Source organism: Quercus robur, chromosome 9 (assembly GCF_932294415.1).
Source record: "Quercus robur chromosome 9, dhQueRobu3.1, whole genome shotgun sequence".
NCBI lineage: Eukaryota > Viridiplantae > Streptophyta > Magnoliopsida > Fagales > Fagaceae > Quercus > Quercus robur.
This window is the reverse complement of record NC_065542.1, coordinates 7,890,312-7,952,552: the sequence shown is the minus strand read 5'-3', so window position 1 is coordinate 7,952,552 and position 62,241 is coordinate 7,890,312. Positions and strand designations below refer to the sequence as shown.

At 34.9% G+C, this 62,241-nt stretch overlaps 7 protein-coding genes and 1 long non-coding RNA gene across 17 annotated transcripts; 6 read left to right on the top strand and 2 right to left on the bottom strand.

The window, feature by feature from the left end:
- The first annotated feature begins 2,782 nt into the window (after positions 1-2,782).
- LOC126699013 (uncharacterized) lies at positions 2,783-7,255 on the top strand. Of its 2 annotated transcripts, XM_050396558.1 has the most exons (3): positions 2,807-4,019; positions 6,655-6,734; positions 6,838-7,255. In XM_050396558.1, exons 1-3 carry the CDS (start codon positions 3,165-3,167, stop codon positions 6,968-6,970), a joined length of 1,068 nt encoding a protein of 355 aa, XP_050252515.1. In that variant the 5' UTR covers positions 2,807-3,164; the 3' UTR covers positions 6,971-7,255. The 2 variants fall into 2 exon arrangements, with proteins under 2 accessions (XP_050252516.1, XP_050252515.1); XM_050396559.1 differs by lacking the exons at positions 6,655-6,734; positions 6,838-7,255 and adding an exon at positions 4,850-6,648 and having other exon boundaries at positions 2,783-4,019.
- Positions 7,256-8,771: 1,516 nt separating this feature from the next.
- On the top strand, positions 8,772-12,176 carry LOC126699514 (transcription termination factor MTERF8, chloroplastic). Of its 8 annotated transcripts, none has more exons than XM_050397383.1 (4): positions 8,772-9,196; positions 9,309-10,598; positions 10,730-10,802; positions 11,907-12,176. In XM_050397383.1, exons 1-3 carry the CDS (start codon positions 8,902-8,904, stop codon positions 10,768-10,770), a joined length of 1,626 nt encoding a protein of 541 aa, XP_050253340.1. In that variant the 5' UTR covers positions 8,772-8,901; the 3' UTR covers positions 10,771-10,802; positions 11,907-12,176. The 8 variants fall into 8 exon arrangements, with proteins under 8 accessions (XP_050253340.1, XP_050253335.1, XP_050253339.1 ...); XM_050397378.1 differs by having other exon boundaries at positions 10,690-10,802; XM_050397382.1 differs by lacking the exon at positions 11,907-12,176 and adding an exon at positions 11,706-11,900.
- Positions 12,177-13,394: 1,218 nt separating this feature from the next.
- LOC126698965 (subtilisin-like protease SBT3.9) lies at positions 13,395-17,852 on the top strand. The gene is made up of 10 exons (XM_050396508.1): positions 13,395-13,648; positions 13,749-13,840; positions 13,944-14,041; positions 14,826-14,981; positions 15,082-15,755; positions 15,863-15,942; positions 16,258-16,503; positions 16,594-16,708; positions 16,813-16,999; positions 17,113-17,852. Exons 1-10 carry the CDS (start codon positions 13,514-13,516, stop codon positions 17,673-17,675), a joined length of 2,346 nt encoding a protein of 781 aa, XP_050252465.1. The 5' UTR covers positions 13,395-13,513; the 3' UTR covers positions 17,676-17,852.
- Positions 17,853-18,066: 214 nt separating this feature from the next.
- Positions 18,067-20,583, bottom strand: LOC126698966 (ribosome-binding factor PSRP1, chloroplastic). The gene is made up of 5 exons (XM_050396509.1): positions 20,160-20,583; positions 19,638-19,781; positions 19,282-19,545; positions 18,571-18,679; positions 18,067-18,483 (listed from the first exon to the last, which is right to left on the bottom strand). Exons 1-5 carry the CDS (start codon positions 20,463-20,465, stop codon positions 18,353-18,355), a joined length of 954 nt encoding a protein of 317 aa, XP_050252466.1. The 5' UTR covers positions 20,466-20,583; the 3' UTR covers positions 18,067-18,352.
- LOC126698967 (uncharacterized) lies at positions 18,636-20,284 on the top strand. Its single transcript, XR_007646656.1, has 2 exons — positions 18,636-18,739; positions 20,123-20,284. It is a non-coding gene; the product is annotated as an uncharacterized LOC126698967 (long non-coding RNA).
- An 11,354-nt stretch (positions 20,584-31,937) lies between the features above and the next one.
- On the top strand, positions 31,938-36,341 carry LOC126701273 (two-component response regulator-like APRR5). Of its 2 annotated transcripts, none has more exons than XM_050399393.1 (8): positions 31,938-32,369; positions 33,176-33,337; positions 33,470-33,600; positions 33,700-33,855; positions 34,059-34,230; positions 34,317-34,632; positions 35,075-35,843; positions 35,947-36,341. In XM_050399393.1, the coding sequence occupies exons 1-8, from the start codon at positions 32,078-32,080 to the stop codon at positions 36,067-36,069; spliced, it is 2,121 nt and encodes a 706-aa protein (XP_050255350.1). In that variant the 5' UTR covers positions 31,938-32,077; the 3' UTR covers positions 36,070-36,341. The 2 variants fall into 2 exon arrangements, with proteins under 2 accessions (XP_050255350.1, XP_050255349.1); XM_050399392.1 differs by having other exon boundaries at positions 31,940-32,369; positions 34,311-34,632.
- Positions 36,342-42,629: 6,288 nt separating this feature from the next.
- Positions 42,630-43,656, top strand: LOC126699667 (NDR1/HIN1-like protein 26). Its single transcript, XM_050397620.1, has one exon. The coding sequence runs from the start codon at positions 42,695-42,697 to the stop codon at positions 43,331-43,333; it is 639 nt and encodes a 212-aa protein (XP_050253577.1). The 5' UTR covers positions 42,630-42,694; the 3' UTR covers positions 43,334-43,656.
- A 9,732-nt stretch (positions 43,657-53,388) lies between these two features.
- On the bottom strand, positions 53,389-54,736 carry LOC126699340 (uncharacterized). Its single transcript, XM_050397095.1, has one exon. It carries the CDS (start codon positions 54,502-54,504, stop codon positions 53,638-53,640), a length of 867 nt encoding a protein of 288 aa, XP_050253052.1. The 5' UTR covers positions 54,505-54,736; the 3' UTR covers positions 53,389-53,637.
- Positions 54,737-62,241: the final 7,505 nt, after the last annotated feature.

Genomic DNA, 62,241 nt, shown 5'->3' with positions numbered 1-62,241 from the left:
TTTTTGCCACAATTTTTTTTTTTTTAATGTAATTTTTGCCACAACTTAGAACATATAAAGTTACACAATTTTCGCCACAATTCGCCAACTTTCAGCAATGTTAGGATCAGATAAAGTTACACATTTTGTCACAATTCGCCAACTTTCAACAATGTTAAGATTAGATAAAGTTACATAATTTTTGCTACAACTTGTCACATGGCGAGCTGTTAATCCAAATGGACCCACCACCACATCTCTACTACTCACAAGTCACAACTTGCCACATAGTGAGTAGCAAAAATTTTGTAACTTTATCTTGCCCTAACAATTTTCAAATGGTTTTTTTATAAATTCTCAACTATTGAGAGCAATTGCATGTGGTGCAACCTTGGATGTATAGATTTGGATTTAGATGCCTTGCAATTATTGGTTTATGAGATGTGTAAAAGCTAGAAAGGTGAAAAAGTCAAAAAAAATAAAATAAAAATGAGAGGTTAAATTTTTTCTAACTTTAAAGGCTGAGATTAAATGTGAATTTTTAACTTTCAATCTTAGCCATTAGTTCACTATTAAATGGTGTAAGGTCATTTTTCACTTTTATATATATAGATTATTATTTTTCATAAAATAGAATAATTAATGATAATAGGATCCAAATCATCCAATAAGTGTCATCCAAATCTTTTAGCCAAAAAAAAAGAAAAGCAAAAGCGTCATCCAATCTAGAAATCAGGATGGACAAGAAAAGCATAACCCATTTAGGAGAGTGAGTTTATCAGCGTGTGAAATTCATCATGCCCCATTAATGGTGGATGATGCACAACTCGAAATATCCACCATAAACCTTCATCAGAACATGCTCTATGACATAAATTGTGGAGTATGGTAAAGGTCATGAGTAACGGCCAAAGTATTATATAAACACCATATACTGGCCATGCCAAGGTATGAAAAAATTTCCAGGATCATTATGTCTATCGCATATATTATTATTATGAGTGCTAACTTAACCCTCAAAAAAGTTTTGGTCAGCACCATGTCGGTGTCATTTCAAGCTCTATATGACCATATCCTTAAAGATTCTTGCATGTTTGTTTAGGAATTTCTTATTTTTGATAATTTATTTGCATATTATTTGTCAAAATATAGAGTTTTTTGGTAATTTTTATGTTAAATTTGTTGCAAAAATCTAAAAGCTAGTTTATTCCAAAAAAGCTCAAAACTATATTATTTGGAAAAAAAGAGAGACAAAAGGCAAAAAAAACAAAACTTTTTTCAACAATTCCCAAATGCATACCAAATAATAAGTTATTTGCATACTTTTCCAAATCAATCCTCATAAATTTCAAGGGTTGTTGCAAAAGTAAAAAATAAATTTAATCTTAAACTTAAATAATAAAAAAGTTTGATGTCTAGATAAGTGAATTTTGATTGTGGGGGAACCAATATCACATGTTTTTATATACATTTTGCCACAACTATTTTATGTGACAGATTGTAATTAACTATCTGTCATTATAACATAGATCTACCATATTTTCACCGCTTAGTATATAACATAAGACAATTGTGGTGGAGTGTGTGATATTGGTTATAATTATGGGAGAAAAGAGAAGATCATAACTAGTTATAATTGTTGTGTGTGTGTGTTATTATAAATAATTTTTTTTTTTTAAAAGAAGAAAAAAAGGTTGCTATGTGTGTTATTTTATCCATCAAGTTAAAAAGAAGTGAGAAGTGTGGGTTTCAGTTAAATTAATTGGTAAAGTCATTTGTTATCATGAAATAAAATATATGAGATTCAAAACCTATCTAAACAAAAAATCAATTGGCATCTTGACTTGATAATAAATATAACAAAAAACATGGAGCAAATCTAGAAATTCTATCATATCTTAAAAAAAAAAAAACGAGGGACTTATTTATTTCAAGAGTCATTTTAGACTTCTAGTACCACAAACTAAGTCATAGCTTTTGCCACAATGTGGTAGACTGTAACTAGTTGTCTGTCACTTTCACATAAATCCATCACTTTTTATCCCATAACTTAGAATCAGATATGTGGATAGTTGTGACAAATGTTGTAGTGTAGAGTATTCACATTAGCCTCCTTAAATATTTAGTTAAACTAACCCAAAAAACTCAACTTTTTTTTTTTTTTTTTATGAAGTTCAACTATCATTTTTTTTTTATACACATACATTGGTTTCAATACTATATCACTATTTCATTTAAATACATTTTTTCTTTTTTACTTCCTATTCACATGTTAATACCAAAACCCACAGCCATCCGGCACAACCTAGCCTAGCCAAAACCTTGCAAAATTCACTAGCGATCTTCCTCACCACCATCATTGGAATCATCACTCGGCCTTTGCCTCTCAGTGCCGTTGCTTAGCTCGATTTGGGACTGTGAATCAGATTTTTGCCTAACAATTGAGTCTTCTTTAACTCAGTAAATCACATATGGGTTGTTGATGGGAGTTTTCGAAGTGGGTTTTTGATGGGTTTCTTCAACTCGGAGAATCTTTTCGAATCTACTGGGTAAACAGTTGTTTTTTTTTTTTATAGGTTTGATGTTGGTTCGAATAGTGGTGCTTAGGTCTTTGGGTGGTTTGACGATGGTAGCATACAATGCAGAGAGAAAGGGGAATAAAAAATCATTTTCTTTATCATTGGGCAGGAGTAGTGTATCGCCACAAGTAAGGTGTGACTATTCCTCGTTAAGTTAGTTTGAGGAGTCTAATGTGAAACACTTTTTAGGGTTTTCAGCCAAATTTTTAGCATCAAACTAGTTTGAAGAGTCTAATGAGAATGCTCTTAGTTTAGTTGGTAACATTTTTTTTTTTTGGGCCCCAAAAAAAAAAAAAAAAACTTTGTCTTTCCTTCCGACAGACCAACAGTTGATTTCCTCTAATGAAATCAAACTATGCCACGTGGAGGTAAAGCAGGTGTGCCCACTCTCTCGAGTCTCCTCAAGCTTCTTTCTTTTCATCTGCAATCGGAGTTTCAACTTCTTCAGGTTCGAACTTCAAACACCAAAACCCTATCTCAGGCCTCTCTCTCTTTCTCTCTCTCTCAACACTCTCTTCGGGTTTACACACAACCCCTCCAATTCCCACCACTCACCTCCCTCCACGTGTCACTCTTACAATAACAACAACAACAACAACAATAATAATGCTCTGCTCGGTCCCACCCGGCAAGTCCGCGTCCAACTGGCTCGACCGTCTCCGGTCCAACAAAGGTTTCCCGACAACCTCCGACGATGATCAAAACAACCTCGACCACTTCCTCCTCAATCATGACCCAAACCCAAACCCGAACCCGAACCCTACCGAGTCCACTCGCTCCGACTCTGGCTCCACTCAGTCCGACCACGACCGACTCCATCGAAACAGTACTCATCATCAACAACAGCAACAACACAAACAAATGTACAGTTTAATGAGCAATGTCTTGTCGGAGCTCTTCTTCATGGACGGTGTTGATGATGATGATCACATCCAAAGCTCCAAACTTTCCAGGAAAAAGTTTCCCAGGAAACAAACAAACCCCAAATTCCTAACCTCAACCACCACCACCACCACCACCACCAACAACAACAACAACAACCCTAGTCCCCAATACGTGACTACCCCAGCAACGGCTTCGTTTGATTCGAATAACAGTTTGAAGGAAGTGAAAGAAAATAATGTGGAGGAAGAAGAAGAGGAGGAGGGGAAGAAGATGAAGTTGAAGAATAATAAGAAGAAGGAGAAGAGAGAGTTAGTGGGGTATTCGAGAAGTGAAGTGACGGTGATTGATACTAGTTTTGGGGTGTGGAAGAGTGAGAAGGTTGTGTATAGGAGAAAGAATGTATGGAAAGTTAGGAACTTTGGAAGGAAGAGGAAGAGAATGAATGGTGGGTGTGATGATGACGATGATAATGATGATGATAATGATGATCCTGATGATGATGAATATGAAAATGCTGGTGGGGTTTTGAAGAAAATGAAAGTTTTGGGTTCGGATTCTATAGAGGCTTCCAATGAAGTAAGATGTTTGATTTGATTCTATGTATATGTATTTGCTTGCAGTTGGGAAGTTATGTTTGATTGAATTTTGTGGTTTTTGTAGTTTAGGATGTTGGTGTGTTTGTATGTATGAGTTGATTGCTTGCTTGTGCCTTAGATGTCATAGTATTCATGTGTGCAAAAATCATATTGCAATGGCATTCTGTTTTGGTGAATATGTTGTTGTGGTTTCTGTAGTAATCTGATAATTTCGGTTTTGGTTTTTGTTATTGTATGTTTAGGATGTTAGTTTCGATTGCGTCTTGTCTTACAATTTATGTGAGGATGAGTCTCATGATGATTGGGTGAAATGTTTTGTTTTGAAACTTCACGATCCAGAGTTGGGGAGGGATGGTTTTGATAATGGTTAAAGCACATTTCATTATCTTCTCGTTTGGATTTGTGAGATGAATGCATTCTGGAATTGAGTATTTCATATGCAGCTGTAATGCTTTAAATTTCTGTATGATTGGTCTGAGTCATTTACAGCTAGAGGTTGAACTCTTAGTTAACTTCTTTTTAGCTTGTATTGGCATGTGTTGTGAGTTTGGTGTCTGTTTTGAAACAATGACTTAAGCTTGAATGATTCCGTTTCTCATATTTTACATGCCATAGGAATTTCTAGATTTCATGTGAACATTTTAATGATTTTAGTGTGGTTGGACTTGAAAATTATATTGAACTATAAGTTTCCTCCCCAATCTTAGATTAGTGACTATTGGTGTATTTTGCTTTGAGCATTTTTCTATCTAATTGAAAAACTGTCATCTTATATTTTTTCTTCTTTAATAGTTTGTATTTTATGGATAGTTTTTCATTCAACATTGACGGAGACAAGGTTTGTGAAGTGCTTGACAAATGTGAATTGGAGTTTTGACAAGTTGATCATGCATATGCTTGTTGGAATGTCACCAGCAAGCATCAGAATAAAGATGATTGGTTTGCTATCTAACATGATGTCACTCTTATATGATGAAGTTATTGGGCCATTTTTAGAATATGAGAGGGAGCATATGGCATAAGCATTGTTGAGAGTATGGCCAAGCATCTATGCCTACTGCCCAGATCCTCTGCCTTGAAATGCTTAAATTACGTTATTTATGGCTTTTTATAGTGTCATAAAATATAAGCTGCAAATTGCTTTGCACTTTTCTGAGTGATGATGTGAATGTTGCTAATCATTTGATTAGTGTTTGAACGTAATAAGCAATTTCTTGGCAGATTATTTGTGCCATTTTTTTTATATGTAATAAACAATGTTGCTAACAAATTTTTTTTTTTTGGTTGATGTGTTTGTGAATTTTAATTGGCTGCAACAGCATTCTGGTTAATAAAATACTTTTAATTGAATTGTTTTCCAAGATAAACCTTATCCAGAAATACACTTTTTTCTTCCCTTGTGTTGTTGCTCTCAATGTGATTAAGACACACCTAGCAAATTCATGCTCTTTTTATTGTTGTGGTACCTCATCATTTTTTCTTACTTTGGGACTTTTCAAGTGTTTATAGTTTCATATTAAAATATTAAGACAAATTGAACTTAGAAGAGGTATTTGATTGCAGCAATGTGTAGGATTGATTTAGGTTTTCCCTGTGTTCCTGTTGGTGATATATAAGTTTTAATGTTGGATCTTATTGAGGTTGTTTATTCCAGGAGGCCTAGAAACTAAAAGTTAGACATTCTCCTATTTGGTAATAAAAATTTTCTGATCTTTCATGTAATTACATATGTTGGATGAATTAATAGGTACAAATGAATTTAAATAGTTGCTGAAACTTCAATTATTTAACTCAAAGACTGGATTAAATGCTGCTGACATTCATCCTTCTGCCTTTAGACAGCCTTGATCTATCATATTGAGCATGAGGTCTTTACTGATTCCTGACTCCTCATTTTAATGTCACATAAAATTTTCTGGTTTTTGACAGACTATTTGACTTTTTGTGTTTCAAAATGCTTACTTGACAATTGACATTGTCTATAACTAGGTTTCATTGTTAAATGCATTATCTATTGACAAAATTACAATGGTGAAATAAATTTTAAGTGGTATTTTTTTTTTCTCTATTTAGTAATGGTTATCCTGTGTGTTGTAAGGATGCATTCCATTTGTTTCTATTCATCCATTATTAAAAAGCCATAATTTTCATGAAGGATTTTGTTTTGTTGTCATCAGTTGAAGCTATTATCCTTTCCCCACCCCCTTTCCTTGTAACCGTTGAGGAATAAGCTCTCTGTCTGACCTCTTTATATTTCTGAATTTGCTTGACTTAATTAACTAGTAATAAGCAATCAAGTGAATGTATTAATTTTTTTTCTCCCTCCGTTGCATAGAGTTAGTTTTCATCCCAATTTAGTTAGTGCCTATCTGGTTATGAAGCTACCAATGGCAGCATCATGCATGACTATATGAAGGGGTTTACTCCCATGACTTTACCTTATGCAGTGAATAACTTAAGAGTTTGAATTCTCCTGATTTTTTTTTTCCTTGAAAACTTTATTCCCTTCCTTTAGAGGATGTAAAATACTATGAGCTGTTAATGGTTCTAACTGGAGAGAAATCCTGATTGTATGGACTTAAGAATTGTATATTTGCCTCTACTGCATTTTGCAGGGACAGAATCCTCAGAATGATGTGCGAGAAGAAGTTTATAAAGAAAGAACTGACGATCTTATTCAAGTCCCTAAAAAGAGGCAAGTACACTTGCTAGCTGCATAAGGTTTCTGATGTTATTTTATCTCAATTTGCATTGCTGTATGCCAACTGAAAATACATGGTATTATGATTGTCTTGCAGGTTGCCTTTTCCCAGATCATGTGGAAAATCAAGAAAAGGAGGCTCATCTGTTATCCTTATCAAAGGTCTCCCTACAGGCAAGAAAAATGGAGAAAAAGTTAACAGCAAATGCCACAAGGACACTCAAAGATAAGTCAAGCGACTCAAGCCTGATGGAACTGCTACTTAAAAGTTCTGAATTTAATAGGGCTAATGGTCTGTGATAGAACCTCCTACTTGATGTTTCTCCCTGTGATAGCACTAGTGCTCTTCTATTAGCGTTTGGTTCTATTTACAACCATGTTTATTGTATGGAAGAAATTGGGGTCAACTCACAGTTGGACTTCAAGCTTCTGCGATTCTTACAATTGTCAGAACCAATCAACATTGTGTGAATATTTATTTTTTCATTCAAAGTAGAGTGATGATTTCATTTTTAGTTTCTGTGAGGATATTTGATGTGTAACGCCTGATCTGGAATTTGATTTTAGACTAAAGGGTAAAATGTATGGACAATCCGACTTTTATCCTATTCTAATCACACCCACTCAGTTTCCATGTATTAATTAAACTCATTTTGCTTCATGATTGAATTAACCACACCTTTTCCCTCCACTATGCTGTTTACAATAGTTTATAGAAGTTACGATGCATGGCAGTATGCCACACACTTGACAACCAACTAGTTATTTTTGCACATTTATACAATTATCTTTTATATATAACTAAATTATTTTGAATCATCCTAATAGGGAAGACAAAATACCTTCATTCTGACCATATTAGTCTCGTTTTGCATGGGTTTTTTTTGTCATGAAGAGGGGGTGGAACAAGGATAGATTTTGCCTATCCTGCCCGTATCACCCTGGATGTATATAATTTTTTTATTTTTTATTTTTTATACATATCTTTTTATCATTCCCAAAACATCTCTCTCTCTCTCATAAGTGCTGATATCACCCCATTAGAGATGGCAATATGCCTTTGCTCCTCCTTGTCCTGACTTGGTTCACTCTAGTTGTTCCTACTTCAAAGAAGGGATAAGAGACCCATGATCCGGTCATGTTTTATTCCATTGTGACTTGCAATTGGGGCTTCCACCTTCAAATGTCATTATCGAGTCTAACTAGGTCACTTTAAGCATGTAACATTAGGCCTCTTACTTAACAATCATTTAAACTTAGGTAAATATATCAAAGTTTCTCAATTTATACCGAATGATGAATCAGTGATTACACGACTAATTTGGTGATGATGAACTCAAAAGAATACCTTTGGACACTTGAAATGAATATAAATTACTTAGATGACACAAGTGTGGTATTGGTCTAATACTTTGATGCCTAAGTTAGTAATCTCTTCTAAGGAGTTTTTAGTGTTAGAAATTATCTCATATGTCATTCTAGTAAAAAGACTTTGAATTATAGGAGTTAGTTTGGCATAGGTCATGGTCAAAAATGGGTGTTGATGCCATGATAATGGGTAAAAATTGAGAGAATCACTTTGATTGTGGTGAGAATCTCGACCTGATGTGTTTCTTTCCTACAAATATAGTTCCTATGTCCCAAATTTTAGGCTTCCTTTTAGAGGGAATAACTTGTTGACTATGGTAATGCTTGTCCAACAAGCTCACTTGATTAATGCTAATCAAAACTATCGACGATATTTCTCCTTAAGATATTTGGGATTGTGATCAATTAGGCTTTAGATGAATTACAAAATTTAAGAGATAAAAAAGTGAATATCCATTATAAATGAAAAAAAAAAAAAAAAAAAACCCTTAGTTTCTTGGAATCTTTTTGATTTAAGAAAAACTTGGGTAAAAAAATCATTTACGAAGTTTCCTTAATGGGCTTAGTTTCCAAATTGCAGGCCTTGAAGGTATACATTGGATGGACCAAAGAATCTAAAAAGACGTAACATAGGCCTACCTATACAAAAACATTCGCTAGAGGAAATCCCATTTCTCTCCTCGTAGTCCACAAATTTCACATATTTTAACTTCGCAGTTGAAAGTTGAAACACCCGCGTCTTGCTGCAACACTCTACTAAGCGCTAAACTCACCTGCTGGTTGTTGAGTACAAATGGTTGCACTACTCACTTTGTTCACAAACCCAATCCTTTCTTCTCCATCTTCTTGTTCTTCTTCTTCTACTACTCTTCTTCTACACCCTCCAATCCCTCCCACAACTGTTCACTTTTCACTCTCTTCAGTTTCAGCTTTCCATCCCCACGAATGGTTCTCTATCTCAAAGTTCAGTAAAGCCTCAAGAAACGAGCTCAAACCGCTATTTCCCCAACTGGGTCTTCGACCCACTAGACATATCTCAATCCAATGCAGTTGCATCAACTCCCCCGCCAATCTTCACACTGATATAGGTGAGTGACTCTCAGAGTCAATTTCTCAAACACAATGTAGTCTTTCCAAATATTCTCATTGTCATGTTCCCTAATAGGGATATGTTTTATTTGTTATGTTTTTTTGTTTCAGGGATTCTCTTTCCATTCTTCAGAGAACTTGGACTTGAAGATAAAGAAACTGAATTAGTCTTGGACAAAAACCCAACTCTTGCATTGACATCTTTGGATTCAATACGTGCTCGGGTTCGTTCTTTGCTATCACTTAGAATCGATAGCCTTACACTTAGTTACTTGATTGTCAAATGTCCTAGTGTGTTAACCGCTGAGGAAATTGATCCATTTATATGTTTTGTGCGTGATGAATTGGAAAATAAGATTGAGCCCATGCAGCTCAAGCACCTTTTGACTACCGCGGATCCTAGATTCTTGGTGGGTTTTGATAAAAAGGTTAAATTGCTTCTTGATCGTGGAGTTCCGAGTGAAAAGATTGGTTATGTGCTCAACCATGTCAAGTTAGCTAAAGCAGTGTGTCTTAGGCCAATTGAAGAGATCGATAGGACCATTACATTTTTTATCCCATATGGCGGTATTGATTTGATTGTAAGGCGTCCGGAAATTCTTAATTATAATTTGGAAAGTCAGTTGATACCTAGAATTGGGTTCCTTTTGGATCTTAGTGGGGGAGATAAGGATGCCACAGGGAATGTGGTGCGTAGGCTCCCAATGATTTTAAGTTACAGTGTGGAGCATTTGGAGGGCCATGTAGAGTTCTTGAGGTCATTTGCTGGCCTAAATAATCAGGAAATTTTCAAGATTTTTCTTGTGTTCCCAAGTGTGGTTAGTGCTAGCAAAGAGCGGAAATTGCGTCCCAGGATAGAGTTTCTCAAGCAATGTGGGTTGGATTCCAACGATATTTTCAAGTTCTTGATCAAAGCTCCCTTGTTTCTAGGCCTTTCATTTGATAACCTCAATTATAAACTAGTGTTTTTGGTGAAGATTGGGTATAAATATAGGACAAGGGACATGGCAATGGCAATGGGATCTGTGACCAGGACAAGCTGTGAGAATTTGCGAAAGGTAATTTGGCTATTCTTGAGTTATGGGTTGTCTTACAGTGACATTGTTTCCATGAGCACGAAGCACCCACAGATACTGCAATACAATCATAGTTCTTTGGAGGAGAAGATGGAGTACTTGATAGAGGACATGGGTCGTGAAGTTGGAGAATTGTTGGCTTTTCCGGCATTCCTTGGTTACAAGCTTGATGAGAGAATTAAGGTTAGGTATGAGGCAAAGAAGAAGATTACTGGAGAAGGAATGTCAATCAATAAGCTGTTAACTGTTTCGACTAAGAGATTCTTGACAAAGAAGAAAGAGAAAAAATTACTACATGCAGTCGAGAATCTAACTTGCGATGAAGGTTAGATAAGTTGGATAGTAATATGTTCCTTTCCTTAATTGAGGCACTTATGATGGCTTTATTGAATAACTTCTTGAAACTCTCTCGTCAGCTACTTGTGATGTATGCGAATTCCCTTTTTACTATGTTAGCTGGTGCAGACAATTGCAACTTGGGGAGTACAGAAAATTGAGATGATTCTTCAAACAATGGAAGACTTGAAAGGTATGAAGCTTGAGCAGTAGGAAATCTGCTCTGGGATAAGCTTTATTATGCTCACATCAATATTTGAAACTGACTGTATATTTATCTTTGCTATGTTAAGAAAGAAGCTGGTTTCTTCTTTCTTCTGTCTCTCAATTATTTGTTTCCTTTCTTTCTAGCAACCGTTAGTGGGAGGGATAAAAAATTCTTTGAAAATATGTCTTATTTTCATCCACTAACCTGAATTATTACAATGGAATTGACTTGTGGAATAGACCATAATGCTCTTATTTCTGAAAGTTTGGCTCTTCTGAATTTTGTTTCCCCCACAACAGGACCATCAACCTGACCGTCGGCAAATGTTCATTGTAAAGAGCCCACTCATGTGCACCTTTATTGAATAGATACATTTATGATGTTTCTCTAACATCCAGTGCTGTCATGGAAGTTGGATGCCTTGTATTAGTTGTATGTAAACCAATGGACTGGTTGGTTTAGATTGTTAATGATATGAGATTGCATCTTATGATATCTGGTATTAACTATTTTTGTCCATTTAGCACAAAAAGTAGATGGTGAATGGTGGGAGTCAATGCTTAAATCTTGTCAGCCATTTAGCCTTAATATCACTTATTTTGTTAGAATGTCACTTCCGATAATGGGATGAAAGTGCGAAAGGTGATTTGGACATGATGTTATGACAACATTTGAATCAAAAGTATTATTGACTTGTTGGTTGATCTGGAAATCACTTAATGAAGCTTATTTTCATAAAACAAGGCCATGCCTGTTTAGCAGCAGCTGTGCTTGTATTGATTTTTTTGCCTACTGAAGATCAAATTACAAGTAGCTTTGTTGACACAAAGAACCCTATGGCTCTTAACTAAATTCCAAAATTTATTAAAAACTGTATCTGTGATGTAGCCATTGCTGCTGTGATCATTATAGCAATTAGCAAAAGCAAGGGGCGGTGCTGTGGAGGTTGGTTGAAGCCTGAATGGTTTTCTATGCATCTCCCATGTGCTGAAGCTCTAGCAGCAAAAGAAACAGTTAATGACAGCCGATATTCATTGTACTCGCATACAGTTACTCTATCCAGCTTATTTCTTTCTTTTCTGATTCTAGGACATCTAACTTGGGGAAGAGCCATAAAAGTTGCCCAGACCAGTCAGTCATTCTGAGTTTTAAAAGGTCTTGGTTTGTCAAAGTTTTTCTAGTGCTGTCAGAGGAGGATGTGCCTTGCCAAATTGGGTGTCTTCATCTCCTTCCTCAACAGTTTATATCTTGTCTATATAGATGCATCGTTTCCCCCTGGGTGCCTCTAATTGGCTTGGTTATTTTCACTTTCTTTTTGTAAAAATCAACTCAATATATATCAATAAGAATATTTGTCTATTGGTTTGGAAGAAGAATGAGGCAAAGTAATGGAAATCGAGGTTTTGTATGCAATAAAGTTTGGAACATATTGATCCGATACAGATGGTTCTAGACAATACCAGGTGAAGGATGTAGTTTATTTGGTCCCCAGGTTTATATTTTTAATAAATAGTTTGAAGAATCAATTTGGTCAAGGTGTATTCGAGTAGTCTTTGATATAATTAAAGAATATTATCAAGATTAAAATAGTACACTTGGAAGTTATGGAAAATTTTTCATTTTCTTCTAGAGGTTAGATCACTGGAGCTAATTTAAAGAGTTGGTCTAAGGCCTAAAACAGTTCCTTTGTTGTAGTTGGTTCTGAGTATGCCTCCACTATATTTTTCAATACCTTGTTACAAAGGTATTGAAAAATATAGTATGCCTCCACTATATTTTTCAATACCTTGGTCCCCAGGTTTATATTTCTACATTAGAGCGCTTTTTCTTTTTCCTTTATGTTGCTTCCAAAGGGACTAACAACTCATATTCAACTATTCTGAAGTAGTCCAAGTCGTCCAAGGTATCACTTCACTTGCTTTATGTCTATGAAATATATCCACTTAAAGTGGGAGCAGAACAATTCCCCCTTTGAAAAGAGAGGAAGAAGTGGCAAATTGTTTGAGTAATAGTACTGATTATCTAGGAAGCACGGACACAGATACGATACGGTAATACAAGCAATTTCTGAAAAATTATAACATAAAATGACCAGTACAACATAGATATGACACGAGTATAATACAAATACAACACGGGTATAACACTCTAAATGAAGTGTCCGCGCTTCCTAGTTGATTACGCAACACTGGCATAGAAGAAATTTCAAGAATATTTCTATAGCGTCAGCAATAATATGACAAATAGTAGACTTACAATCCTAAGAGGACCACAAAGAAGATTACAAAGAATTTAAAAATATATATAATCTGGAATAGTGGTACAAAAAGTTGTTCAATAATTAAAGTTGCTTTGAAAGAAGTCTTCTGAGAAAAAAATGACTCCAAGGAATGATTTCGACCCTTGGTGAAGTTGTCAGCACTTAGAATCAAGTACTCACTTTCTTATCATTTGAGGTAGTCATAGCTCATATCAGATATAAACAATTAATTACTAGAATAGGGATCTAAGCAGTAATAAGCGGGTTTCCTCATGTGAAATGTATTTGTTTAGTCTTTTGGTTTATTCTAGATAAAGTAGCTTTCGCTTAATCAACGCAACATGAGAATCATCAGTATCTTTTTTTCTCCATTGTCAATATAAAAGATAACCTGCTCCCCGTTATCTCTCTCTCTCACACTCACACTTGCGCAGGCATGCATACAAGCACAATGAACTCAGTTCGATGTAGCAAGAGCAGCAACAAAAGTCTCTCACTTGTTTTCTTGTGTCTTCTCTCATTTCTAAATGAGCAACATACTGTGCTCACTCTTGCTGAAGCCAAAAGCAATGTAATAAGTTTTACTATTGTTTGCCTATACTATAGCTGTTGCTTTCCTTCTCATACCTTGAACCATTTTTGTCAACTAACTATATAGTGAGAATTAACAGGTTTACATCGTTTATATGGGAACACGGCAGCATGATGATCCAGAACTCCTTGCAGAAACCCATCACACAATGCTTGCTAGAGTCCTTGGAAGGTATAACATGAGAAACATAATTCCTTGAGGTTTCAGGTTGATGGTGGCTTTAGTTCAGAAATAGTTTGAGCCAGAACTGATTGTTCAATATGTACTTGTGCAGCATAGAAGCATCTGCAGAAGCCATGGTCTATAGCTACAAACATGGCTTCTCTGGTTTTGCAGCCAAGCTGACCAAGGCTCAAGCGCAAGCAATATCAGGTACTCCTTCAATTAGAACTACGAAACATTTCTACATTCATGCAAGTCTTCTTTATTGGTGCTACTGCTACAGTCATCACATTGTGAAGAAATGAACTTGAAAGCAGATGGAACCATGAAACATAAAGTAAGACATGACAAGGCCATCAACATAAGTTACATGCTAAGCACACTGCAGCCAGAGCAAATGCCATTAAATGATTGAACAATAACAAATAAATCATAAAAGTCTTGAAATTTAAAGGTTTTAGAATTAATATTTTATAGTCCTGCAATCTTTAATACAGTCAATTTCAAGCCTAAAGCGGTGGCCTCCATTTTCTGTCTTTGAGTCTTGAGGGTTGTAGTTAGCTGTTGGTTCTGTTTATGTATTCTGTTAGCTTGTTTTCAGCTCCTTGTTTTGTTTGTGTAGATGTGGCTTTGTTGGTCTGCAGCTCAGCTGCCGGCTTTTGTAATTTCTTTTATTGTGTTTAATGAAATTTCTCATTTAAAAAAAGAAACACGCTGAACAACTCCTCGCCAAACAAAGTTCATGTAAGAAAAAGTTCTACATTCAGTAAAAAAGACTTTTTCCCTGCTTGATCCATTTCAATTAATCCTTGAATCAGTCAGGGTTGCAACCTCTGGATCCCACACCTGTGCTAGGGTAAAAAAGTGTTAAAGAGATAAAAGCTATGATTTCAAGACAATATTTGACACAAACATTTTTCAAATTTCAACTATTGTAAATATGCTCCTTACCACAGATTTAAAGCATTGTCCTACATTTCTTGTTTGGTTGCAGAGTTACCTACTGTGTTACAAGTCATACCCAATCGCTTTCATAAGTTACAAACCACAAGAAGTTGGGACTACCTTCAACTGTCTTCGTATTCTATAACTAATGTCCTGCACAAATCTAAAATGGGCAATGGCGTTATCATTGGTCTCATTGATACAGGTACTGTTCCTCTCCTCTCTGTGAACATGTGTGCCCTTGTTGTGTGCAAGCGCGTGCATTCATATCTCTCACCAAACTAATCCCAATAAATGGTCAGCAGGGATATGGCCAGAATCCCAAGTTTTCCAAGATGAAGGTCTAGGGCCAATTCCTTCTAGATGGAGGGGCATTTGTGAGTCAGGAGAGCTGTTCAATACAAGGAAGACCTGTAATAGAAAACTTATTGGAGCTCGTTACTTCATCAAGGGACTCCAAGCTGAGTATGGACATCCATACAACAGTACTGAATATCAAGAATGCTTGTCCCCAAGAGATCTATTGGGACATGGAACATCCACATCTTCAATTGCATGTGGATCCTTTGTGGCCAATGTGAGCTACAAAGGACTAGGTGTTGGCACTGTGAGGGGTGGCGCACCCCTAGCCAGGCTGGCTATGTATAAAGTATGCTGGAATCTGTATGGAGGAGGAGTATGTACAGGTGCTGACATTCTGAAAGCCTTTGATGAAGCTACACATGATGGGGTAGATGTGCTATCACTGTCCATTGCCCCTGATCTTCCCTTTCCTGATGTGGAGATACACAATGGGATCTCCATTGGTGCCTTCCATGCTGTGGCCAAGGGAATCACTGTAGTGTGTGCAGCTGGAAATGCTGGCCCAAGTGCTCAAACGATACAGAACACATCACCTTGGATCATAACTGTTGCAGCAAGCACTATAGACCGGTCTTTCCCTACACCCATCACCCTTGGAAACAACTGGACTACAATGGTAATTCTCCACACCGGATCATGCACTTCATAAAAAAGGAAGAAAAGTAAAAATCCATGTCTCATCAGTTTCTTTACATTGTTGCAATGAACGGTTATTAATTGTAGGGCCAAGCGATGTTTACAGGAAAGGATACAGGGTTCATCAATCTGGTCTACCCTGAGGTGCCAGAACTCCTATCCCCCCGGTACATATATCCTACAGAGAACATAGTGCTGCTTTAAAGTCTTTACATTTCATTATATGTATTGTGTTCACCAGGCCCTCTAAATTCCCTTCACATGGGCTGTCTACTAAGGACTAGTATAGCTTAAATATCTAATCAGGTATATGATGCACTTGTCATGTCTGCATCATATTATTCCCTCTAGTTTTAGCAAGTAATTGCGCCTACTCTTTGCATGAGAGTATGTGGCATATAACCATTAAAGAAAACCTTAGTTCAACTATGACTTTGTCAATAACAATTTTCAGCTTTTATTTTCCTGGAGTTGTTATACAGTTACTGCGAATCTCTCACACCAAATGATACTTGGTTGGCTGGAAATGTGGTGCTCTGCTTCACTTCAAATTCTAATCAGTACGCAGTAGAGGATGCTGCATGGTCTGTCAAAGATATTGGTTGTTTGGGACTAATTATTGCTATAAATCCCAGTAGGTCCCTGCATTCATGTGATGATAACTTCCCTTGTGTTCAAGTAAGCTATGAAATTGGTACCCAGATACTCTACTATATTCGCTCTACCAGGTATCACCATTGTCCATGCTATCAAAGATGTAATCATCACCATGGTTGCTCTTGTTGATATCAAATTCATAAATCACATAATTGTTGCAGGAATCCAGTTGTCAGGATTAGGCCTTCCAAAACACATCTCGGTAGACCTGTGTCAACCAACGTGGCATACTTCTCATCTAGAGGGCCTAGTTCCATAAGCCCAGCAATACTAAAGGTATTTCCTTATTATTCAAAGCTAATACAGAAAAGTTGTATGTGGGATGTCAGAAATTACTGGTATCTGTCTCATTGGTGTTCCAATGTGGTCTAATGACACAGCCAGATGTAGCTGCCCCGGGTGTCCATATACTAGCAGCAGTTTCTCCTCGTAACCCAGAAATTGCATATAAGTTTCAATCAGGAACATCCATGGCAACTCCTCATGTCTCAGGCATTGTTGCATTGCTCAAATCATTGCACCCAGATTGGTCCCCTGCTGCTATCAAATCAGCACTTGTAACCACAGGTACTTATATTGCGCTTTCTTTCAAGTACTGCAATGTCCTTTGCTACTTACACTTTAGATGCATGCATGGTTTAAAATGCATCAAATTAATATGGTATAATCATAATCTGCAGCATGGACTACTGATCCATCCGGTGAACCAGTATTTGCAGAGGGAGAGCCAATGAAACTTGCTGATCCATTCGATTATGGTGGTGGAATTGTTAACTCAAATAGGGCAGCAGATCCTGGTCTTGTGTATGACATGGGGACAGCAGATTATATACAGTACCTCTGTGCCATGGGCAACAACAACTCTGCCATTTCCCAGCTTACTGAGCATCCCACATTCTGCCCCATAAAACAACCATCTATTTTGGACGTAAACCTCCCTTCTATAACTATCCCAACCCTTGGAAATTCAACAACTCTTACCAGAACTGTCACAAATGTTGGAGCGGTTAATTCCAGATATGTGGCCATTATTGAGCCTCCGCGTGGCATAACTATAGCAGTAAAACCTCATATATTGATCTTCAATTCTATGATTAAGACAATCTCTTTCACTGTTAGGGTTTCCTCTACTCAGAAAGTGAGCACAGGATACTCTTTTGGAAGCTTGACTTGGACTGATGGGGTGCATACTGTAAGAAGTCCAATATCAGTGAGAACTGAGATAGTAGAATCTTATGATTGATCAGAAGGTAATGATCTGGATAGGCAAGCATGTCCAATTAAAATTGTAAAGTTATCATAGTGACTTTGAATAAAATAAAAAATGGCTGCAGTCTCTAAACATTAAAATTATGCAAGCAAACAAAACTGCTTCTAATACTCTTGATATGGGTAATCCATTTAGATTATTTTGATATCAGTTCAATGGCTCCTTAAAAGCCTACATTTAGCAACCATCAAGGCACAGAAACTATACATTTCAAGCATAACAAAAAAAATAAGATAAAGAACTGGCATTTTAACAGAAACATGAGTTTGAAGTTGTGGAAGTATAGAAAAGAGAGCACAGCAGCAACTTAAATTGTCTTAGCCTCTTAAGTTTAGACAGAAAGAAGGGTATAAAACAGAGACAATAGAATGAAAGAGAGTCATCTGAGCTAATTATCATTTACAGATTGCATAGTAATTACATGTTATATCTGCTCCATTAGTGTTGGAAATCACGTGGTGCATATCAACTTACAATAACTAATTACCCTTGTAAACATGTTCATACATCTCAAAATTTCCTCATTTGATCTTAAATGTTTCGGGTTTGTCTAAGCATGCCGAGTCCTCCAAATACATCATTGCCGTTTGATTCGAAGACATAGCTAGTTAAATTATCTCTGAAAAAGGATCTTCCTTTGCTAGGTACATCTAGTCTGCCAAGGAGGGTTCTCTAGCTGGTTCCACCACCCTGGGCTCAAATTTCTCAGCTTTACCGTCTTCTTTAGGTATGATAACACCATATCCTCCAGCTTTTCTTTTGTACACGATATTAATCTCACCTGGAGCAAAGGCAAGTGAAAAATTGGACCCAGGATGATTATGATAATTAATGTTTAAAAAGAAAAATTGACACAATAAGTATTTACCAGTTTCTTCATTCCGGAAAGCATAGAAATCATGATCAACATTTTCCAGTTGTTCAATTGCTTCAGAGACAGTCAAAGGTGGCATATCAAAGTATTTTGTACGAACAATCTGAAAGACAGGTACATGGGGTGAGTGCAAATGTGTGCTGGAGAAGAACAGCTCATCTAGGTATTTTGCAATTATTGGCACAATTCCTTTGATGCACAGATTTTAAAGACAAACATGCAGTGCCTAATTGTTGTTTGAAGAAGAGAAAGATAAAATTTCCAATCACTTTATTATGGTAATTCAGTTTTATGCTACAATTTGATTGTAAAAGCTATTAAGTAAGAAGATTAACAATATGCATATACAATTGAAAATGCAGTCCTTATTTATATATATATATATATATATATAATTGGTATAGAGTAAAAATGCAGTCTAATGTATGAGAAAGAGAGAAGCAAAGGTTCAAATCTAAAGTTCTGGAATAAAAATTTTTACAACTAGGAAATGCATGATCCTAATCTAAGAGTGCTGGGATACTAATATTGAATGTTAACATAAGAGTGTTGCGCAAGAAGATCAAGATCTGGATTTGGGAAATTGAAATGTAATGACAAATTTAGAATGAAAGGGGAACAAAAGTGATCTTTTAAGAGGACAAGAGTTAAAATAAACAGAAAATATATAAATTTGTAGATAAACAAAAAAGGCCAAGTAGCAACCTCATCAATAATTTCTCCATCATCTTCTTGAGAAATGGCATCTTCCTCTTCATCATTTGTCTTTTCCTTCATTGGTTGTATTGTAGGCTCCCTAACTTTCAATCTGTCGAACCCCTTCATGTGCCGGCCATGATCGGACTCCTTCTCTTTAATCTTCCTCAGCTTCCTTTGTATTATCGATGAGACCAAATCTATACTCCCAAAGACTGTCTCACCTTCTTCCTCTGCTCGAACCACTCCATGCTTCTTTGTATACAATGTAACCTACAAAAACACACGCTCTGAATACAATGACCCATTTAACACAACCTTACAAATCACAAAAAACATACATAACCAAGTAGCATTAACAATACCTCACACCGCCGAATTCTTGGGCCTTTCCCAAACTCTCCACCCCGAACTGAAAACCTGACATCCACCTCCCTAACCAAATGACTGTGCTTAGCAATTGCCTTCCCCACCTTCTCTTCCACATGCTTCTTGACAGTCTCAGTTAACTATATTCACCCATAAACATTCTCTCATATCAATTTGACAAAGTCCTATTTATATAATAACCAAATGAGCATCAAACAAACCAGAGAAAATTAAACCCCATTCTGATTGTTCAATATGCATTCACAGAACTTCATACATAAATCTATAAGTTTCACAAGTACCTAACTTCATTAGATAAATAGGTTAATAAAAGAGAAACAGAAACCATGAAACTGAAATATGTATATTCTATTATTATTTTTCTTAGCAACCAAGACATGGGTCTTTGACTTTGTATATTCTATTATAATTTTTCTTAGCAACAAAAAAAAGGGTCCCCAATTCTACTTTTTTTTCTAAGGTACCAAGAGAAGGGGTTAGTGCAAAACTGCAAATACCTCCAAATTCCTGCCCTGCATAATCAACTTCACTGAAGAGAGTGGACCATCCCAAGACATTCGGACAGAGAGTGAAGCATTATTGCCAGGATGGCTTTTTCTGGGTGAGAGGGAAATGGGTTTAAGGTTGTTCAAGAAACTGGATTTGTACTTGGATAATGTGAAAGTTAGTGAGTTTGTAGGCTTGGTGGAGAAGGTGGTGAGGCTGAGGAGAGAGACTGAAGAAGAAGAAGATGATGATGATGGTGAAGATGGCATATAGGGGAGCTGAAGTGTGGGTTGTAAAGAGGATAATAGAATAGCCATGGGAGCTGGGAGAGTGTTCGGATGGAGAGAAAGTATGGGAAAATAGAGGGGCTTTGTGAGGTTCAAGGAATATAGAGAATAGTCAGAGACAGGAAATTCTGGAATCTGGCGACGTGTATTGTGTCGCTGTCGCAGTGTCACCAGACTCACCACCTTATCCGATTCAATAAATTTGGAAACTTGACATCTTGACTCTTGTGCGCTTTGAAATTGAAATAAAAACTAGTTCTTGACTTAAAAAAGAAAAAAGAAAAAAGACATGATTGTTTGAACAAATTTCACAATTATTGAGATGATGGATTATGATTAGTGTAACGTTACGTTTACAAGTCATATGGAATCACTATTGATATTGTGGGTGGATTAGGCCCGAAGGATTGGGCCGACCATATAAGTAAGGCCTGGTACGAGGCCCAGGGCCCACTGAGTGTGATGAGCTCGGGGTACAATAGAAGGACTGTCTCGGGGTTCTTCACTTTGGACCCGACCATTAGCCGAGCACTAGGAGTGTCGCCCCATCCCTCCCAAGGGGAATTTGGAATAATTATAAAAAGTTTATATTTGGTCCAAATGGGGTCAATAACCGAGAGCTAAAGATTGTGAAAAGAATCTACTACCGAGCCTTAACCGGTGTCTGGAACAAATTCTAGGAGAATCCTCTAATTTCATGAGGATCCCTTGAGATTTTGGGAGACGTGGGAATAAGTGAGTGACTGGGAGTAAAATGATGACCACCCCACTCACTCATGGATATAAAAGGGGAACTAGGCCATTGTTGAGTTAGTTGGAAAAGGGGATGTAAGAGGAGTGATCAAGGAAAAACTGGGAAAAGAGGGAAGAAGTATGTGAATTTATGAGAGATCAATACTTAAGAGGGTACAACCAGGCCTAAGTTAGAGCCCCATAAGTAAGATTGAGAGTAAAACCCACCAAAAAATAAGTTGAGGGTCCAAGTGCTTGCTCCTTCAAGTAGTTCTTGGCGCCCTCAGATATCATTTTTATTGTACACTAATTACCATATACTACTTTAACAATTACAAGACATATTGTGGCTTTAGACTTATACTACGTTTGGTTGAGGTGAAAAGGGAGAGAATAGAAAATGGAAAAAAGAAATTGAATATAGGATGAAGAAATATTCATACAACAAAATTTTTAATATTTTTTACTCTAAGGTGACAAGTTGTGATTGGTATATAATAAAAGTAATGTTAGTGGTGATTCATTGTAAACCTTTTGCCAAGATGAGCCCAAGGAATTATGGGCCAAGCTTGGATCAGGAGGGGCCCTACATGAGTGCCAACCAGAGGGGCCTAGGCCCAAACTAAGAAATCCGAAGAAGATTCAAATTTGAGGTCTAAACTAAGCAATCTGAGGAAAATTCAAATTTGAGATCTGAGTCGAGGTGAACGAAAAGCTCAAAAACCTAAACAGATGATTGGAGTCTATCAAGTCATGCCCAGGGAACAATGATTTGCATAAGTAGAAGTTGAAGGAAGCTTCTTGACGAAGATGCATCTCCTTCGCGTTAAATGCACTGCACCAACCAACCATGTTGCATTTATGGCTAAATGACCATTCTGAATCGAATCACAACAGCCTATTACCTACTCAACTCAGCCTCAAAAGGAGGGGAAGAGGAAAATGTGACAAGTATCTCACCAATAGGATCATCTACCCTACAAATAGATGGCCAAAATAAGAGCAATGAGACTATAAATAGGAAAAGATCCCATTTGCTATAGGGATTGAGAAAATACTTAATTTAAGAAGAGAGAAATTATTGTGAACTATTGAGTTGATATATTTCTTTTCTACTAGTGTAATAGTGTTCCTTGGCCAATTTGAGGAAAGTTAATAAATAAAGAGGTATTGTTTGTTTACCTTTTATCTTTATGTTTAAAGTCTTCCTAGCTTGAGTATCTTTCCATTACAAAATAGTTAGTTTTAAAGGCCACATCTTCAAATTAATTGTTTTGGATAGAGGTTCAACCCCAAGTGAGTTATTCGGTTTTACCTCATATATATCTTTAGTATTTTCAAAAGAAGATTGGCATCACGTCAACAACATAATAAATAAATTTTTTAATTATTTTTATTTACTATTGACACATCACTTTATAGAGTTTAAATAATAAAATTTGCAGCAACTATAACATTGTTCTACTAAGAAATATTTTGGTACGACTTAGGGGTGATGTGATTGGGATCATAGCTACAACGTGGGTTGAACCATATGGTTGCCTGGTTAGGTAAATGCTATTAATGAAAATAATAATTTATAAAATTAATTATTTCGTTAAAGTACATATAATTTGTTAAGGGCTTCTAAAAATGTAAGTTGATAACTGGTCCATTATGTTCTAGCCCAATAAGATGGTTTATAATTAGACTAGCTAAATTAAAAAGTTGTTCAAGAAGTTTTTAAAAAGAGAATAAATTGGGTCAAGAGCTGGCGTAAAAGGTGTGTTTTACGCTAGTCAATCCTAACCTGCCACATCATTATTTATTTATTTATTTTTTCAGCAAAAAAGATTAAGCCTTAAGCCTCTCTCCCTCTCTTTTTCTTCTCTCCTCACTTGATCTCTCCATGTTTGAATCAAACCCACGACCTCCATGGTCGGAGCTTCAAAGCTCAACACAAGCCACCATCACCATTGCCATGGCCGAAACTCCATGGTTCAACCAATAGCCGCCACTGCGAGCCACGCTGGGGTGGCCCTTTTTTTCCTTGGCTTCTCTCTCTATCTCTATTTCTCTTTATCTTTATATTTTTCTGTTGTTGTTCTTTGATTTATGGCCGAAAGTTTCTCTTTTTATTGCTTGCATGTTTGTGGGTTTGTGGATTTGGTTTCTTTTTGGGTTTAATGATTTGGGTTTGGGGGTGTAAGAAAGAAGGGATTTTCGTTTTGAGTTTTGGGTGTTCAAAAGGTTGGATTTTTGGTTTGGGTGTGGCTGCGTTGGGATTTTGGGGCTTCGGGTTTTCTATGGCTGGATGTGTGTGCTATGCTTTATGTAATGCTTGTGAAGTGTTAATACGAGTAAAATCATCATATGAACATAGCACACACAATGGTGGCTTGTGGCGGCGATTATTGGTTGAACCGTGGAGTTTCAGCCATGGTAGTGGTGTTGGTGGCTTGTGTTAAGTTTTGAAGCTCCAGCTATGGAGGTCGTGGGTTTGATTCAAAGATGGAGAGATCGGGTGAGGAGAGAAGAGAAAGAGAGGGAGAGAGCTAGGCTTAAGGCTTAATCTTTTTTACTTGAAAAAAAAAAAAAAAATTTGGTGACCTGGCGGCTTAGGATTGGCTGGCGTAAAACACACTTTTTACGCCAACTCCTTACCCAATTCATTCTCTTTTATAAAATAAAAAAGTTGTTCAAGAAAAGAGAAAAAAATTTAAAGAGAGAGAGAGAGAGAGAGAGAGAGAAGGAACATAAAAAAGTTTAAAGTCTATTTCAAATTGTGTCTCAAGTTTTTAATTTTGACTTCCAAAACTTATGAATAGTTCCAATTTGAATAACTTGTCCATCTTTGTGATTAATTTTTGTCAATCTAGGTGGTAAAAAAGTGGATAAAATAGGAAAATCGTTGATAAAACTTTGTGTTGCACTTAGAATAACCAACTTCAATTTTTTAGTAATCACTTCTCACTCTAAGCAAAATTTTCTCCCTCTCTACCTTCTCTAGCTATTCAATAGCTTCTAAATTGATTTTTGAACAAGCTGAAACTGAAACATAAACATAGAGTTTGATAAATGATTTTCCTCTTTTTGCTCTATTACTGCCTTGAGGAATGGAGGTGAATAATGAAGTTGAACATAGTCTCAAATTGAAATAATTTCATAAATTTGAGATTTTAATGGATAAAATTAAAATTCTTTGTATTAATTTGAAACATAGTATAAATTATGACTTGTTATGTAATTTTTCTCTCTAAAAAAATCAATTAAGTCACGTGGGGCGGAAAGTAGGTGATGAAAGCATGAACAATTAGGAAAATAATGTGGGTGACGAAACCAAAGAGTTAGTGGGAATCTTCTTAAAAAAAAAAAAAAAAAAAGAGTTAGTGGGAAAAAAAAAATGAGAAGGTACACGTGGAAGTGACTCGACCCACCCCCAAATTTTTTTTTAAATTTTTTATTTTATTTTATGTATATTTATTAAAAACTTGAAAGATTTAGCTACAAATATAGGAGTTTCCTAATTCCCCAAATATTTGGGTTAATCCAATGATACTTTTAAAAAATATAAAATTTTTCAATTGGTTTAGTAATTACAGAGACAAAGTAGCTTTTGTTTTCTCAATTTTGGTTTATGTACCTGACTAATATCAAACTAAACAAATTTTGTATACTCATTGGAATTTAAAAGATAATAAATTCTCCTAAAAATTATCAATTGAATATACATATGTCAAAGTTGATAATTTTGTATACAATATATTCATAAATTATGACTTACTCTAATATTAAAATATTAAGGTTTATATATGTATGTATGTATGTGTGTTTATACATATGTATGTGATAGTTTTTCTTGACTCATAACTAATATATTAATACCACAATTTGACCCCAAACAAAAAATCTTGGCTTTGTCCCTATGTGTATGTGTGTGTGAGAGAGAACTATAATGAGATTTAGGCATCTCTTATGTCTGGGCAACGGTGTTCATCTAAAAGAAAATGTTTATACTACAAAAATAATAATATCAATAGTTGGCAAAAAGTCACCTGTAATTCTATAGATGGTGACATATGTAAGTTGGGAACTATATGATATGTGTTAGTTTGGTAACCATGTCATGTGTGTTTTTTAAATTATTGGGGAAATTACACTTTACCACCTTAAACTATATCCTAGATTACACTTTGCACCATAAATTATTCAATTGCATGCTTTGCACCCTAAACTATGACCTTTGTTACGCTTTGCACCCCAATGTTAGTTTTACTGTTAAGTTGGATGGAAATTTGTAACACATGACTTGCACATGATTTTTGTTTAAGTGACACACAATTTAAAGACAAAAACACCTTTTTCCAATCAATTAAAAAAAAAAATATCTCTCTCTCTCATGTGCGTAGCATCTCCTCCTCCCCAAATCAAATCTGTCTAAATTCCCAACAGCTCTCATGTGTCAACTCCTCTCCTTTCTCTCATTGTTCAGTTGCTCCACTAAGTAAAATAATACTAAGTTGCAAAAAAAATGGAAATTTACATCAAGTTTTAAAAAAATAAAAATAAAATTAGAAAACTATCTAAAACATGAAGTCCAGAGACAGTTTGAGGAATAATATAAGGTAGACAAGACTAATATGAACTTTTAAAGAAGTATGTCAAGATTGAATCCATTCAAATTTTTATTTTAATATTAATTATTATAGATTTTTACTGTGTTATACCTATGCTTTGACCCCTCACCAGGTGTTGTAAAGAAAGCCATATATACATATATATATATATATATATATATATCTCATATGGTAGGCCCGGATTGGTTTTTTTTTCTTTTTCTTTTTATTTTTTTCCAGATGTTGGTTGTATGTGTTTGCATTAATTATCTCTCGGATTCTATTATAATTATCTGCATTCAAAACAAACAAAAATATGTCAAGATGATGACCATCATGTTTTAGAGGAGCAACTGAAGAATTTCAAAAGAAGAGAAGAGCTGTTGGCGGAGAGAGACGGGAAGAGCTGATGCTGGGCACGCGTGAGAACTATTGGGGATTTAGGGTTAGAGAGAATTTGATTTGAGGAGGAGAAGAGGCTAGCACATGAGAGAGAGCTTTTGTTTTTAATTGATTGGAAAGAGGGTGTTTTTGTCTATAAACTATGTGCCACCTAAGTAAAAATCACATGCAAGTCATGTGCTATAAATTTCCATCTAATTTAACAGTAAAACTAACTTTGGGGTGCAAAGTGTAACAAATGTTAGAGTTTAGGGTGCAAAGCGTGCAATCGAATAGTTTAGGGTGCAAAGTGTAATCTAAGGTATAGTTTAGGGTGGTAAAGTGTAATTTCCCCTAAATTATTTATACCACATAAAAGATGAGTAATGTTAGAGACACATAAAAAACACTTATCTGTTGCATGAGAGAGTTAAAGACACTTGTCAAATAGTTATAAGATCCGAAGACACTAGTTAAGTAAATAGAAGCGTTGCAGACCCATGTCAATTGGAAATTACCACTCTGCTCTCTTATTTTGTGCGATAGGATAGTTATGAGCTGAAAATAGCTTCAATATTTGTCTATAGAATAAGGGTTATGCATGAAGAACAACACTTAACACATCGATCAACACTTCAAGGCAACATGCCTTCTTTTATCTTAGGTGTAGGGTAGTTCTTGTAGCACATAGGGTTAATGTAGTATTGAGCTCTTTGTAGCCATTTCCTTGGTGTAATTACCGATAGTTCATCTTCAATATTTGTACTCAACTCACTACAAAGTTTTCAATTAGTTTAGGAAGACCACATTTTTCATGCTATTGGTGTATATAAAAGTTGTATTAGTTGTGGACCAAGTTGAAAATGATATTACTCCAATAATAGTAGACCATATCAATAGTTTTAAAAAATATCATGTCGTATCAACAGTGTTATTCTAAAGTTTCTCATACCACAAGTTACTCGATAACATTTTGAATTTTTGGTGAAATTTCTTCCATCTAAACTAGAAAAGTAGTGATACACTTGGCATGCCTAGTGAAAGACTATAAATTACTTTATTCGAATAACATCTTAGATTTATGGTGGAACTTCTTCCGTCCAAACTAGAAAAGTAATGATACATTTGGCATGCTTCGCGAGAATATAAGCTACTTTATTTCCTTGAGAACGAACATGGGAGAATTGTAACCACAAAGACTGCCGACAAAGGTTTAGTGATTATTCGCATCTTTCGGAGAGCCCATGAAAGGTCTCTCTTGAAAATATCTATTGAGAAGTAAGTAGGTGTATGGTTAGGTTGGCTGAAGTGGGTAGCCACTAGCCACCAACACTAATGTTTTGTTTTTTTTTTTTTTTTTTTTTTTTTTTGAGGAAAAAGCCACCAACGCTAATGTGAAAGTACTTTTTGATACATGTTCTAAGTTCTCCACAGTACAAATTAATTTGTGCTTGGCAATTGAATATGTTTTTTAAGAGTTAAATAATCATTTTTCCCCTATAAATAGTTTCAAAATAAATAGACTCTAGGTTTCATTAACACAAAAGTAAAAATAATTAAATAACTCAGTAACATAACAGGAATATTTTAGACAAGAAACTGGGATGTTAGAGATGGGGGGATCAATCCCACCCTTTGGGTCTATCTTGCGATAGACATTGTGGCTTGTGGGTATCAAAATTTGCTTCTTTGAATGTATAGTTTACAAATCAAAATGAGAAGGAATTAAGAGAGCTTTTAATCTCTCCAATGATGGATTTAATGGATCAATGCTATCATTGCATTAAGGAGTTTTGATTATGAAGAATCAGGTTTAACGCATCTCTTTTGTATATGACAAATTTATGGAATTGGCTCGAGCCATTAAACATGTTTAAATTACAGACACGTGCATCCTAACCTCTTTGGTGCATGGAAGCACTGAACTTAATCTTTGCCCCAAATTTAAGTCCCATTTCCGTTGCCTTCGTTACCGATTTTGCTCTACAATCATTTCAGTGTAGGCAAAAATAACATCACCTTTGTGTGGTTTACTCCATCAATAGCTATACATGATTTGCCATCTCTAATCAACAACATCAAAATTCATTTTCACATGATGAGGGGGGTGGGGTCCGCTCTAACCTCTCGTTTCATTTGCAATAAAAGGGTCTAAGAGCATTCTCATAAGCTCTCTCATAAAAAATGCAATTTTGACACACCAAAAATTTACTTTATCATTTTAGCATATCATTTTACAATATTCTATTTATCAGATATTCTATTCTTCAATCTCATACATTAAAATAATATATACATCACATTAAAATATCATTAAAAAAAAAACCCAAAAGCGTCAAACCCAGCTCTTGTGGGAGTGATGCGTTGGAGTGGGAGACCCATCAAACCCATCCCAAATCAAATAACCCAAAAGCGTCGGAGGTGGGAGATCCATCAAACCCAGCTCTTGTGACTCTAAGCATAAGTGAGGTGTCGTGGATGGAGAAGAGACCTGCATGAGCATGAGGAGGAACCGTGCGAGCGGCGTTGTGGACGGGCTGTTTGGCGTCGCTGAGGCGCTCGATGACGGAGGGGACGAGGGTGGTGTTGAAGTGGGGCTTGAAGTGGTCGCTGGAGAACACGGCGGCGGAGTCCAAAGCTTGGAGTGCACCTTGGGAGACTTTGAAGTTGTTGTCCGAGGAGAGATGTGTTGGGAGGAGAGAGGAAAACTGAATAAAATAAGCATAAAAATTTTGGCATTCTCGTCCATACGCTCTCATATTTGAGAGCGTACTGTAGCATGTCTCAAAATTTTGGCACATATAACACATATGATGATGCTCTGTTTTTGGTGTTTGGTATGTCAAATGCCAAATATTATAGCATTTAACACATTTAGCACACCTGATGGTAATGCTCTAACACTTTTTTTATTGCCTCAGAAACTTGTTTCTTCTAGTCATCCAAAATGAAATCAATATTCACATGTATTATGTAGATTTTTTTAGGGTAATGTATATTTGTGATTTGAGTTTATTTTGACACAATTGTTTGATCCCCAACTTAAAATTATTGGCTCCACCACTGACTACATATAGTTCCAGATAGAGTGAAATTCCCATGGTTTAAAAAACTGAACCGGTTAAAGAACTGTAAAAAGGACTGGTTACTGGTTTTTAGATCCAATCGGGGTCAGATCGATGGTTGAATCGGTGATGTAATAAATAATTTAATTAATAAATTTATAATTATAAAAAATAAATTTAAATATATAATAATTTTATGGCTATCAATATTTACTAAAAAAAAATTGATATAACATTTTAGAAGTATTTTTATGTCAAATTTAACTCAAATTAAAAGAAATTAACCTAAACAAACTATCAAATAAAAAAGGTTATGGTTTAAGGTTTTATATTCATATATAATTTTCTTTACTTTTAAGTTTTAACAATACCATTATTTATTTAAATTTTTTTTTTACCAATGTTAACATAATTTAATTTCACACCTAAATATTTCTCCCAAAAATATTAGTATTTATTATGTAAATATTTTATGATTGTCTTGCAAAATGCAACAAGCCACTATTGCTGTTATTTATGAAGTGCAAATAAGAATATGGGAGTCACAAAGGGGAGTGGCTTGTGTCTCCTCTGACCTTTCCTTAAAGGCTTAAACAAAAGTAGATCTAGAAAAAGTTAGAAAATTGCTTAGAGCTCTCTCTCTGAAGGAGCTGTAGTGGCAGATTTAAATTGCTCTCACCTTCAAGCACAGTTCGGCAGATCTGAGATATTTTCTAGTCATTTTCTCAAATTGCTTCTCACACCTCCTCAAACAAATATGAGATTTTTCCCAAAGTAAGTGTCTCCCCAAATCTCCTTTTATCCCAAATCTGAGATTTTTCAAAACAGAGAAGAAAAACTTTCACCTTCCTCGTCAGAAGCCAAGAAGTGAATGGAAATTTTGTTCAATGAACAAAACCGCTGAAAACCGGTCGAATCATCCCAGTTTACGGTTTCACCGGTTTAACCAATGATTTTCAGTTTTTTTCGAATTTTTTGATATTTTCGGTTTTTAGATAGAATCGAACCGGACTTAGGTCTGTTTTCGGTTGAACCGGCCGAGCTGGTCCGGTTTGTAAAACCATAAATTCTTTGCTTTCTTGTTTGGTAGTTTTGGACGAATAATAAAGTATATTCCAAATAGTTAGATAAGGACTGGACATCATACAATTGGGTGAAATTTTGACTCATGGTACAAATAACCCAGCCCAGACCAAAAAAAAAAAAAAATGGTACAGATTGGAAGGATTGGGTCCCAGTAGCCAGTGCTACAGCCTAAACAAATTCAAGTGAGTGACCCAAGGAGAGGCTATATATTATTCACTTGTCAAAACTAATATATGTGGAATTTCTCAATGCCTTTGTGTCACAACTAAAAATTGAGGAATTTCTCTCTCTCTCTCTCTCTCTCTCTATATATATATATATATATATACATAAATAAAGAGATATAAACAAGTGTCCATAGGAGATTTTCTTTATATTTTTTTGGGTTGAAATAGTTAGAAAGATTTATATAATATATATGCTACATCCTTGGCCCCACTCTCCCCTCTCCATCAAGCATTTATGGGTGCCAACTCACCCAATTGAGCTGTGGTAAGGTGGACACACTTGATCTATTAGATAAGTGAGACAAAAAGGAGGATATTTTTCTATCTTTGCAAGAAGAGAGAGAGATTAACTAAGGGGAAAGGAGAGAGAAAAAAATCTTCATTTAGGCCTAACATGTTTGATTTTCTTGTATTTAGAGATAAAGAGGAAAGAAAAATACTTTTAATAAATGATTTGATCATTTTATATCTCATACAATAAATTTATCCTAACTAAAAAAGAAAAAATGGAAGTGCTAAACAACATCACTCAAAACAAATTTCACACAAACACTCAATTGATTAAGGAGAATCCCTCCTCCTTATTTTTCAATTGTTTCTTTCCTTTTCACAAATTTTTAATATATTTTTGTATAGATTAAACTTTATAATAACAGGATCCAACTTTTGTCTAATGGCATTAGTCACTAAACATATTAAATTGTAAACACGTGTCCAAGACTAAACACGCGTCTGTATCTCGACGGACAAATGGCCACTGGACAGAAGAACAAATAAAGTTGACGCCGTTCATAGTGTTGTAGATAAGATAGCATCGGACAAAATGCAAGCCACAATACGACCCCTCCTATGACACACCTATACGTGTCAATATTCTGTCCTTGAGATCAACTGTCTCCTCCAAGGCAACTCACCCAAAAAAAAATATCTAACTCATGTCGGCCATCTCTACAACTTTCACAACGGGACCCAAACAACGCTACTAACAATTTAACACAACTTCGCTTCAAATTTATTTATGTGGCAAATTATGAGTGGTGGGTTGTGAATGAACTGTATAATCCACAATTTTACTATTTATAACTCGCTACGCGGATAAACTGTGAGAAAATTGTCAGTTTTGTTGGGGACCCATTATGATCTGGTTTTGTATTGACCTTCAGATTTGCTTTGCTTTGCTTGCACCGCCCTCCAACTCAACTGATAACCACACAAACATAAAGAAAGACAGAAAGAAAAAAAAAAAAAAACCCAATGACCAATTGCATTTTGATTAAAGATAGAAACTTGTACAAGTTGACGTGGCAAAAAGCAGCCCACCACTACCGAAATAAGATATTTTTTGAGATATTATTAATCTTTAGAGCAGTGGACTCAATATCTCCACCGTCTATTTCCCTTCTAGAAATATAATATCTTAGAGTTCTATTTCAGATATTTTCAGCAAAGCTTTAGTTGTGTAGTGCAAGGACATGATATTTTCTTAGCAGAACACTGTTGTGTTTTATAGTTGGTTTGGTTCAGAGAGAGAAAGAGAGTGTGTGTGTTTGTGAGACATGGATGAGGTGGTGGTGAGTAGTGAGGAAATGGAACTGAGAGCAGAGAGTGAGACAGAGATGGAGATGGAGACGGAGGAAGAGAAGTATGAGACAGAGAGTGAGACTGCAGAGAATAAGAAGATGAGGAAGAAGACTAAGAAGCTTAGGAAGAGAAAAGGTGGGAATTCAAGTGGTGTTGTGAGGTGGGAGAATTTCTTGCGGAGGATGAGGTTGAGGGTGTTGCTGATTGAGGCTGATGATTCCACCAGACAGATCATAGGGGCGCTTCTTAGAAAGTGTAGCTACAGAGGTCAGTATCTCTTTCTCTCTTTCTCTATATATATGTGTGTGTGTGTGTGCGCTTGCTTGCTTGCTTGCTTGGCATACTTGGTTTTGATGGATTTTTAGCTTCATTGGGTTGAATAGTGAACTGGGTTTTGGATTTTTTTTGTAAAATTTTGTGAGTAGTGTCAATTGGATTGTAAAAGAGTTGGCTTTGAAGGGTACAAGTTGGAGGGATTAGATAAGGGCTGGAAAGTTATGGTATTTATCTTATAAGGTTGGTTTAATTATTGTTAGGCATAGTTAGCTGGTTTTGTTTTCAAATTACAAAGAGAAGCTGCCTTTTCTTCTATGTTCAACTGCGTTAATTCCTATGTGCAAGTTTTTTAAGAAAACAAAATGGATCAAGGACTTGGAATTTAGAGAAAGTATTTTAAGGAAAAGATAAGAAGTTTAACTACAAATCACATCACAAAAAAACAAAAATTTTGAAACTGGAAAATGGGAAATGCTACTGAATGGATCCTCAACCATTTAAGTCCTTCTCTCTGGTCTTCTTACATGTTATGGCTTGCTCAGATCTCTTTATTTAATTGATCAGTGTTTCACTTGAATTTACTCTACACCAATACTACCTGAAAACTTTCTGGATAGGCAATTAACTGTAAAGGGTTCTAGTGAGTTGGATCGCAGAGCCTGGACAAATGATGTAACTATTAGGCTTGCAATTATCTGTTACAAGCTAAAATGCTGTTTATTGTGTTTTGGTTGAAACCTGAAATTTGTAGACATGGTGCTTTTGGAACTGAAATGTCTTGTTTATTGTTTGAGCAGTTACTGCTGTTCCTGATGGCTTAAAAGCTTGGGAGATACTGAAGGGAAGACCCCATAACATAGACCTCATATTGACAGAAGTGGATTTGCCAGCAATATCTGGATTTGCTCTTCTTACGCTAATCGCGGAGCATGAGATTTGCAAAGACATCCCAGTCATAAGTAATACATGTTAAATAAAGGCTTCGAATATTTGACATTGCTGATTTGATATAATGCTATATTAAAACTAAAAACTATTCATAATATGCTATTCTTTGTACTTGTCTAAATAATTGTTCTGTTAATTTGCAGTGATGTCCACACAGGATTCAGTAAGCACGGTTTATAAATGCATGTTGAGAGGTGCGGCTGACTATCTTGTTAAGCCTATTAGAAGAAATGAGTTGAGAAATTTGTGGCAGCATGTTTGGAGAAAACAATCTGTAAGCAATTTTGTCTTTATTTATTTATTTTTTCTTTTGGTCTTGAAAAAAGTATAAGCTACTTATCTCAGTCTTGATCTGTTCCTACTGATCTATCAGTCAAATTTTGGCATAAATGATCCCCAAGATGAGAGCGTTGCACAACAACAGCTAGAGGCCACTTCTGAAAACAATGCTGCCAGTAACCGTTCGAATGGTCGGATGGCTTGTATTCAGAGAAATACTGAACAAATTGAAAAAGGGAGTGATGAACAGGTTAGTGTTTCTGATAGACCATAAGTTAATTCGCATCGTTCATTGACTAATCAGTTTTATTGCAATAAATTCTTGATGCGTGTATCCAGGGGATATGAACCTATGTTTAATGAGGCCAATTATGGTTTTAAGAAATTTCCTTTCACATTAGGCTGGATACATGAAGTTTCATATAGAGGCTGCATGTTTGCTGTCTCTTGCAGAGCTCTTGCACGAAGCCAGAGTTGGAAGCTGAAAGTGTCCGTGTGGAAAATATGCAGGAATTCTCTCAGCCAAAATGGGGCAAATCGTTTCCAAGTGACATAATATTGCAAAACAAAGAAGAATACTTGAATTTCGGCCAGAAATTTCTTATGCATGGGAGTGAAGCAGAAGGTAAACATTTCTATCTAGCTTTGCATCATCTTATATGTTCTGTTTAGTAAGGAAGCGTCTAACTTTTTGAACATGTCTAGGATCAGAGGTGGATAACTGCAAGGATGATAACACAACTCCTCTTGGCAAGGATATAAGACCAGAAAGTCAAAATAGGGATGCTATTATCACTAATGAGGATTTTGACAATAATTATGTCCTTGTCAACTCTTCTAGAAAAGCCATTGATTTGATTGGATCATTCCATAACCATCCAAACTGCAGCAGTGAAGGCATAAGCAAGTTTGATTCTTTGCCACAATTGGATCTTTCATTGAGAAGATCTCATTTCAATGGCTTTTGTAATTCATATACTGAAGAAAGGCGTACCCTTGGGACTTCTAATGCCTCCGCCTTTACGAGGTGAGTTTAAGTTTCCTTGTTTATACTTCATTACTTGTTGGTTATCCCCAGTTTCTTTCAGAATTTATTGAATTGGTATAATTCAGTTAATTTATTAGACTTGTTGCTGTTTGACTGCATATCTTGCCTTATTTCATCAATCTATCTTAAAATAAAATGGTTGGATCTAATAAGCCCAAACACAAGAAGCATGTTGGTTATGTTTAAGTGAGTTTTTCAAGTGATGAAGGTATTGTACGTGCAACTTCGAGGACATTATATGAAAATATAACCATAAAAGCTTCAATATACACATGAACTGTTTCTTGTATCCTTTTTTTTTTTTTTTTGGGGAAGGGGTGGGGGGGGGGGGGGCGGGTTTTAGGGATTACAGAATTTTCTAACTAAAAATTTAAAGCCTTCCTTTGACTGGGTTTATGTACTAAAAGTTCAATCCTTGCAGGTACACTAACAGGGCATTACAACCTCCACAAACAAAAATTGCCAATGCTTGTAATCATCAGAAAGAATATGGAACAAATTCTGAACAAATGTTATCCAATACCTTTACTTCTTGTAGCTCTGATAATCCTGGTATCACACAAAGAAGTATTATCTCTCTAGCTGCCGGTCATTCTAAAGAATCTGAAGTTGCAACTTCATGCTCTCAACAGAGAGTGTTTCCTGTACCAATTCCAGTGAAAGGTATAAGAGTTAATAATCTATACACGGGTTTTGGTTCTGTTCTTCCTCCAATGTTTTGTACACAATCTGGGTCATCACCAACGCCAAGTCCAAATTCAGTCCCACAGCAGGAACCCTCGTTTCAAATGAATATACTTTATCAGTCAAGTCTTGAAAATAATAATTTTGAGCAGCAGTCTGACCCACATGGTCAAAATACAAATGATGCTGCAAACCAGAATGTGTACAAGCAGGAACACAAATTGGATCCTTTGGAGGACCGAGGGCATGTATCTTCAGCGACTGATCAGAGTGCAAGTGGTAGTTTCTGTAATGGTGGTGTAAGTCATCATAATAGCGTCGGGTACGGAAGTGCTTGTGGAAGTAACAGCAATGTTGATCATGTTGCTTTTGTGGGGGCTGCTCCTGAGAGCAAGAATGAAGAAGGTTTCTATCCTCAAAATGGAAGTTCACACCGATCCATCCAAAGAGAGGCAGCTTTAGCTAAGTTTCGCTTGAAGCGGAAAGAAAGATGCTATGATAAGAAGGTAACTTATCATTATCATCATCATTATGATTCTATTCCTATGCATATCCTAGAGAAGTTTTCCTGTATACTACCATTTATTAATGCCAAATATAACTCAACAGGTACGGTATGAGAGCAGAAAAAAACTTGCAGAGCAGCGTCCCAGAGTAAAAGGTCAGTTTGTTCGACAGGTGCACATTGATCCATCACCTTCAGAAATTGATGGCAATTCCTACGATGGTTAGATATTGAGCTTCAGGCAAATTGAAATGATTGGCATATTTCTGCCTTTCCTGTTATCGATGCTTGAGAAACAAAGAGGAAACAACTGCAAGGACCAAGATGCTTTCTAACACTACTGTGTGTGTATATATATATATATATCTTCTCTTTGGATGTTGGTTCTTATAATCCTCTATACGCTGTATTATAGCATTGTAATTTCTATACATCTTGGTAGGAGAGGCTGCCTGGACATTCTTTCTTTATTTGTTGACATGTATGTTTCTTCACTCAACCTCTCAGATTAATCAGTGTAAACTAGAAGCTATAGTTATTATTCATTATTTACTCACCGACGTCATTAAACTAGGATCTCCTTTAACGCATGTTTGGATTGCCAAGAAGGAAAGCTGAAGGGAAACCTGATATGGGCTCGAGTTCAAATGGGACCTTAATGGCTAAGCTAGTATCCTCAATGAGTGGCAACTTTCAAAGTCTTTCATGGGTTCTGTCTCTACTCATTTTGCTACTTTGGTTTTTTTTTTTTTTTTTTAATCAATATCTATAGATATTTTTTTTGATCGGAATATCTATAGATTGATTGTAGTAAACAGGAAATGGCATATAAATTCTTGACCGCAATCAAAAATGATGCAGACTTCCAACTCTTAAAAATTTTCTTTGGCAAGTCGTGCTCTGATTACTCATTAAACTCCTCACGTCATAACGTTTATGTCGCCAACAGCTCATAGAGTCACAACATCATTCACAATAAATGTCATTATTGTCTATGTGGGCAAGTCGTGATGGTTCATATGATGATCAATAATAATATGTCAACTCAATAATTATGAAATAGAATATGATTTTTTTTTTTTTTAAGGGGATTATGAAAACTATTGTATTTGCAGCATTACCCAAAAATCAAAATAATTTGTTATTCCCTACTTGTATGGTTTTTGATGGGTTGGGTCACCTTGGTATGTTCTCTCTTTTTTACATATAAAAAGACTTGTTGCTACCACTTTTTTAGTACATTATGCATTAGGCTTAAAGTCCAAAACTGATAATCTGTAACAGAGGACACAACCGATATCACACGGCTATCCACAAACAAAAGCATCATGCCTACTAACTACTAAGTTGTTATAAAAAAAAAAAAAAAAAAAAAAAAAAAAAAAAATTCATGCCTATTAAGTTTACATCTAATCTTTCTAACCCATGGCCCAAGCCCATAGAAAATTTTTAGTTTGCAGCAGGGGGAGAAGTGGTAGGTAGGGGAGTGATTTTGGGTGAGTGGTAAAATGATTAGCTATCCCTTTGGTTAATGTGTTAACTTGGACCACATGAACCAAGAGTTTGACTTCATTTTTTACATTTCATCGTAATTTTCTCTTAATTGTCCTTATCAATACAAGCTGTCATCCATTATATTAAATGTTTCCACTTACTCTTTAACTTTTCAAAAAAGCATCTTTCATTTCATAGCTACACCCATTATATTAAATGTTCCCACTTATTCTTTAACTTTTCAAAAAAGTATTTTTCATTTCATAGCTACAGCCAAGTATTATTATCACCTTATAATTTCCTAACCAAGCTAAGTCTGCACAACCCTGTGCCCATCATAAAGGCCTCTTGAAGCCCTCCAAATTTATGGAAAAAAAAAAACCATGGTTTGTCCAACAAACCAAAGACATCTCAATTCTATTGGGAATCAAACTACTTATTTAAATAAATTAACGCGCCATGTAAATTTAATACATGTTTATGAATTGTTATACAATGAGTTAGAACTTAGAAGAGATTTATCCAAACCAGTTTGGAGGAAATCTTTGTCATTTTATATAATTATACAAATGTTTCATGTTAAAATTTAATCTCATTAAGGTTTTATGGTTGTATTTAGATTTGAGGATTTAATATCAAGAAATTTGAACTAACAGTTCCTTGTATATTGCTTATTATGAATTTTAAGGATACACATTGGATTTAAACTTGAAGAATTTTGGTCCAATAAAAACACCGGATTAGTTTGGTACCCCATTAATAAACTACAAAACACTTTGGTTATTTCATTCACATCTTGCCCCCTAAGTTCCTAACCCCACTAAAGTGATACCAATTTGTGAAATTGCGATACATCCGCTCATCATTATTGCTGTTATCTTATGCTCTGGTTGGTTGTTTAAGTGTGATTGATCAAGTTGTCATAGTCTCATCGAAAGTGAAACAACAAATTAAAAGCCCAGATTGGCTGGATGTGATGTGGTAGGACCGAGGTCCTTTCATTAACCCCGCCCCCACATACTTAAAAATCAATGAAAGATCAAAAGCCCAATAAAAGATCAAAGGACCGAGGTCTTTTTCTTCCTGCTATAATCAAAGACATTATGGGCCTTTATTGGGCTTATTTCTTTTCTTTTTATTTTTTTATTTTTTATATAAGATAGAATTTTACTCTAACCTAATCTAAGTGTATATGTATTTGAAACTTCCTCTTGGAAATTTGAATCCCGATTTTTGCCCCCTACACTCCACAAACACTTATACTTGTAGAATTCTATTATAACATAATCTAAATATATATATGTTTGAAACTTTCTCTTGAAAATTTGAATCCCGGTCATTGTCCCCCACACCTTACAAATACTTATACTTGTAGAGTGACCATCGCAGTAAGGAAAGATATGCTCCCACCCACCCAAAAGAAAAAAAAAGAAAAAAGCAAGGAAATACAAGTAGATGAGAAATCACTAGCTTGTTGGGGTCATCTTCATCTATCTATCTTTCTCTTGATTAAAGGCCTCAATAATAGCCAATAGTCGATCAAAAGGTTTTTCAAAAGCAAAAATAACTCTCATAATTTCAAACTTCTCCGCCTGCCACACTCTAAAATATTCTCTTGAAGATCCTAATTAGGATGGGTCCCCGGTGATAAACCAAGCGTCTGTCCACCAACAATGGATTTTACAAGTGGCAGATCAAATGGCACTGAGCCACTATGATGTCAAACACTGATGTGATAATTACGTCATATAATACCAATTGAAAAATGAGTCCAGCATTAATTATTTATTTTAAAAAACCTTTTATGAAAATTTGAAAAAACCGTTAAAATAATAAGGTTATATTTGATAATAGTTTTTATTTTCTATTTTCAAAAACTTGTTTTGGGGAATATTAAGAAAAAAACAATTTTCTTGTATTTTTGAAATCAAAAACATGTTTAGTTAGTTGAAATTAAAAAAAAAAAATTGAAGAAAAAAAATAAAAAATACTAAAATATGTTGTTATTAGGATTTAAACTCTAATACTAGCTAACTTATTAAATGAGATAAATTAATAAATCAAATGTGTGTTTTTATTGACTTTTGGGAACTAGAAACTGAAAACAGTCTTTTACATGTTTTCAGTTTCCTTCATAAATTGAGTTTTGAAAACAGTTTTTGTTTTTTGTTCATTTTAAGTTGCCAAACAAGTTTTTTAGTCTTAAAAATAAAAAATTGTTTTTGGAAACAAAAAAAAGGAGAAAAAACAGTTAAACATATCTTAGTTTTTTATAACTCTTAGGGCATAAGTTAAAAAAACCCTAGAAAAATTATGATTAATATATAATAAAATAGTGCTAGTTGCAAATTTTATGCAAAATGATGTTGTATATTGCATCAATAGATAATAAAAAAATTGTAATATTTTTTATATTTATAGTATTAGCATTGTAACCATTGTTGTATATCATATGTATGGCCCAGGTCGAGGGACATTAGTCAACTAACACTCTTCTGTCATTTCGCCCTTTTCCTAACTTAAAAGCAACAACTACATAATATAATACTTTTAAGACCAAGAAACAAATTAGGCTGATCCTAGGGGCTTCTAAAAATTCAGCTATAGATTCTCCATAAACTTTCTCCTTTTTGAAATCTTATGCACAGTTCAAGAAATTGTAGACACTAGACACCCCACAAGTCCAAGAACAACTATTTCTGCTTTTCATGGACTGCTAATATAAGGTATTTTAATTCATAATCAATTTTTAATTCGAACTCTGTTTATCTGGAGAGAGTTTATCAAAAATAAAACAATGTGGGAAAAGAAAAAAAAGGAGAGATACCACTAGCTAGGCCTAGTCCAATGCATATGCACCATCTCTATTGGTATTGGCTACCCTATCTCCTATGGCTCTTTTAAAAGACTTTATATCGTTTCAAAATTATTCCAAAGTGTATTCCCACCTCTGATTCTGGCAGAGGAAAGAAAGATATCCCCGTATCCTTTACTTTCCATCGTCATTATAGATATATATATATATATATATATATATATATATTTCCATAGAGTGTATCATATATGAAATAAGTATATAAATGAAACTTGTAAAAGCATACTTTCAAAGATAGCATATGATATGGATAGTATTACTATTAGTGCATGCATATTCATGAATCCATATGATATTGGAAATTTAGGTAGGAAGCCTTTGGGATGGGATCCAATGAATGATGGTTGTCCCCACATGCAAGTTTTTACCAAGTGTACTACTTTCGAGGTTCCAGCAGAACCATGCACATACCATGCTTTTTTCACGATGCTCCTTGTCCTTGGCTCCATCATTCCGAGGTAGAAAGTTAGCTTAAAATGTGTGAGATACAGCTTATGAAACACAAGAAGTACTATATATATATATATATATATATATATATATAGATGGCACATGAGCTGAAACGATTCTATTTGTTTATCTTGAAACACAGTTTAGAAGATCAAATCTCTCTGTTTAAAAATGGAGACAAAGAAGAAAAAGATGACATTTTTACAATACAAAGCAAGCTTTTCATTCTTTCAATCTTCTTTATAATCATATAAGGAGCATGAATTTATTAGCATGCAATGTAAGAATTGTTGAATGTTATTTTTAACAAAAAAAGAAAAAGAGAAGAGCTGTCTAGCTAATAGCCCTCTCAAACTCATGATCGGTTATAGGAACCCAAATTAGGTGTGGATACAATGTGTTTAGTATGTTCACAAAATACTTTATTGTATGCGATTTGAATTGTACTCTGAATCTGATTATCACAATATATAGACAAAAATGACTAAAGATGAGGACATTTCAATATCCTAAAGAGGCCAATTCAGCCACAAAGGCATTTGGGTATCTATGTGCGGGAAAATGCATTTTAGATTTCAAAATATGAACACAATTCTAATAACTTGGGTAACTATCACTAGGTCTTTAAACTAAAACTATACCAACTTGTGTTTTTTGGGGAAAAAGCCTCATTTTTCAAAAGAAACGAATAAATAAACTTAAATTTGCATATGTCAAGAGCGTTGTAATTTAATTGATTAATACATCGTGTTTTCAATGAAAACATTTAAGGTTCAAATCCTCTCAACCTCAACCCAAAAAAAAAACCTTAGGCTTGCACATGACTACATGAGTTTCCTATCAAACAAGCTTTGCATCTTTATGTGTACAAAAGTGCAAGCAGAAATGATAGGTTGCCACAACCACAAGCAGTATATCTTTTGCTTTTCATAGTAGTCCAACGCATCTCATAATCTACCATATAAGTGAAAATGAAAAGTAACCCAAAAAATAAACAAAGCTTAGGAAAGCTATCAAAGAGTTTCAGATTGAAATTTGTGTCATGTCTTTTACTGTCCAAACAATTCAACAGTATGAACCTTTGTTAACAAAATCATGAAAATGTATGTGCATGACAATTGCACTTGCTTTTGCTTTTTGGAAAAGGCCTTGGCTTGTCCCACCCAAGCTTCCTCCTCAATCTTTCATTGTATAATGCACTAGTGCCCCTACTGTAGTTCATTTGTCTTAACCCCAGAAGAAAGGCGAGGGAAGCATACAACATCATCAAGGGCCAAAGGCAATCTATTGAAAACATGGCTCAGATATGCATGATTAGTATGAATGTACTTTACTGCCCTAAGTTTTAACACTTGGCTTGGGTGCATGATTAATATATAAACACATGGCTTGGGTGCATGATTAATCTATAAATACTTTACCTATATCTTTTGGGCCATAAGTTTAAGAGTGTATTCCAGAAAGTCTATAAGGAAATATCTTATACAACCACCTTCCACCACCACAAGGAGTAGCTGCTAGTCAAAAGCTGATAGAGCAAAATTATTGTTGCTTTTTGCCATACCCAAAGATACGTTATAGAGATACACTTTTCACTTATTTTCTTACCGACTTGTTGAAATGTTGCTAATCACTTCTTTTAAGATCACATCATTTGTTACCACTTTTGTTATGGACAATAAATACTCTAGTAACAATTATTTTTATGTGAACTATAACTTTTTTTTTTCACTATTTAAAATTGACCACCTCACAATTCTGGCACAAAAATTATGGGCATACTAATCTATCATACTTTTCACACGTCCGACTTAAATTTTCCGCAACAATAATCATTGCTTGCCTCTTCTTTTAACAAGTGGTGAAACTGTGTATGAATATTCAGCAATAAATAAATAAAAAGTTGTTTATGAATAAATGTGTTGCTTTACTGATCCTACTTTGTGTATAAAGTTATAAACTCAACACCTCTCTTCCTTAGCCTTGTCAAACTCCCCTATCTCTCTCTCTCTCTCTCGTGCTCCTCACTGCAAATGTCTCAATACTTCATAGAGTCTCCCAAACACTGCGCAAAGAAAGAACTGAACTTGGGCAAATTTCGCTACAAGAAGCTCTTCTACTTCTTATCTGCGTTTGTCTTCCCCTTTCTCTCATTCATTTTACTCATTTGGCTCATCTTACGCCCCTCAAAGCCTGACTTCTCCCTCAAAGAAACTAACGTCTACCAGCTAAACCTCTCATCGGGCTCTCACCTTCTCAACTCCTCTATCCAACTCTCTCTCTTTGCAAAGAACCCAAATAAAAAAGTTGGCATTTACTATGATGAGCTACAAGTTTATGCCGCTTACAAAGGACAACAGATAACAACCTATACCTCTCTTCCACCATTCTACCAAGACCATGAAGATAGTAATCTCTTATCAGCTTCTTTGGTTGGAACAGGCTTGCCTGTGGCTCAATCTTTTGGCTATGAAGTTGGACGTGATCAAACAGCAGGCAGACTAGTTCTGAACCTCAAAGTGATTGGCAAGCTTCGCTGGAAAGTTGGAACTTGGGTTTCTGGGAAGTACCGTTTTAATGTCAATTGTGTTGCAATTATGGCTTTTGGACCAGCTATTCCAACAGGTCCACTGACTTCAAAGCAAGGGACTCTGTGTTCTACTACTATATGAAATTCACTAACATGATTAATTATTACCCTCTAGTGAGTTGTTTATATTTTTGTTTTTTTTTTTTATATTATTATATTTTAATTAGCTTCTGTTTATGCATTTGGGAATGCTAAATTGATAATTCAGTACCTCTTTTTGATATCTACCAGTGAGAGTGGTAGCCTGGTAGGTATTAAACTATCAAAAAAAGAGTATACTATTATCACCATAGCACTATCATAAGTCATAATGTATTTGATGGTTATAATTAAACGTTGTATATATATCAATTATGATTATAAAGAAGATTGAAAGAATGAAAAGCTTGCTTTGTATTGTAAAAATGTCATCTTTATCTTCTTTTTCTATCAGTCTGACTTTGATTTTTTTGCTTTGCATGTGTAATGGGCAATTAGAGAAGAGGAGGGTTTTTAACTTTTTATTTATTTATTTCTAAGTGGGATTTTGAGAGTGGAAGGATGGGACATATTGTTTCACCTTTGCTTCTTTACATGTTGATCATGGCAGAAGAAAATTAAAGAGACTGAGAGATAGAATTGGTGATTGGGGAGATTCCAATTTCCAGGTTGAAAAAGAGGTAACAAGAGAGGAAAATTTGTTTGCTTCCTTGGCTAAGGAATCTCAAAATTACGTGTCAATCCCTCACACCTTTAATGCTTAGTGGAATACATGGCCCCCATGCATGGCCACAAATACTGAACCTCTATATTATGTTCCATCAGGTCTTGAATCTTTTTTCATTTTAATTACCTGCTTTTGAACCATACCCAAGTGACAGAATTGGTGAATATTGAAACGAATATACTGGAAAAATTCATTCTAAGAAATGGAATGTTTATTTTCCAGACATTGGAGACATGCTTCTGGTTATGATTAAAAAAAAAAAAGAATTTCTTATTAGAGTTAATTATTCCTGTCCATTTCAATAAGCAACATTGGCAGCGGTTAATTCATCTATTCTACCTGCCTTTGATACTATGTGAAAGTTGTTGTGTGATTGTTTGTGACAATTGAATGATGAATGAAAATATGAAATAGCACACACAAAGATTTATATGGTTTGGCCTAATAGGTTATGTCTACTGTAAAAATGTCTTTGACGGCTACATATTATATTAACACTTGTATTACAATGACTACAAGGTAGAGTTTATATATTAGAGAATGCTTTACTAACTTTTTGCTAACCATAGACTCACTTAAAGTTAATATGTTTGTTCTACAAGTACATGAGCCAACTATTGGATTGGGCCATTTAGACTATAATATATCTAACATATACATATTAAAACACTTAACGAATCAATTCCCAATTTGAGATAAAACGAAGATATACGTAAAAGTTAAGTTTTATAACTTAGTGGTATTGATTTGCTCTTCTATAAGAAGAATTATAGTTCAAATCCATTCTCTTCTTGTTTCTTGCAACAATTTTTTAAAATTTTTAAATCTAAACTCATGCATAATACAAGAAAAAAATGGGCAAGAATAAGGTGTTTGCAACAAATATATGAATATCACTCTAGCTTGATAAGTTCTAGATTTTATATTATTGGTCTCTGATTAGAAAATTAACTTAATCGTCATTCAAAAGTGCCAACAACCGAACTGGTTGTGCAGCCATATGTTCAGATACGAACAACATGCACTTCGCTATTACCATCCACTTTTGGGGAATCAAAAAGGGAAATTTAAGATGGGAGAAAAAATATTTGCCACAAATTTCAAAAGTAACACAACTTTTTGAGGATTTCAAAAGGTAGTGATTTTCTACCTGATACGTCGCTACACAACAAACTCAAGTTAGTTGAAAAATTCAACAAGAACACAATAAAATTAAGCTGCTAATGAAATGCTGGGTTGCAAATAAACCAAGTTGGACTCGATTTAGCAAATGAGCCAAATTGTCCTATTTTAGGCTTAACTATTAAATAAGTTAAACTCAAATATAATGATATGTGAGCAAACTCACAAGTATGAACTCAATATATATATATATATATAGATTTGAAGTGAATTTTGTAAGTTTATATGTTAGTTTTAAGATATTGAATAATACTTGAAATCTACTAATAATATTAATAATCAATTGTGTAGTGAAAGTTATATAAGGTTGGTGAATCTAATTTTTATAAGTCCCTAAGCAAAAACTATTCTATCTAATAATTCAAATAATATAATTTGAACGATAATTTAGTCATTAATTATCAACATAGATTTGTGAATAAAAAAAACAAAATTGTTGTAATGTTTTCTATACATAAGAAAAATAATAAATTGATCAAATATCTAATAAATAAGCCTGAGCTAATTCAACAACAACCAAAAAAAAAAAAAAAAACTTAAATATATAATTTAATTTGTTAATAGATTCTAGTTCGGCTCACAGAAATTAAGAGAAAAGAACAATCTTGGATTTTTAATACTCGGTTTTAACTGGATGGATATATTTACAGCTCTAATGAAGTGAGAATATTGTAATTAATCTGTCCATGGAGATTAATTTATTATGAATCATAAACTAGAAGCTTGTGGAGTTCATTCCATGATGCAGAGAGGTTCCCAAAAGTTTTGGACCCCGCTATCACATTCACAACAATCATATCACACTTTCTTCTGGCCCCAAATCGCACTAACATGTACAAGAAAATATCCAGCACAAACAACTAGTCAAAAACAAAGTCCTAGACGCCTAGTAAGACAAGTAACCCCTATTTTTTCTTAAACTAACTTCAATTATGTTTGGTCCACAACATAATTTAATAAAAGTACAATAAAGTTAGGTAGCTAAAGCATTATATTTGAATTACAGGAAGATTTCAAGCCATGTATATTATGAAAACTGCAACTTCTCTGCCAGTATATGTTGCACTTAAGCAAGCAATGAATGAAGAGTGGGAAAATAATGTATTTATTTTCTTTAGTATTACTACAGTTGCCAACATTTGATGATTAAGAAAGTGTAACAGAATGTTTTATTTTATTTTATTTATTTATTTTTGTAGATTAAGTGAATCTTCAAGCTTAGGCAAAGCATCCAACTAGTCTGCATTACATTACTTCAAAAATAGTTTTGCCTGGGCTTCGTTTTTTCACCACAACACACAGACATTGGAGAGGATGTGAAAAAATTGGTAAAGTATTTGGTGTCGATAGACCTATTGCTTTGAAAATACTTCCCCCAGTACCCAAATGGGCCAAATACACCATCAAACATTTGTAAGATTAATTCTATATATTATATGAGTCCGGTTAACAAGTGATAACAATTAATTATTTTTTTTCTTCTTTATTTTTTATAATTTTTTTTAAAAAAAATAATTCCTAAACTAACAACCTTAAAATATTCAGTAACATTATCCTATTTAACCAAGAAAAATCCATAAATCATCCTATAAAAAAATAAAAAATTTATCACCAATGACCAAATATTGTTTTAAAACTTCTGATCTGATAATTGTTTTTAATCACTTTGTCCAATGACCAATAGGTAATGGATCATCATCAGGCGCCGTATATACGCACCCTTTGATAAAGCTAATAATGGCTTTTCAAAAAGACACTTTTTTGTTCCTTTATTTCTCTCTCTCTCTCTCTATCTGAGTGAATAGAAATAATTGACCAATCTACGGAGAATCAAGAATAGTAAAAAGTTAAGCTTGAATGGTTGATAGTGATATCCCATATGCAGCAGGTGATTCACCAATATACCTAAACGTCCACTCAACTTCAAGCTTGAATTTGACCATGCATGAAGAGAATAGGGCAAAACACTAGCTTTATTGTAATATCGTAATAAGATTTCAGCCATAGACCAAGGAATTTACTCAATCACAATAAAAGTTTCAAGCAAATAAAGAAGAAGTGAAGTTCATGATTTTTTAAGGAATTTAATTTAATTCAAATTTCTGTTGTTTTAAAGACCTATTGATGTAATTATGTACATCGTAGAATTAATACAAACATGAAATGAACAACTTCATGAAGAAATCACCTTTTTTTTTCTACCAACAGATTCAACACATACCCTTTAAGATTTTTTCATATTCATGGGCGGAGCCACCTTGCTCCTTGCGGGGGTCCATGATCCCAAAAAATTTAAATTTTCTCCATAACATACATAGCAAAAAGACAAAAGTCTCCTTAAATTAAGCATTTATAATTTGATGATAATAGACTGATTTTATTCTATGAAAGACTCACATTAGATATAATTTTGATGCAAAATATTTTTTTTTGGATATTTTGTATTACTATGATGAACTAGACAGTTTATGGATATATTAATGTTGATAATTTTATAAAAATACTATAACTCAGTTCCTTCGAGTAAAAAATCCTAGTTTTACGCCCTGTTCATATTCTATATATGACTAGTGATCAACTTCACACAAATGTCCACGTCTTGAATGTACTGATAGGGTTTTGCACTTTTGCTTTTCCCAATGTTGTGACTTTGTTCTATTGACACATGACCCAACATTAGCTTGTTGATGCCGATACGTCTTATCCAGGGATAAGAATAGTTGTAAGGCACCAATCCAATCAAAAGAGAATAATAAGTGTAAAGGCCATATTTATGCGAAAAACTAACGTGGTAGTCTCTGGAACGAATTTAGCTCATCTAGAATTTTTGGAGTACTTTACCAAATAATTTTTTTATGGTTTAATGATTTAGATTCTGTAATGTCAGTAGTCTATTAATAATATTTTTTTATATTTTGTTTGCAACATTATTTTATTATTTTAAGAGTATTATTAGTAGAATGTTGATAAGATAAAGTCTAAATCCTTAAATCATAAAAGAATGGTTATGATTTAAAGAATTCTATTAGTAGAGTATCTTAAAAACTCTAGAGGATTTGAAACCAGGTTTCATATTTCCGACCAACTTTATTATACTCTCTTTTATTCTCCCATCATCCCTCTCAATCTAAACAATAATTTATAAAGCTATGTTTGGATTGAGAGAATGAAAGAAAGAAGAAGAGAAAATAATAAGGAAATGAGAAAGAAAATATTTCTCTAGGTGTGTTTGGATGAATAGGGAAAGATAATACAATATTATTTTCCTATTTTATTATATATATATATATATATATAACTAAAAGTTGGATTATTTGGAAAGGAAAAATAGAGGTTAGGTTAGTAACTTATTCAGTTTTCCATTTAATGATCTAGATTTTGTGATATTAGCAGTCCATTAACAATACTTTTTTATATTTTGTTTGCAACATCATTTTATTATTTTAAGAGTATTATTAGTGGAATACTGATAAAAAAAAAATCTAAACCCTTAAATCATAAAAGAATGGATAGGATTTAAAGAAATCTATTAGTAGAGTACTCTAAAAACTCTAGAGGATCTGAAACTAGGCTAGCTTCATATTTTCAACCAACTCTATTATACTCCCTTTTATTCTCCCATCATCCCTTTCAAATATCAATCCAAACAATAAGTCATAAAGCTATGTTTGGTTTGAGAGAATGAAAGAAAGAAGAAGAGAAAATAATAAGGAAATGAGAAAGAAAATATTTCTCTAAGTGTGTTTGGATGAATAGGGAAAGATAATAAAAGATTATTTTCCTATTTTATTATATATATATAAAAAAAAAGTAAAAGTTGGATTATTTGGAAGGTAAAAACAGAGGTTTGGTTAGTAACTTATTCAGTTTTTCATTTTAGAACATATATTAAGTATCAATTTTAGGAACATTTTTATGAGAATTTGAAAATTTTGTGAAAAAAGTTAGTAGCTTATTTAGTTTTCCATAAAATGGTTTACTAATGAATGCCTTAACCAAAAAAAAAAAAAAAAAATACTGACACCAAAGAATCTGCAAGGGCTACAAGCCAACAGAAAAGCACTATTTAGGCCGAGTTTACAAAGCCATATTTTTTTTAGGTTACAAAGGCAACAAAAATCTGTGAACATTATGGGCCATTTTGGGCACTATTTAGGCCCAGTTGACAAAGCTTGTTACCAGGCCTGATGTGAACATTGAAATTTTAAATTGGAATTGCTGAGGGCTTGAGAACCACCATGGACAATTGATGCCATTCAAGATTTATTGGGGGAACAAGCTCCCATTGTCTATTTCCTGATTTGAGACAAAATTGAACAATTATGTTATGGAAAGGCTTAGAAGCAAAGCTAGACTGATCAAATGCATTCTGAGCTGAGAGGACGGGTAGAGCATGCTGATTTAGCTTTACAGTGGAAACATATATATATTCAAATCCCAATCCAAACCTATTCAAGGCACCACATTGATGCTATGGTGTAAGAAATGGTTGGCGGATAGCCATTGGATCCTAATGGAGTTTTATGAGCACTCAAAAAAGGCAAGAAGGGAGTAGTCTTGGCCATTGCTCTAGCCTCTAACATCTTTCCAGGTATGAACCTCTACCATGGCTTGTTATAGGGATATATATATTTTTTTGTTTTGGATTTCTGATTTCAATGAGAGATTGTGTAGATGAGAAAATATGATGCTAACATAGAACAAATTATACAGTCCTTATAGTGAACCTCGTCACTTATTCACCACTCTACTAAAACATTCTTACCTGTTTAAAATTGCTGAGTCAATTTTAACACAGACTAGCTATGGCAGATGAAAGCCTTAAAAAAAAAAATGCCTTAAACTGCTATCATCTAGCTGATTTGGTTTGAGGTTATCCATATACATGGTGCAAATGTTCAACAAAGATTGGACAGAGACGTGTGGCTAACGATATATGGGTAGATGTGAGAGAATTTCTATTGTAAATTGCGAGAATTTATTAAGTCACAACTAGACAAGCATTTCTTGCTAGACTAGCAGATGTAAGAGATCCTTCTTGCCTCTAGAATTTCTTGCTATAATTGCCAAACAAGTTTCCCTTTTGTTTCTAGCTGCATCCAAGTTCAACTTAACCTATTTGCACTAGTGGGCATTGTCTTCTCAGTTTGCTTTGAATATTCAGCATAAACCAGTTGGACTGGACTCTTCTTGGCAAGATACGTAGATCTCTATGTTCATTGCCAAATACAACAACATTCCAAGCTTTCCAAAGAATATAAAAAATCACAACTGCCATTATAGTGAACTAATCAATTGAAATAGGGCCTCTAATTAGATCAGTAGGAGGACCCACTACCAATCTAATCGGTTTAAGACTTTTTTTTTTGGGGGGGATAAATTGCAATTCATTCACTAGGAAAAGGAAAAAAACATTGAGGACGTCCTCCTTACAAACATCAGAAATCGAAGGGGGAAGGTTGCCCGAAAAAAAAAAAAAAAAAAAAACAAGAAATACGAGAATCTAAGGCGAACTTGGCTGCAACATGAGTAGCCTGGTTGCAACTTCTACGAACCCAGTAGAAAGACCATGACAGGAAGGACGAGGCTAGATCATGAATATCAGAGACAATGTGGGAGATAGACCCAGCTTGATCCTTATCACCTGAAAGGATGGCGTCGATGCAGATTTTTGAGTCAGCTTCAATGAAAACGTGGCTCCATCTTTCTCTCTTTGCAAGCTGGACAGCCCACAGCAAGGCCAAGGCTTCGACTTGGAGAGGAGGATGAACGGGGGTGATTCTAGCCCACACTTTGAGAACAGCTCCATGATCATCCCTAGCAATGACTGCTAAGGTTGATCTTGAATCGGGGACATTAGTGTTGATTTGTATGTCTACCTAGAAGCCTGAATGTCAACAGGGGCCTTGAGGTGTAATACAACATTACGAGTTTGCCAAATTTCATCAAGGGTAAATGCCATGTTAAGGGAGACAAGCCATTGATCATAAGCTGGACAAAGAGATGGTGGTGGGTTGAGAATCAGCTGGACAATGTCCGAGTGTGACCTTAAAGTATGCTCTTCTGCTTTAAACCCCCCAACAGGTTGAAAACCATAATGCTCTTGCAATAGGACACTTGAGGAATAAGTGGCAAATTGACTCGGACTCTTGGTTACAAAGCAAGCATGTTGGATCATCCACTTCCAAACGATTCAAGAGGTTCTCTTTGGTAGGAAGAGCATTGGTCCCAACTCTCCAGAGGAACATTTTGATCCTCTCGGGAGCTTTAAACTTCCACAGCAGATTCCAATTCACATTGGGTGGAGATTGAGGATTGGAGTGGGTGGTAATCTCTTTGTAGGCAGCTTTAACAAAGAAAAGGCCCTTTGAATTGGAATCCAAATGAGCTTGTCAGATCTAGGTCTGATGGGAATGGGGATAGATAGAATGGCTTGAGCATGCGTAGGAGCGAAAAGGTCGTGAACCAAAGAAGCTCTCCAACAACGGAGTTCAGGGTTGATCAAATCAGACACCTTGAGAGGCGAGGGGGCAGTTGCTGCAAGTTTAGACCCCATCTAATGCCAAAACCAGACCAATTCTGGCAATGGTAATGTACATTTAAGAAACACATGAAATTTCATGTTCCAACTTTATTCCATAGAGGTCACATCTGTCACCATCAAACATCAGTCATGAAGCTAATTTGACTTTCAAAGGTCAACTCACTCCAAGCTTTCAGAGCCATATGGCTCTGCTAAATCCTAGATGATTGCCACCAAAACCTCTTCCCCAATTTATCCATTCCATTTCAAACTCAATTAAAAATTTTTAAAGTAGACATTGTATAAAGGGGAAGAGCTTGAGCCAAAGATTTTATAGAGTATACTTACCAGCCCATGATAAACTATTTTTATAGAGTGTCTTGATTCAAGTCTTTCTTTAGGAAAATTAAAATCAGTAGACTTTTTTCTGGTGAGAATAGTGAGCTACCTAGATGCCTTGATTCCAAGGAAATGTTCTTGTAAACCCCACTTACTACAGAAGCTGTTAATGACTGATCTACTGACATTTTTGGAGGCAAACAAAACTAATTTAGCTTGATTCACTGATTGTTTAGACCATAGGCAATATGTCTGAACACATTCCAACATACAATCTAATTCCTTCATCTTTGTATTATAAAAAGGAATTAAACCATCTACAAACATTGGGTGATTAATGCCTGGAGTCCTTCAAGTCGCCCATTCCCTCTTCTCAATAGCCCAGATAGAACTTCATAATATATTATAATATTAAAAAATTGGGAGAGTCAGAGTCTCCCTACTAGAGTACTCTAGACGGTTGAAATATTCCACACCAACTTGGATTTGACAACAAAGAATATGACATAGTCGTGATACATTGGAGAATCAGTTTTGAAATCTTATCACAGATGCCAAACTTATACAACACTTTTTTTTTTGATAGGTAATAAAAATTTTATTGATAAAAAAGTACAAAGTGTTCACAATGGTCAACACTCTGAACTTGAAACAAATACATGAAACTCAAGTAGTAAATCTAAAAGAAAGAAGAAAAGCATGAATGGAAATACATTGCATGTAACCCCGAACTCTAGACCACTGAAATAGAATACCTAAAAGAAGAGATTTTAGGAGATCTAGAGATCTCTCTTTATTTTCAAAGGTGTGGGTATTGCGTTCCTGCCAAACTTATACAACACATCTAGAAGAAATCTCACTCAATCCTATCATAGGCTCTTTGCATATCCAATTTGAAACCCAATCAAAACCCTTCCTTTTTTTCATCATTTTAAAATTGTGGGCTATTTCTTGGATCACTATGGAGTTTTCAGCTATCCATCTTTCAGGCATGAAAAACAGCCTGGTTTGGAGCACTCAGGTGATCTAAAATTGATCTTATTCTAGAGGCCAATATCTTAGCAATAAATTCATATGAGAAATTACTCCAGCCAAGACCAATTAGTCACAACATCTAAACTCACAATCACACCCTCTCTCCAGCTAATGGCAATTGCCAACATTTCTAGCCAACTATCACCACTGTAGAACTTCTCCCCCAAAAATTTACCTACATCATAATCTTATCCCTAGTAAACAAGAAAACCCACTTAATCATCATAGTCCTTAGCTGCATTAGTTCTAGTAAGCTTGCGCATCAGTTTGGGATTAAGCTCGAACAAAAACATAGAATTAAACATCAAAGCAATAAAATTTACAACTATCCATAAAAAAAACAAGGACTGTATTTTTGTGCAAATGCTATATATTTACATTAACCTCAAAATTGAATCTTGCACTTTCCAATGCTACAAAATGTATTACCAATCCTTCATATACAGCAACATTATTACTTTTATTAACACGAATTCATGTATCATGATCGACAACAAGAAACATTATCGCATCATATCATATACCAAACCAAACTTATGAAAAAAATTTTGTTATGCTATAAAACCTCGGCCAAATTCAATTCAAGAAAACCAACCGCATATTAAGATTCGATCGAATCAGCAGAAACCCATTTCCAAAAATGCTTCTTGACCGAGACAGCCTCGTCTGCCACCGCCTTTGTCTCGTCGAGATCACCATACTCCTCCCCGAGCTCCTCCGTGCAAAACTCCCCGTCCGGCAAGCCCTCCACCACAGCGTCCATCGAATGCAGCACGTAACACGCCGGCAGACCCGGATACGATGCCGAATTCCTCTCCTCCACTCTGTTCCGATACGACCCAGGTACAATCCTCACAATGCTTTCGTTGACTGACCCATTTAGTATCGAACCGAGCTCTTCTCTCACCGCCCGATGAACTGCCGATTCGGGTTCCTCGTTCGGCTTCATCTTCTCCGATAAGGGTCGATGCCGGTTTCTCAAACTGCCGTCGGATAGTTCCTGGTGGGTTTCTATGAGGACCCGGTTGTTTTCGTCGATAATTCGGACCGTGAGGACTTGAACTGTGCGAATTGGTGGGGTGGAATCGGCGAGAGAGGTTTCGCCTTCGGCGAGCTCGAGCCAGAGGTTGTGGACGTTCTTGGTGCCTGGTTTGACGCCCCAGGAGGCGAAAGAGTCGGAGGGCAATCTGGGTTTGAGCCACTCGGAGAGAGACTGTGGGTTTGTGAAGGCGTGGAGGTTGGTTTTTGGGGTTTGGGATGGGAGAGACATGGTTGAGATTTGAAGAAAGCGACGTGGGTTTGATGGGAAAGTGAGAAATGGGAGTTTCAAAATATGGGGTTTTGATGAACAAGAAGGAGAGGAGGAGAAGAGGAAGCAAATGGAGAGAGCTTTGAGGAAGAGGTCAGGGAGGGTGGTGGTGGTGTGGGCGTTTGTGATTGGTGGCTGAGGTGGTGGCGGTGGTGACATGTCAATGATGGTTTCTGTGATTGCTTCTTGGTTGCGGAGATGGGTTTTTGTCAGATATGAAAATCATCTCCATTACAGAGAGAGAGAGCCACAGATTTTAGGGTTTTGGGGAAATACTGATAAGAGGTGGGCTCTTGTTTGGTTTGGGGATCAGATAGATATTTACTCTGTTTTTTTCATATTCCTTTGTTCTGCTTTGTTTTGTCATTTAGGGTCATGGGTCTTCTTTGGTCACACTCGGCTCCGTTTTTGTTCACAAAATGGTTCTCTTGAATATGGACCGTTTATGCTTAGAGTTAGGAATTTTGGGTCCACTAGAGAGGTTGGGAAAGTATTCCAAATTGTCTCATAAGATGGGTTGTATGATATTTCACTCTCACAAGTAGGACTCACACATGATGTGAGAGAGAGATTTTTTTTATCTCATTAGGACCCGAAGGACCTGAAGGCAACATGTTGAATGGCATGTCTTCCCTTTAAAACCTTATATAATCCAATTCAACAGATTCTCAGCTCAAATTTCTTGCAATCTTGCCAAAATCCCCCTATCTTTACCAAGTTTTTGTTCAGATTGTGTAGATCTTGTGCAGGCCGGCCCAAGTTTGTTTGAGGCCTAAGGCGAGAAATTTATAAAAGCCTTTTTACATATAAATATTACTTAAATAATATTTATTTATTTTTATTTTGTTTAAAATCCATGATTAATTCTTACTTATATGACTAATTCACCCAAAGTGAGCTAATGATAATTACTATATAGGTTTTACAAATTAGCATATCACCAATAAAAGAAAAGTTATTCAAACATTCATTTTATTATATTATTTAAGTAACATCGATCATATTCCTGTCACATGAGTTTTTTTTTTTTTTTTTTTTTTTTTTTTTTTTTTGTGTGTGTGGAGAAAATGCTAAACTTATTACAAATTTTCCTACAAAAAGCTTACAAACTTATGTCACAATGAGGTGGCACTTCAACAAAATAATAAATGAGTATTGAATTACTTCATTGGTGACATATCAATTTGTAGGACCTATGTAATAAAACTTGTAATATACCAACATAACTTTAATATTTCAGGCCTTCTTAAGATTTGGATAAAATATACACCTAACTCACACTTTTTCTTTAATTAAAAAAAAAAAAAAATTACCGCCCAATATTTGGGGGCCTTAGGCCATGGCCTAAATGGCCTAGGCCTAGGGTCGGCCCTGATCTTGCGAGCTCTGGCTAGATTTGGTGGAGATCAAAAGATTGACATTGAAGAATTCATATAAACAAACATGAACATATAAATTCTATAAATATTTTTGCCATTGATGTAGAGTAACTAGGTATTACACCACCGAATAATACATGGGAATGTAGAAATTCTAAAGTAGGTAGATAAGCATACTAAGCTAACATTGACTATGAAGTGAATAGGAACAATACTTATTCTGTCCACCCAAAAAAAAAAAAAAAAAAAAAGAACAAAAAGAAAATTTCCTAAAAACTGATAATAATCTCATTAAAGATTGAAGAGTTGTGACTTCAGTGGGTATAATTGTTCTCCGTTTGGAAACCAAGTTCACTAGTATCATCGTAACTCTAGCCCAGTATGATTCTATGTTGCTGACATGATCATTGATTAGGATTCACATAATTTCATCTAGAATCTAGATTATCAAATATTTCATCCTTAAATAATTCTATAACTACAGGTACTACTACCCATCATCGGTGTCATACTTTCAGTGATGGCAACATTACAGGTATTGCTTGTTGATTCTCCTTTCGAATGTTGGGAAATTGCCTCAAATTCCAATTATGATTGGGAAAGATAATTAGGTTTCCTAGTTGAAGAAGGAAAAATTAATTTGGGTTTCCTTGTTATAGAAAGAAAGACTATTCCTTGGTGTAGGAGGAAGTCTATTTCTTATTAAAGAGTTAATGTATTCGTAGTCCAAGAGGAAATAGACTCCTTGTTAAAGAGGTAATGTATTTCTAGTCTAAGAGAGAATACTAAAAGAGTCTTATAAATAGACAATACTATAAAGAATTTAATGGCTTTGGCCCAAAGGTCTCCGTATGGGGAGAGGGAAAATAGAGTGTGAAACCAAGAGAGAGAAAAGGGATTTTCACTTGGGAGGAACGCAAGAGGATGGAGAGAGCAAGGTATTGCCGCCTTCAAGAAGATAGCCAAGAAGGAGATAGTAAAGGGTTGCTGCCTTCGAGGAGATAGCCAAGGAGGAGAGAGAAAAGTGTTGCTGCGTTTGAAAGAGATAATTAGTGTGTGTGTGTGAGAGTAAAAAAAAAATAAGAGTGATTTTTCTTTAGCCATGAGACATACACAAGAATTATTGTAATTGATTTGATAATAATGAAATTATTCGGAGTTTGTCCCGTGGTTTTTTCCCTTCAAGAGAAAGGGTTTTCCATGTAAATATTTGTGTTTTTGTGTGTGATTGCTATTTTGGATTGCTAATATTTGTGATAATATTATTTGATGGACCTAACAAGTAGTATCAGAGTTAAGGTTAGAGCAGAATTGATGGCCAGAGAAGAAGACAAGGCTTCAGGAATTGAAAATTTTGATGGAACAGACTTTGGATCTTGGAGGATGCAGATTGAAGATTATCTCTATGGGAAGAAGTGGCATCTGCCTCTTTTAGGGAAGAAACCTGATACTATGAAGGATGAAGAATAGAATCTTCTTGATAGACAAGTATTAGGAATTATTCGATTAACTCTATAAAGATCAGTTGCGCACAATGCTGTGAAAGAAAAGACCAACAGTGGTATTAGAGCTTGGTTGATTTAGTGGATGACTCTTTGTGTGAATTAAGATGGAAGAGAAGAGATTGTTTTGATTAAGGTGAAGCTATTCCAAGAGGAAAAGAGGACTACTTGACTAAGGCAGGAGCTATCCCAAGAGGAAAGAAGAGAGTTGAGGACAATTGATGGAATTTGATTCAAGGTGGAGATTGTTGGGAAATTGCCTTAAATTCCAATTGTGACTAGGAAAGATAATTAGGTTTCCTAGTTGAAGAATAAAAAATTAATTTGGATTTCCTTGTTATAGAAGGAAAGACTATTCCTTGGTGTGAAAGGAAGTCTATTCCTTATTAAAGAAATAATGTATTCCTAGTTCAAGAGGAAATAGATTCCTTGTTAAAGAGGTAATGTATTTTTAGTCTAAGAGAGAATAGCAAAAGAGTCTTATAAATAGACAATACTACAAAGAATTTAATGGCTTTGGCCCAAAAGTCCTCCCTATGGGGAAAAGGAAAATAGAGCGTGAAACCAAGAGAGAGAAAAGAGATTTTTGCTTGAGAGAAACGCAAGAGGAAGGAGAGAGTAAGGTATTGCTGCCTTCAAGAAGATAGCCAAGGAGGAGATAGTAAAGGGTTGCCGCCTTCGAGGAGATAACCAAGGAGGAGAGAGTAAAGTGTTGCTACGTTTGAAAGAGATAATTGGTGTGTGTGTGTGAGAGAGTAAAGAAATAAGAGAGATTTTTCTTTAACCGTGGGACATACACAAGAATTATTATAATTGATTTGATAATAGTGAAATTATTCGGAGTTTGTCCCGTGGTTTTTTCCCTTCAAGAAAAAGGGTTTTTCACGTAAATATTTGTGTTCTTGTGTGTGACTGCTATTTTGGATTGCTAATATTTGTGATAATATTATTTGAGACCCAACACCGGACCCTTATTATATGACTTTATACCCTCAATAGCAGTGGTATGTGATATCTAGTTTATTTTTATGTTTGATACTGGTTTCTTCTTTAAACTTCTTATGTATAATTTAATAAAGTTCCAATTTTTTTTTTTTAGATACAATTATATTTTAATTAACTTTAAGCAAATAGACAAATAAAAGTTTAGCAAAAAGTTTCTGACCTTAGGCTTGTGAAAGAGGTTGGTGCTTTTCATGGATAATTTTGTTGTTAATTTGTTATGCATTTTGGGTTTGAACATCTTCAATTATGTCTTTATTTGTAGCTTGATTATTTAAAAAAGTAAAAAAAGAGAAAAAAAGTTCATCAAAAAAAAAAAAAAAAAAGAGAAAAAAGGAGTTCACCATCTTGAAATTACAATAGATGGTTTGCCTACTTCCTAGAAATGATTTCTTCTTTTAATTTTTTTAGCTTATTTTCTTATGTATAGTTTTTTAAAGTTCCAATTCTTTAGACACAATTATACTTTAATTAACTTTTAACAAGTAAACAAATATCATGGTTTTTAAACCCGGATTGAACCGTACGGTCTGACCCAGTTAACTCTGACCTTCTCATTGTTGCAGTTCTTTTAACCTTAAGAACCGCTCCATATGAAAAATGCACAGAACCACTTGAACCCCGATCGGACCATACGGTTCTAAGAACCGTGACCGGTTTTTATGGTTCACACGATTCCTTTTTTTGGGCAAAGTTTAGGCCAATACTGACCGAACTTTTTGTAGTACTTCAGGTTTTTTCAAATCTGGAACCAAAAAAAAAAAAAAAAAAAGAAAAAGAGAAGAAGAAGACAATGAAGAAGAAGAAGAAAGCAAAAATGAAAAAACCAACCCTCATAGCAGGCAGCTTTCATCATGCCGTAGGTCACCTGAATGAACCCCTTCTTCTTACTCTTCTTCTTTGTTTTGTCCACACCCCTAGATGACTACTCTTTTGCTTTACTTTGTACTAAGGGTGTGTTTAGATAGAACTTATTTTGCTGAAACTGAAAACTGAAAACTGAAAACACTGTAGTAAAATAATTTTTAAATGTGTGAATAGTATCGTGGGACCTATTTTTAATGAAAAAGTTGATAAAAAGTGTAATTTGTAAGTCCGTAAATAGTGCATATGTGCACTGTTCACTGCAGAAAGTCAACATTTGCGGTTATTGTTCATTGAACAGTAACCGCATTACTCCAAAACAAAACGCGTGAAAAAAAAAAAAAAAAAAAAAAAAAAAAAAAAAAAACAGAAACGCAGCTTCAGCAAACGCAACGTGGAACCAAACACACACTAATTTTTAGTTGGCGAAAATATCATTTTGGGATCATAGTCAATTTGGTCCCTACATTTTGGTAGCAATCAATTTGGTCCATACTATTTTCAATTTGCAATCAATTTAGTCCCTACTGTTAACTTAGTAACGAAAAATGCATATGTGGCTAATGGTGTATACAGTTGGCATATTTGATACTTAGGTGGCGAATAAATTAATAAAAATAATGTTTAATAAATATTTAAAATACAACGTTGGCATTTTCCCAATTTTAATAGAAATTAAAATAAATTTTATTTTAATTTCATGATTCTAGAGGTGGAAAACAAAATTAGGAATCTCAGATTTTCTTCGATTTTCATGGCTCCCAAACACAAAATCACCTTCTTTATTTTTCTATCTTAAATCCTTGAATTCATGAACATATTCCACAACATCTCACCTCTATACAATTGAGAAACATCCTGATTAGAAATAACCAATAAGAAATTGAAATTTTAGAATACAAAAAATTCAACAAATTATTCCTAGCAAACTTTCTCAATAACCAAACAGAAACCAACAAAGAAAAAGAAAAAGAACAAGAACAAACCTAGATGGAAACCCTCTCATTTTGGGTTGGTATCTTTGTGTTGAGTCCAATCTTGTGGCTTTGATGGGGACAAGTCTAGCTAAATTTGTTTACAAAAAACCCAGATAATCTAGTGGCCAATATCCTTTAGAAACCTCAAAAAACCAAATCAAAACACCAAACCCAGGGAATCTAAAATCAACCTCAAAACCCCATTTTCTAAACCCTAACAACCAAAAGAAAATCCATTACAAAGGAAACAAACTTGATCATCGGGTGGTTGCGATTAGATCTCTATTCAACGATGGGATTTGATGGCTGGTGATAGCGCAAGGCAGGAACGGCGGCGGTGCAAGGTAGGAACCGTGACAACGGCGTAAGGCAGAACCCAAAACCCAGAACCCGCAACCCTAAGCTCTTGCTATATCTCCCTTTAATATGGTAACCTTGGCTCAAGCTGGTGTGTAGGGTTTTCTGGTCTCAAAATTGGTTTGGTGATATTAGAGGGTGGGTTTGTTGGCTTTTGTCTTGGTTGTTTACATTTGTAATTGAGATTGTGAGGGATAAACTACGGGTTTAAAGGTGGTCTCGAATGAAATGGGTCTGTGTTGATGTACTAATATGATATTTGTATTTTTGTATTTGGTTGCCAAAAAAGTACCATAAGATGCAAAGAAAATCTGAGATTTCTATTTTTATTTTTCATCTTTAAAAATGTGAAATCAAAATCAAAATTATTTTTATTAAAATTGGGGGAAAATGCCAAAGTGGAATTTTAAAATATTTATTAAAAATTATTTTCATTAATTTATTTGCCACATTAGTATCAAATGTGCTAACTGTAGGCACCATTAGCCACGTAAGCATTTTCCGTTAGTAGTTAACGGTATGGACCAAATTGACTACAAGTTAAAAATAACAGAAACCAAATTGACTGTTATCAAAATGTAAGAACCAAATTGACCGTCACTCCAAAATGTAAGTACCAAATGTTTTCACCTTTTTAGTTTTATGAACCCAAGATTGTGACTGCATTGGAAATGAAAAAAAGATAGTGGAAAATTGAATGGGGGCAGTTGAAAGTGTCATACCATATGTCATTTCAATTTTGAATCCTTCCCCACAACAAATTCTTATCCTTTTTTCATTTTCTTTTTCTTTTTTCATTATTTTTAGGTTCATGTTATAATTATAATATTCTAAAAAATGTAGGTGTTATTATTATTATTGAGGAGTAGAGATTTGAGTTTGATATTGATATATTAGTTGAAATATCTTTAAAAATTATATGGATTTTGACTAATAATATATAAAGAAATATATGTCTTTATATTTAATTGGATAATTTTAGTTAGTTTTTTTATATGTACTAATTTAATATATTTATTTATATTTTAAATTAATTATAATGTTATCACGGTTCAATCTCAGACTAATTTCAAAAAACTTGAATATCTCTCTTTTACAGTTCATTGAATAATTTGAGTTTGAAAACCATGACAAATATTCCCTCCGCCCCAAATTGTTTGACCTGTATTCCATTTTTGGGATATCCCAAAATTATGTTCTATTTGAAAAGTCAAACACCATTAATTCATTAACATTCCCTTTATGCCCTTAATTTATTTGTGATAGCATTTTTTTAATTAAAAAAATTAAAAACCTAAATTTTGAAATCCACTATACATGCATCTTTATTCAAATTTAAAAATTTAAAAAAAAAAAAAAAAAACTTCAACAATGAAAAACAAATTTGTTTAAGGGTAATTTAGGAAATTTCTAACTTTTTTCAAAGAAATAAGGTAGTTAATGATGTTTCCCTAAATAATTAGGTTTTTCTAACTAGGCTAAATAATTTGGGATGGAGAGAGTATAAGTTTAGCAAAAAAACTTTTCCACCTTTAGCTTCTATAGAGGTTGTGGCTTTTCATGGGTAATTTTGTTGTATGTTCTGTATTTGAACTTTGAACATCTTCAATCATGTTGTATTGCAACTCAATTATTCGGAAATTGTTTTTTTTTTTAAATAGGCTATTTTAGTTTCAAACCAGCTGCATAAGAATGCATCTTATTCAACTGTCGCACAGTCATAGGCTATAAACAGTGAGGCAATAATACAATCTTAATCCATTTGACTCGTTGACTTTGTCTTCCTTGTTGGTCCATTTTGCGTTTTTGGTTTGA

Excerpts from the sequence above, each read along its gene's own strand:
- LOC126699013 (XM_050396558.1), top strand. The coding sequence starts at position 3,165 with ATGCTCTGCTCGGTCCCACCCGGCAAGTCCGCGTCCAACTGGCTCGAC. Across the intron at positions 4,020-6,654 it reads CTATAGAGGCTTCCAATGAA|GGACAGAATCCTCAGAATGA; the intron begins GTAAGATGTTTG and ends TGCATTTTGCAG. Across the intron at positions 6,735-6,837 it reads ATTCAAGTCCCTAAAAAGAG|GTTGCCTTTTCCCAGATCAT; the intron begins GCAAGTACACTT and ends ATTGTCTTGCAG.
- LOC126699514 (XM_050397378.1), top strand. The coding sequence starts at position 8,902 with ATGGTTGCACTACTCACTTTGTTCACAAACCCAATCCTTTCTTCTCCA. Across the intron at positions 9,197-9,308 it reads CAATCTTCACACTGATATAG|GGATTCTCTTTCCATTCTTC; the intron begins GTGAGTGACTCT and ends TTTTTGTTTCAG. Across the intron at positions 10,599-10,689 it reads GAATCTAACTTGCGATGAAG|CTACTTGTGATGTATGCGAA; the intron begins GTTAGATAAGTT and ends CTCTCTCGTCAG.
- LOC126698965 (XM_050396508.1), top strand. The coding sequence starts at position 13,514 with ATGCATACAAGCACAATGAACTCAGTTCGATGTAGCAAGAGCAGCAAC. Across the intron at positions 14,982-15,081 it reads CATTGGTCTCATTGATACAG|GGATATGGCCAGAATCCCAA; the intron begins GTACTGTTCCTC and ends AATGGTCAGCAG. Across the intron at positions 16,504-16,593 it reads TACTATATTCGCTCTACCAG|GAATCCAGTTGTCAGGATTA; the intron begins GTATCACCATTG and ends TAATTGTTGCAG.
- LOC126698966 (XM_050396509.1), bottom strand. The coding sequence starts at position 20,465 with ATGGCTATTCTATTATCCTCTTTACAACCCACACTTCAGCTCCCCTAT. Across the intron at positions 19,546-19,637 it reads CAAGAATTCGGCGGTGTGAG|GTTACATTGTATACAAAGAA; the intron begins GTATTGTTAATG and ends GTGTTTTTGTAG. Across the intron at positions 18,680-19,281 it reads ATGGAGAAATTATTGATGAG|ATTGTTCGTACAAAATACTT; the intron begins GTTGCTACTTGG and ends CCTGTCTTTCAG.
- LOC126701273 (XM_050399392.1), top strand. The coding sequence starts at position 32,078 with ATGGATGAGGTGGTGGTGAGTAGTGAGGAAATGGAACTGAGAGCAGAG. Across the intron at positions 34,231-34,310 it reads GCATGGGAGTGAAGCAGAAG|GATCAGAGGTGGATAACTGC; the intron begins GTAAACATTTCT and ends GAACATGTCTAG. Across the intron at positions 35,844-35,946 it reads AAAGATGCTATGATAAGAAG|GTACGGTATGAGAGCAGAAA; the intron begins GTAACTTATCAT and ends ATAACTCAACAG.
- LOC126699667 (XM_050397620.1), top strand. The coding sequence starts at position 42,695 with ATGTCTCAATACTTCATAGAGTCTCCCAAACACTGCGCAAAGAAAGAA.
- LOC126699340 (XM_050397095.1), bottom strand. The coding sequence starts at position 54,504 with ATGTCACCACCGCCACCACCTCAGCCACCAATCACAAACGCCCACACC.